General features: G+C 32.5%; 4 protein-coding genes across 6 annotated transcripts; 2 read left to right on the top strand and 2 right to left on the bottom strand.

Annotated features, from left to right (window-relative positions):
* Positions 1-17,724: 17,724 nt before the first annotated feature.
* Positions 17,725-21,894, bottom strand: mio (GATOR complex protein mio). 3 transcript variants are annotated; one of them, XM_040715410.2, is made up of 4 exons: positions 21,477-21,894; positions 20,693-21,152; positions 19,856-20,103; positions 17,725-19,795 (listed from the first exon to the last, which is right to left on the bottom strand). In XM_040715410.2, exons 2-4 carry the CDS (start codon positions 21,105-21,107, stop codon positions 17,873-17,875), a joined length of 2,586 nt encoding a protein of 861 aa, XP_040571344.1. In that variant the 5' UTR covers positions 21,108-21,152; positions 21,477-21,894; the 3' UTR covers positions 17,725-17,872. The 3 variants fall into 3 exon arrangements, with proteins under 3 accessions (XP_040571344.1, XP_040571345.1, XP_040571346.1); XM_040715411.2 differs by having other exon boundaries at positions 21,435-21,575; XM_040715412.2 differs by lacking the exon at positions 21,477-21,894 and adding an exon at positions 21,325-21,447.
* A 7-nt stretch (positions 21,895-21,901) lies between these two features.
* On the top strand, positions 21,902-23,217 carry Roe1 (grpE protein homolog, mitochondrial Roe1). The gene is made up of 2 exons (XM_040715416.2): positions 21,902-22,356; positions 22,409-23,217. The coding sequence occupies exons 1-2, from the start codon at positions 22,245-22,247 to the stop codon at positions 22,900-22,902; spliced, it is 606 nt and encodes a 201-aa protein (XP_040571350.1). The 5' UTR covers positions 21,902-22,244; the 3' UTR covers positions 22,903-23,217.
* On the bottom strand, positions 23,023-25,276 carry Naxd (NAD(P)HX dehydratase). The gene is made up of 3 exons (XM_040715414.2): positions 24,832-25,276; positions 24,043-24,466; positions 23,023-23,984 (listed from the first exon to the last, which is right to left on the bottom strand). Exons 1-3 carry the CDS (start codon positions 25,091-25,093, stop codon positions 23,738-23,740), a joined length of 933 nt encoding a protein of 310 aa, XP_040571348.1. The 5' UTR covers positions 25,094-25,276; the 3' UTR covers positions 23,023-23,737.
* A 428-nt stretch (positions 25,277-25,704) lies between these two features.
* On the top strand, positions 25,705-28,286 carry LOC121120532 (NSFL1 cofactor p47). The gene is made up of 5 exons (XM_040715413.2): positions 25,705-26,004; positions 26,091-26,298; positions 26,364-26,645; positions 27,233-27,648; positions 27,819-28,286. Exons 1-5 carry the CDS (start codon positions 25,960-25,962, stop codon positions 28,032-28,034), a joined length of 1,167 nt encoding a protein of 388 aa, XP_040571347.1. The 5' UTR covers positions 25,705-25,959; the 3' UTR covers positions 28,035-28,286.
* The last annotated feature ends 32,662 nt before the right edge of the window (positions 28,287-60,948 follow it).

The following is a 60,948-nucleotide window of genomic DNA, read 5'->3' as shown; positions in this document are numbered from 1 at the left end:
AAAGAATTTACTAGTGTTATTCGATACTAATACGGAAAATTTGTCTGTATATCTATTGTTGACGTATCACAACTCCGAGAAATGCTGGGTACTCTCACCAATGAGCTATTAGTACACTTAGGATATTTGAGTGGTGTTAAAATTTCAAAAAATGAGAGCCCAAAATATACAAATTGAGTAGTTTGTCTTTAAAGAAAGATAAAATTTGATAATGACACTTTAAAGTAATTAGTGTTGTTATATATTTATCATAGTTTATTGATAAATTTAGCTTTATAATACCAACAAATCAAGATTTCGCAATTTGGCGCAAAAGTAACTATTTCTCCTTTATTGCTAGATTCAAGTGGTATTATTTAATTAACTCAATTTTAAGCCCGATTTTCCTGTAATTAATTGTTGTCAAAATCTGGCTCCCTCACATATTCAATCATATTTTCATAACCCTGGTTGCATTAAATGCATATTTTTACCTCCAAAAAGATAGTCTATTGAAAAAGAATTTTTTTAAATGAATCTTTCGTCAAAAAAATATCATAAAAAACTGTTGTGTAATCTAATTAGAATCCTGACTTTCGCTATTTATTTCATAAAAGTTTAGAAATATAAGCAATTTTCCAAAAAAAAAAAAAGAAGACAAAATGAGCTATTTTTTCCAAAAAGGTCAAAGTGAGCAATTTTTTTTCAAAATTGATTAAGGTTAAGGGCTTGATATTAATTCATATTTCGATATATTAAAGTATAAATAATTATTTACATAACAAACAAAAAAAAAACTGAGCTCTCTAACTTACTTACAAGTAGAGAAAATTACTCTTGAACCTGATCGATGTATTTCCATTCGGGCACTCCAAGCAGTTGGGTGTCTCCTGGACCACTGTCTACACCGTCAGCAAGTCCGAAACGTTGAAGAAAATAGATTAAACTGGGCCCGGAGGAAATAAAAAAAAGAGCCCAGATCAATCCCCTCAAGTCTATGATGGACCATACAAGAGCTATCTGGGGTTCAAGCCAGACTGTCCAGAGAGCTATCAAAAAAGTGGGTGGAGAGATCCCTTTTTACACCAGCAATGAAAGAATTCCATCTCCTATGTTGTAAGACTCTATTGAAGGACCTCAAGAAGGCTAAGCCAAACGGGGCATCATCTTCAGTGACGTGAAGACCTTGACCGTCAACCCTGTATGGAACAGTTAGAATAACAGGTACTTATGCTTTGGAGACATTGATGAATCAATGAGAACACTTAGTAGAATAAAGCACCATTCCTCCACCATGTTCTTGGGGTTTGACTAGACGACAAGACCCCTCTTTTGTGTGGTTCTCGGTCAGGTACAGGCTCACAGGGTCCGACTATGTGACTGCTTTGGAATAAAACCTTTCGCCGTAGGTACAAGGAAACTATAATGATGGAAATGTAGTTTTTCAGCAGGATGGTGAGTCTGTACAGACCTCAAAAAAGGGACCGTAATGGTATAGTCTGGCCAAAAAACTTTTGGCTTTCCGTCAGCCCTGATGCCAACCTCCTCGACAACACCATTCGGATGATGTCAATGTGAATGCCTGCAGTGTCTGTCATTTAAATACGGAGGCTTTTAAAACCACTGTCAGCCAGGAATAAGACGTCATGACAGAGAACTACATCTGCAGCGGGTTCTGGTACTTCTGCCGTCACCTGGAAGCCATTATTGCCGCCAAGAGCAGCTACATTAATTATTAAGAGAGCTCAAACCATAGAATATATATATGCATATATAGAACTGGAAGGGCAACGCATCTGTCGAAGGAAAGAGAGAGTAACAGAAAAGAAGAAAAAAATATTTACCTTAATGCAGTAGTAAAGTATTGAAATTTATGCATTAAACTTTTTTTTATTTCGTTATAAGTTTTAAAACAGTGCTCTTATAAACATTTTTATTAATTGTTCTTTAGTAATCTATGACATTATTCAAGGATTATGTAATAAGTATTGCTTTTAATTTATTATGTTTAATGAAATTTTTATTGCAACGATATTCAGATATTACAATAGAAATCTATTAAAGTTAAGAAGTTACTGATATTTATGAAACACTTAGTCACTTATTTTTAAATAGAATATGCTATGCACACAAAACTATCGAGAAAAAAGAGGTACATTATCTTTAACAGTCTATAATCATCTTCCACTTGTTTTCTAATCACAAAAGAGACTCAAAAGTATTAAAGAAATCACTAATCAGGGATGAGGCTTGAAGTGTCCAGGTTTTATAATTATCCATATAGAACATACATCTCAACGTCCACCTTATAAATTGAATTGACATCATCGTAATTGAGATGAGTTATTTTTGTATTATATGTGAAGGAAGTTAACACCTTTAGAATTTAGACTAGACTAATGTATATATTATAAAGTTCTTACATAGATAAAACATGGGAATATAAACGGATGGTACAGATCCCAGAATACTCCCCCTAGAATCTGCTTCGAGTTTATATGAAATGAAATACTTATTGTGAGAATGCAAGAAATACAAAAATAAAAATGGTAAAAACATGAGTATTTGGAATGATCAAATAAAATTAAACATACAAAATTTAAATGGTAGAAATGCACGGATTTGAAATTAAAATTATAAAATTAATGATCTGAGTTGACCTAAGGAGAAAAAGACTCAAGAACTTTAATGAAGGGGCAATGGATGTTGGATTAGAACTGTTCATCACTGGATCTTCGGTCGATTATTCTGTCGTTTCATGGAACACGCTAGTTCGTATACGTAGAAGTATACAATGATTCTATAGAAGATATGGAGGAATTTATGCATTTTTTAGCCTAAAAGCAATGATTCAATAGGTCAGCAACTAGGTATTTCGTTTTTTTAGATGTAGATATAAAAAAAATATTATATTGCTTAACTAATAAGTAATTATAACTATGATAAACAAGAGACTGAGGCAGTTATTTCTTATTCATTTCATGAGTTGTTGACCTGGATTTCACGTCTTTAATACACGACACCAGAAGGCTGCAAATTCATCAGAACTGCCCGTATTGTTCTTTTAGTTATTTATGTATATATTCTTTGGCTCAGACACACATCTAAAATTATATCTTGCTGAAGTTTAAAATTCAAAGTGTTCATATTTTAATGGCCCACCCGGTATACAGGGCGATGACTCAAAAATCTGAAAATTTTAAAAGCCATTTTCACTTTTACAAATTTTTATTTTGTGCATTTGTATGGCCAACTTTTGCAGCAAAAGTTGTTAATAAAAAACCATTCTCTATCATTTTTATTCAATATGTCTCTTTCCATTCTGAATAATGGCTTCAATACGGAGACAAACAAAAGCAGAACTGGCCTGATGAAGTCCAAGGACAAGTTGTTCCACTCCTCCATGACCACTGCCTTCAGGGCATCGACATTCGGGTGATAAGTCCAGGGGATTCAAGCAGGCCAGAAACCTGCCGGCCAGAAGGCAGCCATGTTCTTCCTGCAGAAGTGCTACACATTCTTGGACGCGAGTGCCGGGGAGGCGTTTGGGGTAAGCACTAGTTGTACCTGGGGAACGTGCTCTTCCTCCATGGCATGACATGGTACCTGAGGACCTTGTAGTAGACGTCTGTATTGTTTTTCTTGTTAGCCTGGTAGAAGTAGGGAGGCATCTTACTACCGTCGGACGTTTGGACCGGTTGGTCTTGAAGGTTCCCTCAACCCGAGTTCTTTCATTCGCCCAAGAAACGATTATTTCTCCTGTTCAGAACAGCGTCCACTGTGAAGATCTTCTTGTCAGATTAAATCTTGTGCGTGGAGGAGAGTGCATAATCTCTACCATTTCGCTTGTTTCTCGGAAATTTTTGATCACACAAAATAACATCAAATTGGAACTTTTTGACAGTTCTTTCGAATGGTACCAAGTACAAAATCGTCAGATTTTTAGAACTGAGGCTAAACAGCCTCGAAGAGGATTCTAATTTTTGAGTCCTCGCCCTGTATCTAGGGTAGACGTGGCACAGCTTCAATGGAACGGAGCTCCATCTTGGGAAAAACAAAGTTGTCCCCAAAGTTTTAAATGGCCTTTCACACTTTCTAATCAAGATTTCGATGTAAATATTTGCAGTGTGCCGCTCCTTCCTCTCCACAAAAATAGGAGGGCAGAATGCGCCAGTGCTGGCCACTGGATTTTTTTTTTTGTGAAAAAATGTCTCACTGGAGCTGAGACATTGTCTGGAGGTTGGTTGTGATGTAGTGGATGTTCTGCTTATTCACAGTGGCATCAACCGTTAAAATTTAGTTCATCAGAAAAGAGGAAAACATTGACCGTATTTTTATTCACCTTCAAAAAAATCTTTTTTTTCTTTCCATCCGTCTCAGCTGGTTCTGTTCAGAGATAATATATCTTATTGTCCTCCTCCGTGATTTTGCACCAATGTCATTCCAGATTGAAAAAATAAAATGTGCACTACTAAATAACCCTGGTCAAGGGTTTCTCTCCCGGTATCTCATATTCCCAGGACTTATCAGGACTTTACTTTTAGAACTCATGTTGGGTCGTGTATTTGACAATGATACCACTCCCAGCTCCCTCATCACTTACTAATTAAGTTTTTTATTGCAGGTCGGATCGGGTTACGGAAATTAAAAAGCTGGAACCTTTAGGCTCTTAAAAAAATCTGCGCACTATTAGTGATAATGAAATTTGAGGAAATATGGGTAAGTCTAACTTAAAATTAAGTATTTTTTCAAATAAGAATTACAAGAAGTCCCCGCATAATGCGGTTTTAAACACTGCGGATTGTGCATAACGCGGTGTTTCGAATTGTTATATCTTCTCGTATAGTGCTCGTTATTCCCTTCATATTGCATTTTTTAAATATCATGATGATAAATTATAATAAAATATTTATTAAGATACGCGTAAACACGCTATCTTAAAGATAGTCAATGATAAATTGAAATATTTTATTAATATCTAGCCTATTTATGTTAAAATTCAAACCTATATATACTATATATTAGTTCCTATATTTACTATAGGTAAATGTATATTGTATATTCCTTTTATACCTCATTTTTTGTTGTTTTCTGTCCATTTGAGGGGATGTATTTATTGTCATGTTTCTTCTTCAACCATAATGAAAATTGAAGATACATACTAAGATTAACTCGCCCATCCTCTTCCTAATTCCCTTTTTTAATTCGTATTTAATATATGTTTTCCTTCTTTATGTCAGTACAATAAATCGTTTTTTTTTTGATTTTTAATTTTTTGGTTCTTTCTCGAATCGACAACTCATACCTTTAATAAAACTTTGAAAGACGGGGAATCGATCTTTTTTTATAAAAAAAATAATCTTACAAGCAAAAAATCAAACTTGCCCTCCTAGGGCCCGGTAATTTGGTTTGATCAGAATTAAATCCAGCCTTACGTACGTAAATTAACATTTTGAACAACTTTTTTTTTATGTTTAAAGTCTCTATCTGTCTTAGTTTTTGAAATAAATGCGTTTTTATTATTGTTTTTATAATTATTTTAATACTATGTAGGATTTTGAATAATATGTTTTATTGTCGTAACCCTACTAAAAAACAAAGACATATACTAAAAAGTGGATTTAAAAATATAATTTCTCCCATTTTACAGGTTTTAGAACTAAAAAAGTAGGCGTACAAGGCGAATTTTATATTATGCGGTCTTTTCTTGTTCTCAAAAACTGCGATAAGCGGGGACCCCATATACTGAAATTTCATTATATTTATCATTTACTACCGTATCCCAGTATCCCAAAATTTAAACATTTATTTTCCAGGATGCCGCTCAATGACAATTTTCAAGTAAATGGGAAAGCCTTATATTTATCATGATAAAAATATGATAGAATTATATCAAACTAAAAATTCTGTTCTTAAATATTGAAAACAGATATTTTGTGACATTTGTAACTTTTTTTACATTCCCTAACTGGACATATACATTAAATATACATTTACTTACTATACATGTCTAAGTGACAAAAATCCAAAACATAACCCTGATAGTGTACAGTATACTTCAAAGAAAAATTTGTTGATGCTTCAAAAAATATATATTACACACAAATAAGACAAAATCCAAGGGCTATTTAAAAGTGTCAAGGCGGATAATCTTTAATAATACCGTCAATTGCAAAAATCTTGTGTATGCAATCTCTTAAAAAGTAACTTTTTATAGAGTTCATGATATAAATCCTTACTCAATCATAATCTTTACAATTTGCATTGACACAAAATATCTTCTTCAAATCTATCCGTATTATTTTATTACATCTAGAAAAGATATCATACAATAAATACATACATTGTGTAACAAATGAGCTTTTAATAAAATGACTCTTATGTCGTCATCACATATGTACATAATAAGTATACAAATTCGTAGTATGCCACTACGTGAAGAACACAAGAATATCGTGTGAAATGTAGAGACTGAAATGCCATAATCTCATGTCCCAAGCGCATTAAAGATCTAGGGCAAGGAAAACATTTTCGAAGGACACATACATATGTTATCTTTAAATCAATAATTTAGTTGTATACTAATCTTTTTGGCTTAAATATATACAGAGTGCGCAAGCTATCTGTACCGCGAAAAGGATGATTTTTTTTTTCAAACGCAATTTATGAGATTAAATAAATAAGCCAGATTCTGAAAGATTACTAGATTATAATTTATTTTATTTAATTAAGTACTCTCCAGCCTCAATTATAGTCTCTATAAAAGACCAAAAGCGCAAGCAGACCTTTCTCACTTGGTCCCTTGGCAAATCCTGGAATTATTCTTGATCCGACTAATAAGCTCGTTATTGGTGCTGCATGGTGTTCGGTTGGTTTGTCGTTCGATTGTACCCAACACAAAAAAAAATCAATCAGATTCAGATCGGGGAGTTTGGTGGCCAAAAAATCGGTGAGATGAATTTGTCAAAATTGTTTTGGAGCCATTTGAGACCTTTTTTGGAGGTGTGATAGGGAGCTAAGACCATATGGCATATATAAGGCATCCCATGGGCAACCATGTCGATCCAAGGCTTCACCTTGGTATCTACTACGTCCAGGTAGGTATCCATGTTAACCTTGAAGCCTTATGAGAACACAGTCACTTCGACCTCAGCCCGCATTGCTGTTGCCTCAAAATCACCATTAGAGGCTACAAATGAATGTGCCAAGTGCGAATGAAAAAAAAAAAAAAATCTTCGAGTTTGAAAAACCTTGACTCTTGATATCCATGATAGATTCTTCCAAAATAATCACTTTGCAAACTTGTAGTATAAATAAATAGTATGAAATTACGTAGTGTCAATACGCCTTAAATTATATCAATCAATGTTATTTGAACTAAGATAGTTAGAGTCTATAAGTATATTGATTAGAACAAGTTTAAGCAGTAAGAAAATCGTGAGGTAAAAAAAAACATATTTATTAAGTAAGTATCTCTTTCTTTATATGATGACGTCAATTGACACATTTGTTAGTATAAATTGTAAGCATAAAAGTCAAAAATGTAGTAATATAAATTGATTTTTTATATGGATTCCTTATGTATTAACGCTTTATTTTGTTTTTTTCAGTTATTTTCTATCGTTGTATTCATGTATTTGGAATCTCAATGACGTCATCGGTCATATTTGTAAATTTTCAATGAGAATAGGGAAATAATTCCTGACTAACCTAGGGATATTAACATTGATAGCAAACCAGTACTGAATCAATGCAATGTTCTGACAGCTAGTGTGGCGAGCAATGATGAAAAGTGTAAGGATCTACTTATTTTGGGAATAACTATTAATAAAGGTCATTTTTGTTCAAGTTCTTTGTGATTTTATATGTGCACCACAACAAATACTATTTCGGTAGGAAAATGTAAGTCAGAATTTAATCAAAACTGATATGTTTTGTTTTTTTAAATCTTTAGTGACTTATATTTTATAGAAATTTTAAACAAAAACTTACTTCAACATACACGTATATCTCAATTGTAAGTGTCTTATGGCAGTGGGTGACAAAGTTTTTGTGTTTGACCCTTAAAAATATGTGGCTAGACATTGTCCGATCCCTACATTTATCATTGTGGGGTGGTCTGAAGGGGCTGTAGTCCCCCGTCACAAATAGAGAAATTTAAAAAAAAAATATTACAAAAAAAATAATCCCCCTCCCCATATCAAGGATTTCTTTTTAAAAAAAAGGGTTAATAGAAAAGAAAATAACTTATCATTTCTTTAATAAAAAAAAAGGTCATTGAAGTAAAAAAAAATTTTCAAGGTTTTTTTTTTAAAAAAAATGAAAAATGAAAGTTGTAGAAGCGCAGGTATCTAGTGATGGGTTTGTGGAGCACTTTCTTCTGGAAATATTTTTTTAAATGATCTAAAAGATACATATACAATATATGACAATTCGTCATTATTTAAGTATTGATGCGACTCAAAGTAATGTCCATTTAATTATATTTTTCTTTTTGAAAATAATCTCAAGACCGCTACTACGGGAACCACTGTGTTACGGTAGAAAATTAAATTTTATTATTTTAAATCTGTTGCACAAGTCAACAAAATTGTATTTTTCTAGGAAGTTTTTTATTATCTTATTTCTTCATCTAATAGTTCTTGATGCGAATATGCATTAATTTGTTAATACTATCCAATCCGGTTTTTGCACATTTTTGATTAATATTGATTTAAAGTATTTCGATACTTTTAATAGGTCAAAGACAACAATTGAGTAATCAAAAAAAAATTACTCCATGAAAATTATTTATTTCCGTACAATGTTGATTCGAAATATATATATTTCAAAAGTGATCATTAAATCCTGTGGAAAGAAATATTAAGTCGGAAATCCTTTTTTATAGGTTGATGAACGACGCCTTAGTTTAATTTATGAAAACTTATAGTTGTCACTTATTTTTTCAACTTTAAATTAAACTATAAAAATGTTAGTTTTTAATTTTTTTCAATTAAATTTTGGAATTATTCAGCTGATAACTTCAGAGAGATGTCTTGCTTTTATTCAAAAGAAAAATCCGGATCTCCAAGTACCACCATTACTGAAAACTTTTATAATTTCACAATTTTTGATAGAATGTTGAGCAAAAAGTTTGGATCATATTTTTTTTTACAAGACTTCTTTCTTTTTTTTTCTTTTTTTGAAAACGACATGTTTATATTTCTATGACAAATTTTAAATATGTATTTTCAATTTTAACAAAAATTTTATACAACTCTCCACCCCCTTTGAGAACCACAAAACACTCTCATCATGTATTGGGCTTTGATATAATGTAATCATTCTAGACGCCGACCATCTTGGAAGAGATATAAAAAATAGAGCGGTTTGATCTTCAACTTTTTTCGATTTTGATTACGGTTAGTGTGGAAAAGTTGTCAATTGGTATGAAAATTACCTATACAAAATTGTATTGCCCTACAAAGTCCTTTTTAGGATGGAAAAACTCTTCACTTAGTGAATATATATATTGAGAATACATTTCTATTAATTTTGATAAGCATTTTTTTAGCTATAAAAGGTGTATACAAAGTTGTTTTTTTATGGGACAAAAAAAGAAAAAAAAATTAGAGAAATTTGATGATCCGCGTATGGTGCGCATCATTATCTTACTTTCCCTGAATAAAATAGACCAAAACTTTCTTATGTTTTCTCGTTTTTGCTGCAAATGTTACCTTTGCAGCAAAAAATTATAAATTTTTTTTATAGGTTAGAATATTAGCTATAATCATTAATTAATTTAAAATAAGGATTAATGCTGTATTTTAATCTCTATTGACGAAGTAAATAACTTTTATTTCCTTTCCAACTTTGAACTAGATTTGCTACCTAAAGATGACATCGCAGGAAAAGGAATTTTTGAAAAGTTTATTTTCTTTCCAAATCCCTACTTTTACGGACCATAAGCCTAGTCACGTGACTCAATCTTGCATCGGTCTGCGGACTGAAGACGTAGAACACACGAAAAAGAAGCTTTTTAACATTATACAACCGGCTTTTGGAGACATAGGAATCCCGTATTTGGAAATAGCAACAAAATGAATTATCATAATTCATATATATTATTTTTTTGAAAAGCTGTTTGACGTCACATGTATTTTTTTTTCTAATTTTTATCGGTCCAACGATTCATTCAGTTTAGTCCGATGGATATTCAGTTCGGTTATTCAGTCCAGAGCGCCCCACACTACTTTGAACATACTTTTGAAATGACCCACGTACAATAGTTTTGTTTTTTTCTTCAATATTTTTTTTGACCAATTGTCCTTTTTTTTGTTTCATAACTAGGTATATGATCAACTTTACAATCAATATGGGGACTCTTTGAGCTTATTATGTAATATTGACGCCATTAAAAAATATTCAGCTATTTAAGAAGGGTTTATTAGCTTATCGACTCATGTTATGTTACATTGAATCACTTAAATCTTCTTAACTCCATTTTAAGCGATAATAATAATTATAACTTAAGGATCTTCCAAGAGAAACAAGTTTCAAAATAAATAATACTTCTTAGAAAATAAGAGTCATTTATCATAGGAATAATTAAAAATGATGAAATTGGTTGAAATATGGAGATTTAAAAAAAAAAAATTATATAACCAATGCACGTTTATATTTTATTCATGACCCTTTGAAATGTGTCCTAATGGTCAGTCAATTACTATATTTGTTCTTCAAAATACTATTATATATATACACATTACACTTACAAGGGACCTTGATTTTATTATAATATGTATTTATTTTAAAAAAATCTTCAAGTACAAAATTAATCCGTCATTGCTCAAGATCCTTACAAAAAAAATCAATTTGTCTTCTCTTGATGGTAGTATTATCTTCGAGTGACTTAAATCAGATTACAAACTATTACAAAAAAGCGCTTTCATATTATTTCACAATTAACCTTGTAACACGAATAAGTCAATAATATTATAATTATTATTAAATATCATCAAAGGTATGCCCGGTTTAGGTTCAGTAGTTCTATCGGTCCCGGTTTTTTTCATTTCAAGGGTTTTGGTAATGGTCTCAGCTAAACTTTATGGGTCTCCGTTCTTTTTTTTTATTCGGGTTCAGTTTGAAAAAAGGCACTTAAAATAAGGGGCATCGCTAGAAAATTAGGCCCAGGGAATTATATTAGATACAAACTGGGCAGAGCCTACCTTATACACAGAGTGCTTAGTCCCCCAAGTTCCAGCAGGGGCCTCAAGACAATGGGGAGGCTAAGGAGCGCAGGTAGATGGAAAATTGAGGATTTCTTTCAGTCTAAACATGCATAGTACACTTGTTTCGTATAAAGCATAGTAAAGTTTGGGAAACCTTGGCCCTCAGCTATTTGAAACTCAGATATCACCCTGGCGACGTCTAAAAATTATTGAAAAACAGAGCATTTGCACAAAAAAAAAACTCATAAAATTGACATATTGATTAAAGCTAATTATTTTTTTATAATACTAGCACGAACACATTATCTTAAAGATAGCCAATGAAAAATTAAAACGATTTTATTTATATTTAGCTTTTTTATGTTAAAATTCAAAAATAAAAACGAACTACTATAAACTACAATTATATAATAGGGAAATTTCTATCATAAAACCTTCTTGTATACAATATGTTTGGTTGTTTTCTGTTCATTTGATGTAAATATAATCAAACCTGCTCTCAACATGTGAAAATACTGATTTTGGTAAATATAAAGCAATTTTATTAAATGTTTGACCATGTGATTTATTAATTGTCATTACCATTGCTAATTGTGTCATGTTCCTTCTTCAACCATAATGAAGATTGAAGATACATACTAAGACTAACTTGCAAATCCTCTTCTTCCCTTTTTTAATTCGTATTTAAAATACGTTCTCCATTTTTGTGTTTGTAGAATAATTCGTTTTTTGTATGTTTAATTTTTTTGTTGCACTTTTGAATCGACAACCCATAGCTTAAATAAACTTTTAGAGATGGGGAATCGATCTTTTTTTATGAAAAAAATTACTTACATGCGAAAAACCAAACTTGGCCTCCAGAGCCCAGGAATATGGTTTGATCAGAATTAAATGTAGTCTTACGTACGTAAATTAAAAATTCTGAACAAGATTTTTTTAATTTCAAAAGTCTGTACCTGTCTCAGTTTTTGAAATACAGTATGCCCAAAAATTGATGGTGGTTTTTTATAAAAAAATCATGAACTAACCTAAATAATTGATTTTTTTGGGCGAAAAAATTTATTTACTTCCCAATAACCTTTAAGCTTGACACATTTTTTTAAGCGTTTTGGCATCCCTTCATACAGATTATTCAATGTATCTGGAGAAATTTTTTCCCAAGCTTTAGTCAGTTTTTTTTTTTTTTTAATTCATCCTCTGAAGTTGCTGGCGCATTATCATTGAGTTCCCTCTGGACCAAGGCTCACAAGGCCATGTACCTTTGCCCCAGAAAGAATTCAAGTTGTCTGACCACCGCTTTTGCTCCTTTTTGAAGTGGTGGGCAGGGGCACCATCCTGCTAGAAAATAGCTCTTGATGTGTCAGACAACATTTTCCTCTTCAAAGGAGGTCCAGATTCTTCAGTACGAGACTAAGCTGACACCACAAACTTGCTGAAGATCTTCTTTACGTAGTAGCCGGACGTCACAGTTTGGTTTCGTGCAATCAGATTAAGATCTGACACTGCCTCGTGGCTGATAACGGCCCAAACCTGAATCTTTAGATGATATTTCATAGTTGGATTGGGTTCCACATCTCCCTTATCCCTTGCCCAAACCCTATCTGTTTGGGGATTGGGGCATGAAATAGCTCAAATGGACTTTCATCACTAAAGAGGATACATTTACAGTCATTTCCAGTCCAGTGTTTCTGCTCACGATAGAATTGAAGCCGGGCCTTCCTTTGGTTTTCTGAAAGTTTGGGGTGGAGACGAGGTTTGTATGGCAAATCATTCAAAGAGTGCCTCAGGTAGTTGTGAACATTTGACTTGGAAAGCCCTTTGAAGTCAATCTTCCTGCAAGTTTCCTTGTGGATTGCCTCTTTTTGGTCAAAGATTTTGAAATCACCAGTTTGGGAAAATTGCTAATTTGTTTCTTCCTTCCTCAACTCTTCTGATTTGCAAGGGTTTGTCCATCCTTTCTTTTCTTACAACAATTCTCAACGGTCCTGAGAGGAATCTGTAACCTTTGAGCAACGTCTCTCTGGCTTGATCCACCCTCTATCATACCAACAGCCTTGGCCCTGGTCTCCAAAGAGTGATCTCTCACCATTTCAGATATTGAATTTCAACTAACATCCTGGGGTGTTTTCTGAGCCCTTTTATACTGATGTATGATGTAATCATCGAAAATTATTACATCAGAAAAATACAATATTGCCTAATGATTGTATCAGCCAAATTCTATTTTATTCCGACCAAAAAAAAAAAAATTAACTTTAAAACAGATATTTTTAATAGCACCATCAATTTTTGGACATATTGTAAATGCGTTTTTATCCTTGTTTTTTTTTAAGCGGGACATACTTCACACACAAATAAAATATTTTAATACTATGTAGGAAATATAATATTTTCTTTATATATTCTATATGAGAACAAAAGTACAAGAACCGAGACCGATAAGCAATGTTTTGCGGTCTCGGTTCGGGTTTGTAGGTTCTCGTTCTAGTGGTTTTAAGAACCGGGACTACTAAAGCATTAAGGGCATCCTTTATTTAATGTAAATAATATTTACATTAAATATAGGACGGCGATTCTTCCACCTAGCTAGCTTTTCCCATGGCGAATTTTCCCAGTGCAAGTAATCCTATGGTAAACTTTGCAAAGGCAAACGCATTAACAATTTTTTTCCTTTTCTAAAAGTTATACTTAGTTCCTTCTTTACACACATCCCCTCTTTATGCACAAAACACAAAAAAGATGTTTAAAAGAGATACAGTTAGACCCTTCCTAATTGTTAGTTTATGAAAGAACTTCATTTTAGCACAATATTTCTAATGACTATAATTTTGGGAGTATTTGCAATGAAGAAAAGAAATTAGGTGCAAGACACACTTCCCCCCTCTTAACCCAGAAAAGAGGGTTTTTCAAGCCCTTAATCCGTGTGTTCTTTTTTTTCAAATTAATAAGAAAAAAACTTGCAGATGTTGTCAAAATTATTGCCTTTTCATACTTGAAGCAATAATTTTGTAGTTTTTAAATTTATAAAGTATAGTTTTAAAAAGGTAAACTCCTTCAAAAAAAAAAAATGGTTTTAATGTGTGGATTAGGATTTCTGATCTTCAGGGAGATCTGTTAACACAATCTTCTGTTGTGCAATGATGAAAAAGTCATGTTTGAAAAGTTTAATTCTTCAAAAACCATTTTGTTATCTCTATAGCTATTTGAAAATGAATTTTTTAAACGAAATTCTCTATTTGTTAAGAGATTCAAAGGTTTAAATTTTAAAGCTATGATGCTGAATTTCAAAAGTTTCATTAAAGTCCATTTTATCAAGTTATATATAAGAATATAGTACTGATTTTTAATTTGGAGGGTAGCCCCCATACCCCCCCAACTCTATTTCTAGTAGGATAGGTATAAGAAAAAGTTGTAGGCCAACTAAGTACTTCGGATACTCAACCTGTCAAAAACACTGTCGAATCAAATAAGTATCAGAGCTCAGTCCTAAATTTTATTGGAAGTGGCTAAAGTGATAGAAATTACTGTGATATTAAGGGTCAATTTGAAATGTAAATATAGTTGTACAACCGCTCATAAGGGAAACTGTTTATGAAGTACGGGAAGAAATCAAAAATGATTCAATATGGCTGAAGGGTATCAAAATTCCATTTAAATATCAAACCGAGTATTTTTAACATTGGTTGTGTATATTTTGGGCTTATGTAGATATGTATTAATTGATTCCCTGATGTATAATTGAAATCAGGACTAAAATATTGGTGATACAATAATTAACCTGTAGTTATAGTGTTGGCTCGAGGGGGTTGTTAGGAACTTGATATTATTTTTTTCAGCCTATGTCTGAGCCAAAATAGAATTTTTGTATGTGCGTCTGAAAAGGGTCGCAAAACCCATAAAGATGATACCTTGTTGGTCCCTTTACAATCTTGAGTGTACCCAATAATTTTACGCACTAATAAAGTAACAAAAGCCACATGTACTAAAATGGGAATCCTAATTATTAAAAACCTATCAAATTTCAATAACAGTGGATATCATGCTTATTCGCCCTCAACTAACTTTAACCAACTAGCGCAATCGTCTACAGTAACTATTTCAAGTAAAATTTGTATAAATCTGTGTTGCATCCCACAAATTTTTGAACAAAATATATAACAGGTTGAAACTTATACATAGACAAAGCATGAATCCGTCCAGGAACTGCATCTATTTTAACGCCTAACCTAGGCACTGTTTTAGTATGTAAAACATCATTTGAGGAAACAACTAGTAGCAATATTATTTTCATGGGGAAGGTCAAAGATACATTACAATTGGCTATTTACAAAAAGATTGTAAATTACAAAGAAGTGAGGGATCATACACTCATGGCCCCACCGGTGGCATGGATCCTGTATTACAAATCACTTCTTGATTCATGGAATATATATAATTTATCAACGAAAAATTGAAAACTAATTAATTGAATATGCTCTTGTATTGGAAAATTAGGACTAAAATGGAATTTGATCTTAACACCCACAATACAATACAACTAGTTATTAACTCTTAAGCTCTTAACAAATTATGTGCGAAACAGAAATCACAGCATTAATATTTTTACAATTATTTTAGCTTCCCAAAAACTTTTTTGCTCGCTAGGAGTGTGGAGTATACTCTGTAACTATTCAACGTCCATGAATTCACGCATTTAACAGAATTGATCAGGTGAGTCCTGCGAAGGAAGAAAAATATCCGTACGTCATAAAGGAAAATGATAAAATAATGTCATTTGTGTAGTGTTGGATCGGTCAGAAAAAACTACAGTCCTAATAAAATTTGTCTGTCCCAGGGGAACCTAAAAATGGACATCTGGTGAGAAAAAAGTTTTTTGTAGTCAGCTGGCAACAAAATTGGATTTAGTTTCGCTTATTTAAAAAAGAAATTGAACAAAAAGAAATTAACAAATGAATACTTGAACGGGATTTTTTCACAATTGAACGGAGGAACTTATAAGTGTGAAGGGATGCAAGTCAGGTTTTTTTTTATATGTAGTGGGACATTACCATACCTATAAATTTTATTTAACATTTAATTTTTGGCTACTTGATGGTGGTCGTTTAAATTTTTGTTTCCTTCTAATAAATTTCTTATTAGGAGGAAACAAAGACTACCCAGAATGAACAGACTAAAGCCTTTATATGTATTAAAAAGAGTAATTATAGCTATCAAATCATTTTTCAGTCCATCTTGTACAATTTATAATATAGGATAATGTATTCCATAATTATATGCATTAGGGATAAATTGTTTAATATGTATTCATGTGTGAACTCGGAAACATTGAATAGTGTGCATATTTCAAATAACTTCCTGGAACAAATGGATTGCCCTTAATTTAAATGTACACTACTTATGTAGGTATATCGAAGAAAAAAAATATAAATATATAATGTGAATTTCCACTTATTTTAAGTTCCACTGATTAATTGTTAGTCAACGTTGTTATATTATGTAGCTTCATGGAATCTTAAATAAGGGAGTAACCATTTGTTGCGTAGAGGGTAATTCTTTAATTTAGTGAGAATTTGATTTTTTCCCAACAACTACAATTATACAAATTTATAGGATTCTTTTGAAACTGATGATTTAACAGAGAATAAAACCTTAATATGGGAGTATTAAATTTTGTACTTCCTTAGTATGTATATATATGTACATAAAAAGGATGGAAGCATAAAGTTAATAGTAGTTCATGACAGAACTCTAATTTTTGTTTCGTTTCAATTGTAAAAATTCCTAAAGGACAGTCTCATCAGTTTTCCTCTGATTTGAAGATTTTAATCCATTCTACCTATGACTCTTTCGTAAAGAGTAAAAATATGAGGATTAATAAATAAATGAGAAAATATAACAAAATATGGTCAAGCAGGGACGGATATCCCGGAGGCTGTCGTAACGTATGGTCGGGGAACAGAGGAAAATTACCCCAAATGGGTTAATTTATAACATTTTAAAGGTAATGGGAGTAATACTTCTTAGTGTTAAATGGAATAAACAACATGCCACTGCAGGAGCGTCTGCAGGTGTTGGGCTGGAAAGGGCTGTTGCCCCCAAAAAAAAAAAAAAAAAGAATTTTTTGCTTTTTACTAGTACTTCTTTTGGTTTTATTTCTGAAATTTTTTCCAAAAAAAATTATTTTTTGATAACAGCTATGGATTTTTCAAATTTTTTATCAATAGATATGGATTTTTGAAAAAAATGTATTTTCAAAAAAACTCAAAAAACCAAGCCCTCCCCCCCCAAAAAAAAAAAAAATATATATATAATCTTGCTGAAGCCCCTACACTAGCTTGAGGTAAATTGATTTTACAACTAGTTCTTTTGGGATAACACTAAAAAAAGTATGCTGACCTTCTGATCAAGGAGCCTTTTCATCTTTTAAATGAAATTCATTAAAAACCCCTTAAAATTATTTTCAAATGAGACTTTCGCGTCTGTAAATAAGCTATTATAAAAATCTTAATTAAAATTATTTATGATTGAAAAAAGCTTTTATATCTGGTATTGAATTATATTTATTTGTTATTTTGTCGTTGAAGTGTAAATGATTTCATATATTGGTCTAATAAAAATAAATAATTATTGTAATCGAGATATAAACAGAATAAGTAATAAATTTAATATCTTCGTAAAAAGCACTAAACAAGTTCAATTGCATTTTCCGATTCTTTATTTGAGGAAAGCAATCCACCATCTAAGACAGAACATTTGCAAGAGCACCCTGAGACTGGGCATTCAGCATGATCCTTGAACCAATCCAATATATGTAGAGCATGTCCTCCATGCCTACATGTTTGACACCAACTAAAGAAGTTTTTGAAAGGGCTGATCTTCTTTGGTTTGTCTCTCGAAGGAGGTGCAGCATGAATATTGAGACCTGACATTGTACCCATATTGATAAGACACACTGAGCATCGAGGAAGTGGTTTCCTACAAGATGAACATGCTTGAAGCCATCCATTAGATTTGAAAGGCTGTAGTTGCGATTGTTTTTGTACAAATGCAAGGGGTCGAGGCATACCAGTTTTCACATGCTGTCCAATACATCTTCCACAAAAGTTGCAGGACACATAGACTTGTTGCAAGGGTTTTTTGAGAATTTCATTAACTGAAATGTCGAACTCAGCACGAACTGACCACAAGTTCCACATGTTAAGTAAATTTCTGAAGCAATTTATCCAAATTTGAGGTCTGGGATTATCTAAAATAAGCTCACTAAATAGCCCTTTGGACGTCATCCACGATACAGTTTGAATATCACCCGTAATATCTAAATATCGTTGTAATAATTCTACCGATTCAACACTTCTCATTCCACATAATATGAGACCTAACAAATTACCTTTTTCTTTCAATTGATTCCAATTAGATTCAATATACTCTGTAAGGTGTGTATCTGACAAATATCCACAGGCAAATGCGACTTTATCTCCCAGTTGCAGATCAGAGTCTAATATTGCCTTATAGTCTTCTTGGGAGTACATCAAAAAAGTGAACAAAATTTGGAGGTATGGATCTCCAACCAAAGTATTCGTTCCAGGAACCATTTCATGCCAAAGTCCAGATTTATCCTCAGTATAGCCTGACAAGGCCATAGAAACCATTCGCATCGAAGTTGCCTTTTCTTTATCTTCAGACTGACAGTTGGAAGCTCCTCTTTGGAGAATCGTCAGCGAGAGTCGTAAATCTAATGAAAAGAGAGCTATTGCCGCAGCCCGGGTATACTCTCCATTTTTTTCTAAGGATTCAAGAAAACTAATAAGCTCCGAGTTATCATATCCAGCACCTGAGGACCATCCAGCTATCTTTATAGCCTTTTCTCTTGAAGTACTACGATAAAATCTTCGAGGTTTCAATAAATTAATTCCATGCCAGGACCTTTGCTCAGAAAGTGTATCAGAGGCACTAGACTCCTGTGGTACGAGTATTTTCAACACAGTACGTACACCTGGAGGTGAGTTTGATGGAAATTCCACTTTCAAATCCTTGTCATTTTCCAAAAGTTGTTTAGTAGTTAAAATCCACTTCCAAGCTGTTGAAAGAGCTGCGTCAGTACTTAAAATCTTCATGTTTTCTTCAAGTTGTGGCCCATATCCTTGACTAGCTCGAACTTGCATTACATGTGAAATATCTTCTATTTCAGAAAACAATTCAGAACTAGCATCGTACATACGTAAAACACCACCTTGAGGCCAACAGAGACTATGTCGAGCTCCCCAACTTGGAGAAATTCGTTCTGGAACTACATTACGCTTTAAAATTCCTTTATTTGTAGTTGATATAAGTGTATTTTCGGAGGCTGGATGCCAAACAAAAGAAGTAAATACTTGACTATCCACAGAGGGCTCTAATAAAAGTTTCCTTTCAGTGACAGCTGGTTCACCATCTTCCATGATGACAGCCCAACTCTGAATGTCATGAAGTAGTAAGGAATCAGCGTTATCTGTAATAGAACAGAGTAGTCCCATACGAGTAGGACTCCATGATATCTTTGTAATCTTTCTATTCTGAGAATGGGTTATAATGGGTTTATCGAAATTCCTAGTATCCCAAATAACAACCTATAAATGGGAAAATAGTAATATTAACGTATTTAGTGATCTAGTTGGAAAATTAAGTACTTGGTTATCAACATGGGAAGCAATTCGACAGTCAAGAAAGGGATCTACTGTTACACCATAAACAGCTCTAGTAGAAGTAGAAGCTCTAGCACCCCTACTAGAGTCTTGTCGAATATCTATGAGTCGAAGATATTTACCACTAGATCCATAGACCAATGTTTCTCCCCCAAATGTATTGATCCAGCATAAACTTGAACACGTCTCTCCATATTCAATTCCCAGAGGTGATCTTACATGCTCTTGCCCCACTAAAAATAATTAAAATCATATGTTATAAAAATTGGAAAAGGTTTATAGAAGAAATGTCCATTATTTATCTATAAATCAAAATCCCATGTATTAAAAATATAAACCAAATTAACACTTTTTTCAAAAAAAACAACATATTTACTGCAAGTTTTTAATTAGTTAACCATTGAAAATCCAAATGTGCCCATTTTTAAAAGTTCATCCAGATTTATTAATCCTTTTGAGCTCATTGAACAATGTATGTAATATAAGGTAATTAAATAGTAATTTCAATCGTCATAACTTTAACGATTTTTTTGAAAGAAAATTATTTATTGCTAAAAAATAATAACTTCCATAAAATCCTATGAAATGTCCTCAATAAAATAAAAGTAATAGCACAGAATTCAAAATTTGAAGAAAAAAAATTCTAGGATGTAATTTAATCAAATGATATGATGCTTTGTCTCAATCTTGCGGTTGCCAAAATGGTTATAATTTGTTGGATTATTTTTGATAGGAATCTCAAAAAGTAAATTTGAAAAAAACATGGAGGAATTAATAGCTAATACGTTTTAACGATCAGGTTTAGTTTATAGATAGACTTACAAGGATGATTATGCGATGCTAGGAATGGAGATGCATCAAAGATTTTAAGAGCTGGTTCATTTCTATTTTTTTCGAATGCTGCAGCTAGAAGGGAATTCCCATTCCATGATAGACCCAAAACGGCTCTAGAAGATGCTGGTTTTCCGAATTCACGAACAGATCCACTTCGAGAATCAAATGAAAGAAGGCTTATCCGTCCATTGGCACCCCCTGTCACAGCCCGAGCTTCTCCATTGGCTGCTCTAAGGGGAGCCAGACATTTCATGTAATGAGGAGGTTGAGGAATTTCCCCTTCCAGCTCCGACCGTAAATCACATCCTTCATCATCAGAAATTCTATAGAGCTTTATACTTGAGCCCCATGTGAGCAAACGATCCTCAGATCCAGGAATCCATGCGACATCCACATAACTCATATTGTAAGAATCCTCTTCGATGGCTCAAGACGATTGGATACCAAACTAAAAATAAGTGAAACATTTATTACATTTGATTAGATAGATACAGCCCACAGGAGACCCGAATCCAAATACTAATAGAGGAATTCTCAATTCATCTCCCAATCACATTTTTCATTTTCATGTTCAAAATTAACATAAGTCAAGGGGATTCTATATAATTTATAAATTATACCATATGATATCATATCATGATCATTTATCTTATTTCTTTCTTTTTACAAAACAACTCAGGGAAAATAAGTACAAATTATGAACAGAATCATTATGTGAATTAAACAATACCTCAACAAAGAGGAAAGCCAAGAATTGGAGATAGATTCTTACTTAAGTGTTGTTTTAACACGCAGATCTAGAAGAAGTTATAAATAATTATTATTCCATAAGGCATAAATGATAAAGAATGATGACGATGTGTGATTGCCAATTGGATATAAGATAGATCCAGTCTTAAAGATGTCTAAAATTCTGAATTAAAGTGATGTCGACTACGTTGGTAGATAGTAGATACTAAAGTGCACTTTGTATTCTAGTATAGCGATTCCTCTGGCTCTCCATGGTAGGTCATTCGAGGAAGAAGAGGTGCCTTGCTACTAAGTCGTGTCTCACCCTTAGCCTGGAGGGTCTTAAATTACTCTTACTGTTAGTCCGTGTTTCGTTAGTGTCAAAAACATAGATAAATAATTAATAAATATATATAGTCTTAGACATGACAAGGTATACGAAAGACAGTTCTGTTGCATTCAGCTGTTAACTTTGGTATGCTACCCCAACACTTTTTTGCCAAACCAGCCATCAATTTTATAGGCGGATTTTTCCTACAGATTTTAAAATATTTTGTACAACAGGCAACAGATGCAGTGCACTTCTCAAGTGCATAATATTTATTATCTGTCTGCCTAAAAAAGCCAAGCAGCTAAATAAATATCCTTGTCACCTCTATATTTTTATTTCCGGCCAGGTGTTTGTTTGGTTGTGGGTTGTTTGTCTGTAATTATGTAATGAGTGCTTGTTTGAATGTTATGAAAAGGGTTCAGAGCGCCCTCTTTTGAAACGAATCGCTTACTAATTGCAATTTCAACTATCAAATTCAGTATGGCCACGGTGATCCCATCTCTTCTCCAAAGATCTGGTCGTCTCTGTGGAGGTAGGAGTTCCTTACTTCGATCCTCACTTGCACTCAGATTCAATACATCCGATTCAAAAGGTATGTAGTTATTTGACCTCACTAGTTTTGTTTTGAATGTCTTCCTTCCCAGATGTCGAAGAAGCGACGGAATCCCCTGAAATCTTCAAGTTAAGAGAAGAAATTGAAGAGCTTAGAGGAAAGAATGTGGATCTCTTGGACAAGTATCGTCGCTCTATTGCTGAGAACGAGAATATGCGACAAAGGTTAACGAAACAAATCAATGACGCAAAGATTTTCGGAATCCAAAGTTTCTGTAAGGATCTGCTGGATGTGAGTGATGTGCTAAGTAAGGCAGTGGAAACACTTCCTGAAGATGCGAGTAAAGATATTCGTGATGGAATAAAACTCACAGAGTCACAACTATTACAAGTCTTTACACGTCACGGCCTTGTCAAAGAAAATCCTCTGAACGAAAAATTCGATCCTAACAAGCATGAAGCTGCATTTCAGATCCCAGCTCCGAAAGGAGTGGAGGATAACATTGTTCTTGATGTTCAGAAAGTGGGATTCATTCTTCAAGGGAGGACGATTCGTCCAGCAGTTGTTGGTGTTTCCAAGAAATAATTTAAAAAAATACTCTTATTAGTGTGAGGAAGAGCCCCTGGTGGAAGGAGTCGGTTTTATTTAATTGAGTGACTCACCTTGAGTTCGTTTATCAGTCTGTCTTATTAAATCTACCCTCAAATAAGTTATATTTTTATATCAAAGCAACAAACAATTACATATAAATATATATAAGAACGATTAATTAATTACAATAATACATATTAAAGTATCGCCCTATTTTGTTGATTGGTTACATATGTATAATGTAGACAGTCAGTACGATCTGACACTCGGTTTCGGTACTTCACAGTTAAATAAAATAGATTAAATATTTTTTTCGTTGTCATTATTTCAACCTTGGCATTAAATAATATATACTTTAAATGGTTTGGAATAACTAAAAAACGTTACATTTTTCAATCATTTATCTTAACAATTAAAAAGAGATTTTTAAGAATGGAAACTTGCTTCATTTGACCAACAGTGACGACGGAATTATTAAGTATGTGACTAAGGATAACAAGTGAGTGATTGTATTCATATATAGACGTCTTACAAGTTACAACCATCCTTGACCAATCATATGGAAAAAATTAAAGGCTTAGCATTGAGTCAACCATGACTTCAGTCTTAACCGTTTAAGTTCGTAATCTTGGCATGGGATAAAATTTATAAAAAAATAACATTAGACAATTAATTCTTAACGGAGTAAATATACTGAGGAGGGAATGTTGAATAAACCGATTGGAATCCTACCAGAAATACTTAAAGACTATTTTAGATTACAAGCAATTTTGCACTTTATAACAAAATGGACTATTTTCTTTAATTATGCAATTGCACTTCCATAGGTTTAGATGCATGTCTCAGATTCGTACAATCGAGAAAAAGCAGAGTAAATTTCTGTGATTAAATCTGAAGTAAGAGTAGACCTTCCATGCCTCGCAAAAGCCTGAGCAGCACAAGCTCTTGATAACCGCGCAGCTGCCCATCCAGCGAGTATTCCGGGTCCAATTTTTTCAATTTCAACGGGATTCTTGCAAGCCCAGTAAAGAAAGACAGCTAGAGTGCCAGACAATAGATCTCCCTGTCCTCCGCATCTATGAATAGAACACAATTTAAATCTGAGCAAAACTTTACTACCTAAATATTCAATACCGTCGTGAACAGCCGTCATCAATGCACATTTCCGTTAATGTCCCATCTGTGATTATATCAATTTCTCCTTTATGAACTAAAGTGATTCCACCCAATGCTCTGGCAACTTCCCCCACTAATACAGGATCGGGTCTCACATTGGGTGTGACGTCTCTTTTTAGAACACTTTTTACTAGACGTGAAAACTCCACGGCATTAGGTGTAAGAACAGCTTTTTTATAGCCTTTGATCACACCTGGGGAATTTGTGATATGCCAAAGTCCATCAGCATCAATCACTAATGGTATGCTCAATGCTTTTACTCTTTCAATGATAAGGCTTATTCTGGCAGACATGGACTGATTCCGACCCAGACCTGGACCCAAAATAACACCATGAAAACTGGGAAGCCATTTGTCAATTTCTTCAAGGGCGTACTCCGTATCTATATAGTCAGAGATGGGGAGAATGAGTGAATTACGGAGAATGGGGAATAATTAAATATTAAGGATATGAAAATTGTAGAAATCCTCGTGACCATACATTTATCAAAAGTATAAGTTAGTAACCTGACAGATCGGAGTTCTCATTAATTATTTTTCTCTATTATGAAAATTTAAGGGTATTAGCGAGTAATGAGCTGCACTATAGTTTTTATCTGACCTCTGTTAGGCTATATGTCGTCCATCATGAAAGTTGCCAACATATACTTTTCTTTTGGACTGAAACTTACAAGGATTTCGACAATTCTCCCATCCCTAGGCCTAATAATGAATGGTCACGGATAATTCTTGATGTATTTGTGATTACCTAGAATGGGATGGACGATAAGTTCTGGACTATAGGACTTGATAACATGCCCAGCTTCTTTTTCGCAAATGATGTGAACAAGATCTGCTCCACATTTAAGAGCTGAGATCCCTGAGAAATAAGGTGCTCCAGTGTAAATCACACAGCCTCCAAACACTCCAATCCTCCCGCATTGTCCTTTACGTAGAGCATTGCTTAATTGAGGCACCACTTTTTTAACCACTTGAACCAATTCCAATTGTCGAGGGTTTTCAGAGGTCATTTTGAGGGGATGAGATATAGAAGGGAATGGAGTTAAGAACTGTCAATTGAGAGACCTCAGTGCAAAGGGGGGAGGTCCACTGCACACACTCTTGGGACGTCTACGCTTGCCTTACGTAGGGGGAGAAAGGCCTTCTTGTATTCTTAGGCCTTACTTTATTAGTCAACCCAAATTTGATTCATTCTACCTTTTCACACTGCTACTACTCTACTTACAATTTACACAACATCTATGGCCTTAGTACTTCATACTTGAATACTGAGTAGTCCCCATTCTGACGTAATTTGCCCTTAAAAGTCCTCGCATATATCATGCAACTTAAAAGAGAACTTTCCCCGGGACTTACATTTTGTCCATCCTAAGAGGGGAAGAAGAGTTTTTGCAATTTTTTATGGGTAGGTAAACAAGACTACGTCCTATATTATAAGTTATAACAAGTAATCTATGTTGACTTATGTTTGACAAGAAATTGCACCTAGTCTGGAAATCATATCATGAAAGCCCAACATATTACATCATTTTTAACTCCTAAATAATAGATTTACAGTGATGAATGAGCTCATTTAATTTAATTAGATTATATGAACGTCGAATCAAGAAGGCTCGATGGAATAGAATATAAATTATTTTTATATTACGTATGTAGATAGGTTGTGGCATAGGTTGTTAAAGAAGGAAGACTACGATTACAAATGATGACGTCATCGCTTCTTGAAATTTGTCGAACAAATATAATATTAATAAGAAGTCATCCTCTGTCTATATATTGAATGAAATTGGCTGCATTGGATACTTACTAATTAATTACTATTTACAAGTCCCTCTAGTTCTTTTATTACACATTGCATTTATTTGAAGCAGGAAACATGGCATCTGGAGCATCTGAATCTGAATTACTTGCTCAATTCCAAGTAATTATTTAATAAATACTATCCATTTTGTCTATTGTATTTTTTGTGGTTTGTAAATGTGAAGTGAACTCTTCCTTTTTCCGCAGTCTATCACGGGAGCGGATTCGGACAAGGCCAAATTCTTTTTAGACTCTGCCCAAGGACAACTTGAGATGGCGTTAGCGGCTTTTTATGATGGAGAGCCTGAGTTTGAGTCGGTGCCTTCAGAGACAGGCCCAGCCTCTTCCGCCTCGCAGACATCTTCCTCGCAGTCCTTTTCGGCCGGGAAATCCAACTCTAAAAAGAACTCCTATGGTGCTGGCTCATTCAATTAGAGTTACTATTTAGTTCCAAATATTCATTTTCTCTTTATTATGTAGGAGGAAATTCGAATATCCACTCTTTAGCGACTACAATGTCTGATGAGGATGAGGATGATGATGACAAAGAGACTGGACAAGCCTTTTATGCTGGAGGATCATCCACGAGTGGGCAACAAATTCTAGGTCCACCCAAAAAAGGTGGTCAAGATTTCGTGAAAGAAATGTTTAAAAAAGCCAGAGAACAAGGCGCTGAAGTGGACGAGGACGGAGACTCCTCCTCGTTAACATCCAGGAGTCTCAATTCATTTGGAGGAACTGGTTTTAAATTGGGGTCAAATGGTAAGTACATTTGAGACAAATCATTCTGTATTTCCGGTTCTAGGAAATATCGGGAAAAAATATTATATTATAGCAATTAAACTTCCCACCTAAGCATTTATGCATTACTATTTCGGTTTATTGAGTTTGAGATTCGTCCTATTATTACAAGTATGGATCTTGTAATAAAAGGTATTTGTAAGAAGCTTACTATTTCTCTTCTGAGTATTTCATTTATAATTTGAGTCAATTTATTGTCCTATTAAAATAAATCGATATAATATCCAAGCACATGTATAAGAAGAAACAAAAATCTAAAAAAAAAAAAAAAACAATGCTTCATCATTAGAACTCATTTCACTGAAATTATAAATAGATAAAGTGATATGTGGATTGACTAGAAGGTTTAATTTATATTATAAAACATTTTTCGACAAATCTTCCTAGAACCTCATTCCAATATAAATGATATCACTTTTGCATTTGGGACAATTTACATTCGGTTCTTGATACATATTTCAAGTCATGAAGGGAAAAATAAGTTCATTGACTTAGAATGGTACTATTATGAAGTGGATTTGTATAATATATAAATTATTCCAATACAGATAATGATAGTGAAGTAGTTCCCTCAATGTCAAAATCGAAGCGGGAAGAATGCGAATTTACATTAAAAATGTGGCAAAATGGTTTCAGCCTTGATGATGGGCCATTAAGAGCCTATGATGATCCTACTAACAGAGAATTTCTAAGTTGTATTATGAAGGGCAAAGTACCTTTGGAACTTGTCAGAGAAGCTCATGGCGGGGAAGTCAATATCAAAATGGAAGATCACAAACATGAAGAATTTGTCAAACCCAAAGTTTCAGTAAAGCCTTTTCAAGGAGCGGGTCATATTCTTGGCTCTGTACTTCCTAATATGGAAATAAAATCTTCAGGTAGTGCTGAAGACCAAAAAAATTCTGAAGGAAAAGCTTCGGAGCAAATCAAGGTCGATGATGCACAGCCCTCCACAAGTCTCCAGGTAGGTTCGTATCAGGGCCGTTGGAAGCTCTCAAACACGGGGAGACAACAGATTGTTTTATTTTTGAATATAAAAAAATGACCCCTCCTCCTCAGAGTTCTTACGGTCTTGTGTATAAATGCATCGTTATCAATGATTACCTTAATCAAATTTTCTTCATATTTCTTTAGGTGAGACTAAGTAACGGAACACGTCTTGTGGTTAAGCTTAATAACACTCACACTGTTAGTGATCTAAGAAGATATATCACTATTGCTCGACCAGAATATGCATCCACATCATTTTCTCTCCAAACAACGTTTCCAAACAAAGAACTTATCAATGACTCTGAAACTCTAGAGACTGCAGGACTCCTCGGAGCTGCAATTCTTCTTAGGCCAAAGTAAAACGAACATCTTTTAAATGTAATTAAACATCATTAATTAATTATTAAAAAATATCCAGCTTTACATAAATAAATACCCATCATTTTATACGATAAGAATGTTCATATGTGGTTTGTAGATTTTATGTCATGTTTGAAATATTTTTTTATAATATTAAGTTTTTCACTTAGTAATATCAGTTACAAAAAAAATTAAATTATAATAATCCAGCAATGAAATAAATTTGTTATGATTTTCTCTTAAAATGAAAAATGGTCGAATACATTGACGTCGATGCGTTTTCAATAAAATTTTATGTCATCTTGAAAGAAAAATAATGATTAAAGGTTTCATTTACGATATTCGAGGGAATCAGAATATTTAATTTTTTTTCTATCAAATGGCACTGATGATGTATAGGGAATAGAATGATCAGGCTGATTTAAAACAGGCTAATTAGTGCAAGACATACTATGAATGATGTGTGTATCAATCATCATGGCCATGAGTAAGGAATTAGTATTGATGGTAAAAGTTGGTCTTAATTGTTGACGAAGATAATGAGGTCCAAATTATTATTGTTCTGGTGCAAACATTTTTTTAAATGGCCCCTTCTTATATTATGAATGTTTTATGAATATCAAAGTATAAGTGATAACTTAGTTTTTATAGTATTATTCAACTAACTTAAGTATTAAGGGTGTCACAACTTATATTAATAGAAATTGGGTTATTTACATCTGTTTTGCGTTGTGTAAAGTCGTCTCGGCTCAAATGATGAGTTGATTTTCACATTCAAAAAACCCCAATCGCCTGCATATTTATTGAGTCGGTCAAGATATATTAAAACAAATATAAGCAGTGTCCCATACAATTCATTAAACGGAAGTTTAAATTCAATTCCCTCTTTGATTTTATAACTATTCTAGAGTAGATCTACTCTAAAAATAGGCTTTACTATGTAACTACATGAAAGACAAACTAAAACTAAAGATGCCTATAGTGACTATTTACGTAAATGGTCATCCTTGTTTTAGTATGCAGTCTCAAATTAGCCTACAATAAGGTCGATCCGGCCCTAGGTGTGCTGCGAGCTATTATATTGAAACTTTTTATAATCAATTTACAAACGCAAAATTGAACCTATAATTTTTTATTTATATTCCTGACATTATTATAAATCGGCTAACTAGTACAAAAATCACCAAAGCTTTCTAGCCATCAGCTAGATGATATTTTTTCCACCTATACTAGTCAAAAATCACATAGATCTATCCGAAAATCAACGTAACTAGTCAACATTGAATTTCAGTTATCATTTTTTCGACCACGTCAGGCAGACTTGATGTCAAGAACATTAATTTTATTTATCTCTTCCCTGAGTTGAAATTCAAATTGAATGTCTGATGACAGGCAATATATTTCGTAGTCCTTCTTTTATATTTCTAATATACTAACCAAATTAGGGTGCTTTTAACCATATTTAATGAAAACAATGATTGATCAAAAGAGAAAGATATATATGGTCTGATCGATCTTTGATCGTATACGGTATACATATACAGTGCCGTATGTCAGGAAGATTTTTCGGTCCGCTTTACAAGGGTGAATGGTTGATTTTCAGTGGTGAACGTGGGATATTTAAACAGGGCAAATGCTACAGCATAGATTAAATCTTGCAAGAATATCGTCCAATGGACTGTCAGACCATTATTTTCTTCAGGCAAACATTGGGAAAAATAAAATGAAAAGGAAAAACTCTAGACGGAAAGTCAATGCCGACCTATTCATAAAGGAAGGAGTATAATGGAGTATAAAATGCACGGTGCAAGAATGAGAGAAAATTTTTGAACTATACAATTAAGTCAAACAATTTAAACCTCCTTAAATATTTTTAAAATAATAACGGATGAAGATAATGAACGAGATTATAATATACCATGAAACGGTTACATCGACAGAAAATAAATTATGTTCACAAGCCTTGATGTTCTTAACTCGCATGTATACGTGGTGATGTGTTTGAAAAAAATGCATGTGTTCTTTATCATGATTAGAAGAAGAAGTTTTTCCTCTCTTTCCTTGACGCAAAGGTGTCAATCAAACTGTCCATGTCTTCATGGAGCACCTTGTCCACCATCACCCTGTCCATGTTCAAGAGGGTGAGGGAGGAGAGCCTCTCCTGGTCCATGGTGGTCCTCATGTGGTTCTTGAGCCTTCTGAGACAGGAGAATGACCGCTCCGCCTCACAGCTGCTGATGGGCATTGAGGCCAGGATAACGATCACCTTGTATAGCTCCGGCATCAGGCGGAACACTCCCGAGCTTATTAACTCTGCAGCAATTTGTGACGAAACCATGTCTTCTGTGTCAATATCTGCCTAGAGAAACATCACCTTGGCATGCTTCAATGAAGTTGTATAAAATTAGTACTGTCCCCATTGTATTCTCAACAGGGTTATCTTTACTTGTTATCTCCACCGACTTGTAGATTGCTGCCCTCTTTGGTGACCCTTCAGTGAAGTTGTATAAAATTTGTACTGTCCCCATTGTATTTCTCAACAGGGTTATATCTGAGAGAAGATCCTTGACTACAAGATTGAGCACATGGGCGTAGCAGTGGATGTAGACACACAGTGGGGCTGCTTCCTTCCACCTGGCGGCAAGACCCTTCTTGATGCCGGATATGTTGGAGGCACCGTCTGCGGCCAGGGAGACAGTGCGGGCGGGGTTAAGGCCGAGATCCTTGACAGCCTCGTGAAGCTTCTCAAACAAATATTTGCAGTCAGTCTGGGTAACTTTTACAAACTTGAGGAAGCTCTCTTTCTTGATGCCTTCACTCGTCAGATACCCCAGTGACAGACTGAACTGCTCCGTGTTTGACATATCTGATGTCTCATCAACAATCACAGAGAACCAGTAGTCATCATCGCCGGCACAAGTCTTGACATCTTCAATTATATTTTCCGTCCCTTTGGATGCTATAATCTCTATCAGCTCATTTTGGATGTCAGGTGAAGTCCATTTGGCAAAACCTGCCCCAGCTGAACCAAAAAATTTGACTTCGGCCTCCAGTTTATCTTTGAGAATATGATTGTCGTGTGAACGCAGGGACAAAAGCTCCAAGAAGTTTCCTCGACTGTTTTCATTAGATTCCGTCAACTTTTCTCTTGTTTCGGAATCGCCCCTAAAAGCCAATCCTTGCTTTGCGAGGAACCCAAGAGTTCGGAAAATATACCTCAAATAAGCTCGCAACTTCACAACTTCCTCAGCATGTTGAGACTGAGCACGGCCGAGAACCGAGGTATTCTTTCTCTTTGATGTGAGGAAATTGATCCACTTTTCCAGCGACAGTTTGTGCTTTTTGTTGTTAGAATGAACTTTCAACGAGGAACTGTTTTTCCATGTTTTGAACTTAAATTTCCCAAGGTTGGAAATGGAAAATTTGGAACAGGCGAAACACTTGGCTGACTTTTTAACCTCGTCATATTCTAGCCACGGGAACTTACGGAACCAATCATATTGAAAGTCTCTGGAGTATTTGTCATCTATCTGAGAACTGTATGTTTGTAACTTGGGCTGTAGAGGATGATCTCTCTCGACTTTAGGCACAGTTTCCCGCTCAGTCTCCACTCTGGTTCTGGTATGGATGTCCTTCCGCTTTGACTCCCGCCCGGTAAGTATCTTGTCACCTAGCTGGCTCGTGAAGACGACAGGGTACTCTGGGCCTCCGTCCACAAACTCCATCTCCTCAGTCTTGCTCTTCTCACCTCCCTGGACATTCTCGCTAGTCTCAGAGTCCTCTGCAGGGAAATATTGTTGTTGTTGACTACAAAGAGCTGCTCGGGAGGGAAGATTGGTCCGATATCGAGATTAGGAAGTCTTATTCCATGAGAAATCCGTCCGCTGGGGTAATTTGATGAGTCGCCATTATTTTCTGTGTCTGCAGTAACTTTCTCTTCAGCAGAAACGGACTTTTCAGATCTTGGTTCAGGCAGTAAGGCCTCAACTGGAGCAGGGTCATCGGGACAGGAGGAGGCAGTGACTGAGGGTGAGGATGTAGCAGAGGAAGTTTTCTTAACAGCAAAGTTCAATGTTTTCTGCTTCTTATGATCAATTTTCACTTGATACTTGCAGCTGGGGTCATTCTTATGGAGTTTAACTTTGTGATCATTAAAGTTGTCCTTCTGTATTTCCTTCTGACAGATAGAACAAATCACCAACTCTCTGTTAAAATGCGTTTTCCGCTTCCCGTGATACATTTCTGATAATTAATAAATTACTGCAACAATCCACTCTAAAAAGTACATAACTATTATTTATGTCCCTTTTAAGCAGTAATAATTTAATTTATCTTGTATTCAATGAAACAAATTCTCACGTTCTTAAATATTTCAAGGGTACTCCATACGAAAAATGTTGTGTGCGTCTTTATTTTTTTTTTTTTGGCTGTAAAGTACTTCCCATTTGCAACCAGTAACGTTAAACGTAATATCTAACTCAAATATCCACTCAATGTGAATTACTTTAAATCCATACGAAAAATGTTGTGTGCGTCTTTGTTTTTTATTTTTGGCTGTAAAGTACTCTTGAAATAATTGCAGTAATTTATTAATTATCAGAAATTTATCACGGGAAGCGGAAAACGCGTTTTATATTCAAAGGTTCAATCGTTTATATTTATAAAATGACAGGCAATATTTGAAAGAGATATTACGGTAAATTACTGGATTTGAATTCAAATTTCTGCGATGAATTGAGATACCCGAGAGTGTTAACTGTAGTTTAAAACCTCCATTTTATCTATTTGACTTAATTTGGCCCCAATATTGTCTTAGAGATATAATTTATTAATTTACTAATTCTAGAAATGTGCCGGTGAATTTTGGCTACTTTAAGTACAATTTGTGGTGCCTCCAAAGGATTAATCAGAATCATTTTTTCATTTAAATGAACTATAATTTGTTGGAAAATGTATTCCATGTTCAATTTTGAGAAAAATTATCTAGCTTCCTTTTGGGTGGACGTGCTACAAATATGTAATTTTATTATAATGACTCAGTACTATTATGAGTTGGTCATAAGTTACATATATATAATAGATTTTAATAATTAATTATGACTTAATTAATCTATATTTACATACCTATATGATTGGTGGACGGTTGAGTAAGGTTTTTTTTTTGGTCCGCTGAAGCGGACAAAGCGCAATACTGACGTACGGCCCTGTACATATATATAGTTTGGACATATCTATATTAATCAGAGTTGCTAAGGGAGCCACTTTCTATGGAAAATTTCAAAGGAGTAGGTTATGTGATTTTGAAATATTCCGTATACATTTAAGGATTTTTTTTTTTTTTTGAGTTCTCTAATCCTGGAATTAAATACTGACCTGTACACTGAAGATTCCTTCCCCTTCGATCCCCTTTTCTCCATCCCAAAATGTCCTAATAGTCATAGTTATAGAGAAAGATTAATTTACTTACTACAATTATTTTAATTATTACTTCAGCCCAATAAATCTTTTTCTGCACTGCCTCTGATTAAACACGTTAGGGGCGCAGATGAGGAGAGGAAGGGTCTTAACTTTCTTCAGTTATATACATGTATATTAGCGGGTTATGAGGGGACAGTGGGCTAATGAAGACTACTTTTTTATAAATGTTAGATTTAATTCTATAAAATAGTCTATTTTATGATTTTTATGAAAATGCTATTATATAAATTCAGGGCAACGACAATTTATCTCAATATCAAAAAAATGTCAATTTTTTATAGAAACATTTTGAATTTCACATAATTTCGGATAGTACATAGAGGCATTTTTGAATCATTTTCTATCGAACTTCCGAAATTAATAAAGGAATCTTTTAAGAGATAAAAAAGTACTAATTTTCTCAAAATACCAATTACATGATTATAATAATTCTACTTTTCTTTATTACAATAATTATGAATAAAAGTTAAATATATATATTTTTAAATCCCAAAATCAACACAAATTACAATATAACAGGCTTGGAGATGGATCAGAAAAATGACCGGCGTTCATGCTTTCCGTTCAATTTTGAACGATGAACGGGAAAAAATGAACAATGTTCATTTTTATGATTTTTAATTATTAATTTTTTCCATAGATTACTACAATTTATTTTTTGACTATGTGTATAATTATTATTAACTTTGAGGGGGCCTAAGATAAAATAAATATATATTGAAAAATTATAGTTTTAATTTTGTGTTTACAATTATCAATTACTATTTAAATTAATTACTTTTTATGAAATGTTTCATAGAGACCATTTGGATCACTGGGCTGATGAATTTTCGTGTATAAAATAGGTATTCTATGTTAGATTAGAGTTCAATTTTCAATATACCCATTCATTTCTTATTTTTACTGGTAAATACTTTAATAAAATTTGAATTCTATTTAAGACATGATCATAAATGTAGTGTAAAATCAAACAAATTAATGGGAATGATTTTAAGTATGTAAGGTAGCATTTCTTGGTGTCCCGAAATGATTGGTCTCAGATTATGTGTTATGTATCACCATTGTTTTATTTACTTTTATTTATATAATGAATGGATTAGTTTTAGCAATCAATGTACCTTTTAGCGATAGTGTCTACTTGTATATGATATGGTTTGAGATTCGACCCCGGTTTCACTGCCAAAATTAGGAAAATGTCAAGTATCGAATTCTTATAAGTAATATATGTTTTCAAAACCAAAATTTTATGTAAAAAAATAAGAAATATGACAACTGGTAGGACATAAAGGGATCCATTGCATAGAGATTGGCAGTAGTTGGAGATGGAGCATCTTTACATGAAAAAATATTGACCATTCCTGTAATTGAATGATCAACTTGCTACATGCAATGTTATAATTGAATGGAATGTAAAAGAAAAGGTATTCGCTATGTCTTTTGATACAACAGCATCAAATACTTGAGGTCATGAAGGTGCATGTCTTCTTATTGAAAAAGCTCTAAAAAACCCTCTTTATCATTTAGCCCGTAGACATAATATAGGAGAATTAATCTGCATGGAAGTCTATTTTTGGAAAGAGTAAAAGTCTACAATATGCGGTGTTAGTGGAGCTTTAAAAAATGGGGTGAAATAAATAAATAATCTGTGAAAACTTTGGATATTACAGAAGAATCAATTTTATGCAACAAGAGGGATCAAACTAATGAGTGATATAATTTATTAACTAATAAAACTCATTTCGCCGAGATGATTATTGGGAGTATGCAGAGCTAAATATGACTTTACTAGGAAACCCGTCAGAGTTAAGACATGTTAGAACACCAGGAGCTATTCATAGAGCTCCTTTTATGCTATGTCAACTTATGCAAGTGAAACAGTCAGTTTGCACTGTGGACAACGAAACAACAGTAATGAAACTATCAATGCTTTAGAAAGATTTGTCTGAATCACATGTGTTGTTTATGGGCTTCATCAGTTTAAAGGACCTTTATCTACTGAAGCTTCACTTACTGATTAAACATTTTACAAAGAGTTATTAAACTATCAAACATTGCATGAGGAAGTCGCTATTACTGCAGTCAATGCATTTCTTAGACAAAAATGGTACCTTACAGAAGAGATGGTTGCGTTAGCTTTATTCAGCGTACAGGTTCTAGTAGCAGGTTTAACTTTACTCATAATGTACTTAAAAGTTGACATAAATAACTCAAACTAGAATATATTATGTGGAAAAAGGTCTAAATTAAACAAAAACTAACTTAAAATATAAAAGAAAAATTAGTTTAAAACACTATAAAGTAAATATTGATTTTTAGTTGTATCAGAATGAAAATATACATAAAAATATAAACAAAATAATAGAATTGATAGAATTAGTCATATTCACTGAAATACTAAGTTTTAATGTCCTGGAACCTGCAATTTTTCACTTCAAAATCGATTACATCTTTAAACCTCCAGGGCTGGCTGAATTTTTAAGATATCTATACGATTTTTGTTATGTAAGTTAAATATTGAAAAACCTTATAGTAAAATAAAACAGGTTTCCTGATGGAAAAACAATTTTTTTTTTTGGGACACCTGAATATCATATTCATATTTTTGATCCATAAAATAACAATGCAGTCTTATTAATGAAGTCTTGCAGGCTTTGTGCATGTAGCATCGAACATGTATAAAAGATGCATTGTATATAGCACTTCCTGATGTATATCTTATTCATGTACATTAATATTTTTGATTTAAGAAAAATAATTTGTATATACAGGGTAGGGCAGCAAAATTAATGTTTATTTTCTCATTACTATGAAAAGGTTTTTAGCCATAATTTTTTGATATTCTGTTTCCGCCATCCTTTTTACAAAAACAAACTCTACTAATCATTTAGTCATTTCATCATCATGAGCGAGCAACAAGCAAAAAGGCAGCGCATCTCAGAACTCCTAGATGATGGAGTTGATGTTTGGAGAATAATATAAAGGAGGATCCCATTAAGCAGTGCCGGCTTCTCAATAGCACTGTGAAAATGCAGCACCCCCTATTAGTTTCTTATATACTCATTTTTGTTGATATAAATTGCTTTACATGAATATAATAAAGTAGTAATGATTATCAAAAGTCCTTCAATAGGGCTTCCATAGGAATTATATAAATTTTAAACCAACAATAGTTACTCCAATATTTATTACCACGCAATATCAAAGTACTTTTTCTTAATTTTTAACCTCTCTTTTTTTCCAATAATTTATTTATTGTCTGGAGAGCGTGGGAAGATATTCATATAGTTTAATTTCATATTATACTATTAAGTGGCAGGTATTTAAAAGTATTATCTTTTATACAATAAAATATTTTGTAATTCCTGAAAATTTCATTCAATTATTCTAATGTTAATTTGTTCAAATCTAAGCTTCTTATTATCATTTCTGAAGAAACAAACTCACCAGCTTTTAAGTATTTTCCATATGTTTTTTTTTTTTTCAAAGCAAGTATGACAATCTGGATAGCATTTGTCTCCAACTTTTTAATGATCTTACCTCTCTAGTAGTGCACAAATCTCAGGCATTTCTGCCATTTTTTTTTTTCAACGCTGATCTGATGTAACAAGTAATGGTGTAGAGTTTTTTTCGGTTATTGCAATCACAACAGATGTTTCACAGTACTCCCAAGAAATAACTTTTTACAAAGTCTTTTAATTTCTATTCGTTCATTACGTAGATTATTAATGATGAAAATCCGGTTTATTTTTTGGTTGGCCCGTTTTTTTGAAATTGGTAATAAGGAACTTTCTTTTCCTTAGCAGTTGTCATTATTACTTAATTCTTGATTAGTAAAAATACTCTACTAATTAGATTCCATTAGATTCCAAACCTTATTAAACGTTCGTGTGTGCAAATAAAAGATGGGGTGTAACCCTGAAGATTTTCTGCAGAGTTATAATTTGTAAGTAAATTTCCTTGTTTGTATCCTTTTCACCTTCCTCCATAGTAACATCTTACTGTAGATGATCTAATGAAACGTCATGAGCATTATTCTTTCTCTCCTTCAAAACATTCTTCAAATTGTCAGACCATGTTGATTTTCAGTTTCTTTTTTTTGTGTGTGCTTGTCGGAAGTGCAAAATAGTTTTATAATATCAATAAATTAAATGCAATAAATTGAAACTTTAACAGTTCCTTTCGTACCCATTTCAAAATAATTTAACTTTTTTATATAGAAAGTTTAATCGTAAAACAATTATCATTACAATGGTATACGACAATGTATTATATATTTTTAATTTAACCCAACTTCTATTATGAAACACTTATATTATGGGTAATATAAACTTTTACTAGAGTTGAGTAGTTTGTAATGAAAAAAGTACCTTTAAAAATTAGAAACAGAAAAGCGGCTGGTCAAAATTCCTAAACATTATAAGTTGATTCCAGCACTAGGAAAACTGCCCTGGGGAAAATTACTCTGGATAAAATTGCCATAGAGGAAAATTGCCCTGAAGAAAATTGCCCATATTTTGTTCAAACTTCATGATGAATAAGAACACATTATAAATTCGGTTAATATTATTTATGCCAAATATCTAAACATGTTTGTTTGTTCCATTCCCCAAGGAAGTACCTTAATGTGTGAATAAAATTATTGCAATACAATTTTCTTGCAATTTTTTAAATTCAATCCAATCTTCTAAGAAATGGATCGAGAGGATTGGTAAGGAGAGGGGAGGATAAATAGCTTGAACTAATATACCCTATGAGATTTAGAAAAACGTAGCGAATGTGAGACATATACCTTGTTGATTGTTGTACTTCTAAAGTTACGAGGATTTGAAAATTTGCCTAAAATACTTCGTTTTTTTTTACCTAACGTATATTTTAATGAAATAATCAATTGTTCACTCTTTTTTAAAATTTGAACAAAGGCTCAATTTGAATTTAATTTACATTTGTTGTTTCTCATATAAGCAAACATTTCATCCAAATTTGGACGAAATCTTAGATAGTGGATGTAAAAAATATTTTTTTTATTCTTCCTATATATGGAATGATTGGTGTTAGGCAATTGCCTGAATATAGGAGACGGGGTAGTGTACCAAATAAAGATAACGAATAAATAGGGTAAACTGTGCAAGAATGAACAGGAGCACGAAATTGAGGCTTCATCATAAACTGCTTTATAGATATATATTTCTATTTTTCAAAATGATTTCCTTTGGCTGCTATAATGGCTTTCAACCTGGGTCTAGAGGCACTACCTCACTTCTTGATGAAGGTCTCGTACATGACTGCTCACTTTTTCTGGACGGAAGCCTTTAGGTGATCCAAATTTTGGTGAGGGGTAGTACATGCTATCTTTTCGTCTACATCCCAAATGGTATAGTAGAGAGAGGAACAATGAGGAGTAAGATGCAATCTGTTGACCCTTTATACGTTAACCAATTCAACAATTTCTGGCCTTTCTTGACCCGGATGAACTTGGTTGCTGTTTAAAATTTCGTAATATATCAGGGGCCTTACCCAAAATCCGTCACATACACCGTCAAAGTCCCATCACTGACATTGAGGGCCTTATCATGCTGCCTCATCAACATGGACGGACTTCTGGCAATCGCAGTATTTATGTTCTCTATAATCCGGGTTTTCTCGGTTCTAACGCTTCTTGTGAACCTATGAATGTTCTCACCTAAAACCACTATGAAATATGGAACAATGCAGCGGAATTGACAACGCCCTCAGGCGAAACTATTCTCTTGAACTCAATCAGTGGAGGTTCCCGTCTCAGTGGTTCGTAATGAAGAAATATATACTGAATATATATGATCATCTCCACACTCACTTGGGCGTAGAGAAAATCAGACACCGTTTGTCTTTTAGCCTCCATGCTGACAACTGTTGATTTTTAAAATTTTGCTATTTTATTGTTTATTAAGCGGAATAGTCCGTAGTTTTAATAAAACAACCTCATATTTTTCAAGATATTAACCGTAAAGTAATCCAGATTGATTTAATGTCAAGTCCAAGATTTTACCTCGAACACTGTATATATATGTATGCCATATATATAAATAAAAAGGATTGAATTGGTGAACTTGAAAGTTGTACCTTATAAAATAGAGCAAGAATAAAAAAAAATCCTTAAAAAAGTTGTCTAATTTATCAGCTAGTCCCCCCTAACCTTTCCAAACAATAATCCCATGTAATTGTATCTAACCACATTTATATATTTAGTCAAATAAGTTTAAAAAAGTATCGAACTAACTATGGAAACTAACTTTGAAAACCGGTAAAAAATATTGGTATCGTGACAACACTACCAACCACCAAAGTTATGAGCGATATGTAGACATATTTGATATTACAAGTTTTTACTTTTGCACACACTGCAAATATTCTTTTTTTTAATATTTTTACATTAAAATTTTTGTGTTCTTTCTCATATTATACGGTCTCAAGAGTATAATTATTAAGATTTTCTTTAAAAAGTTCCTTTAATTGGTCAGATAGAGTTGTACCGATTAAATATAAGTAGAGATGATATCTTTGACAGGAAAAAATGAGCAATATCAGCAATCTGAAATATGATTTCCGGGGGGGCGAGAAAATGACTTACTGCAATAAAAAAGAAAACCTTCTACATTTAAATTAGAATTAGTGCAAGGAAAATATTGTATTTACTTATATATCCTATATATTTATTTTATAATACATTTTTAAAACAATTTACCCCAAAAGTAGGCGAAAATTCTTCTTTTAGCAGGATAAATATGGAACAACGTAGCTCAATGGACAACACCCTCAGGAGAAACTATTCCCTCGAACTCAATCTGCGTAGATTCCTGCCTCGGTAGTTCATGAAGAAGAAAATATACTTAATATATATGGACTTCTAAGACGATTCCTAGGTCAGATGGAGTAAATGTTTAATTATACTTAAACTCCATCTATCTAATTAAAGGAACTTTTACTAAATAAATTAATAAAGAGGATAATCTTTAACATTTAAAATAGCACTAGTAAAGGGAAAATATTATGATTGTATTTAAGTTAATATAAAGGAGGTATCTGCATAAAGTGGTTTCAAGCATTTCAGATTTTGCGTTACATGGTGTTCAAAGTTATTCTGATTCCCCGTATAATGGAGTATATATCGCATTTTTTTATATTATAATAATAAATCAAAAAAATATACATATATATTAAACATCAATTTCAACCAAAAATGAACAATAACTACGTATAAACCTAATTTATTTATATACTAAAACGAAATACCTTTGAGGCAAAATGGCTTTAAGTCAAAATGTGATGAGGTGAAATGATTTAAGGCAAAAGGTCATGAAGAGCAATAGTTTAAGGGAAAATTACCCAGCTTAAAGTTTTCGTATATCCCGTCTAATGGGCCTTTTTAGTCTGTGAAAAAATGCCTACATTGAAATTATTAAATAGTTTATGCATAAAAAACTTGTTAAACGGCATGATAACTTGACGTAATGAACCTAACATTAAAATTTTAACTCATTTGAATAATGCCTCAGGATACTTTTATCCTGTAAATATAAAACTTATACACTTACAGGGCTGATGTTATCCTGTGGTACAATATTCGATTTTTTAAGAGTAAAATTTAAACGAGAGATTTTCTCTGGACATTTATTTTACAAAATCATCTGAAAATAGTGTTTGGCACTACTTTTATTCAATAATTGAACCCTATTCATAATATTATCCAACGGTTCGATTTAAGCATCTGTATTGAGCCGCTTCTTCCTCTCCACAAAAATGGGAGGGCTGACTGTGCCTATTCCTCTCCACAAAAATGGGAGGGCTGACTGTGCCTATGCTAGCCACAACGCCCAAGACCATGGCTCCGGCTGGATAGTTTGTTCTGAAGACATGTCTTACTTAAGCTGATCCGGTCTACTTGGATATTGCCATGGGGAACATGCCACATGATAGAAACTTCAAAATTTAACTTCTTTGTTGCTTCATTTTACTCGTTTCTTTTGTTTTTAATTGAGTCGAAACTTTACATAAGGAATTTTGAGTTACAAAACATATCTTTCACTGAGTTTGAAGAAAATGAACGAATACATTTCTGATTTATTGAAATTTAAGTTAAGAGTAATATAGATTAGAAAATATAGTAAAATACTGATAAGCAAATCTATCTTAAAAAGTTATTGGAATATATTGTTATTCAAAACTATTTTCTGGAAAAAACATAATGTCTTTTCATATTTATCTTTGTCTATCTCCCTACGAACGGTACAATTGATTTGCTTCTATTACTATAATCATTGTGTTGATTCATGATCATCCTGAAGTGACACAAGGTAATGTTTGCTCATTATTAAAAGCTCAATTAGAATGTAGATACATTGTAGAAGCATATAATGAATTCTTAATAAAAGAAAATGTTCCACATGGCTTCCTTTCTTTTTAAATCCTTGCTCAGGAGACATAGGATATAAGTATAAATAAACAACAAACTCATTGCTCAAGGAATTTGACATGTGATCGCCTTTAAAGAAACGTGATATTTTGCTATGCATTGCAAAGTCTACATATGTCATAAATTAAAAAAAAATAGATGTTATAAAGCATAAGCGGACTATTAACCCAAAACATTTTTGGCATAGGGCAAAATGCCGCAGTCCTAATTTGCCGAACGCACAATAGACCGAAGGATCATTTAGGAAATGTAGCCGTAAAAATATAATAAATAAATTGATATATGCGATTGTATATTTTATTTCAATTTAAAATGATAGTACATTTAATAAATAGATACCGTTTGGTTTTAGGAAAACTGCCCTGGAGAAAATTGCCACTGTGGAAAAATGCTATAGGGAAAATTTCCCAATATTGAATAACAACCTGACCACCAAGCAGGTTAAAAACCATGGCCCCTACTTCACAAAGCATTTAGGCCTCCTCAAAATATTTCAAAATGAATCCCAATACTATGGGTTGTTTAAAACTAAGGCAGGAAAACCATGCACGTTAAAAAATCCCGACGCAACTTCACAAAGCATTTAGGCTCCCTCCAAAATAAACCCTGGGTCCATGGGTTGATTAAGACTACCGTAGGTACGCCAAACAGGTTAAAAACTACGGCCAACACTTCACAAAGTAAATAGGGCCGTTCCAAAACTGATAAATAAATTTTGGTTCCCTGTATAACATACATATGTTAATTTTTATATGGTTTATAGTAGGTTGATCAGATATCCGGGTTTTATCGTGACTATCTTATCAACAATGTTTTTTTTGTTAGCTGCATAGTTTAAGTACTTTTGAATATTTGAACCCATAGGATTGGTGTTCATTTTGAAGAGGGAGCCAAAAGGCTTTATGAAATGGGGTTAGTGTTTTTTAACCTGCCTTAACATCAACAAAACAAGATTTGGGCCGAGATATTCTGATTTTGTTAGTAAATGACGGGATATTTTCCCTAATTTTCCGCAATGACAATTTTCTCCAGAGTAATTTTCCGTCGATGTTATTATTCATATACTATATGTATGTCACATTATCATTCGACATGATGAATTGTTCATATAGCAAAATACTCATGGATTGACAAAGAAAGAATAATATCAGGCAAAAGCTGTGATCTACCCATAAAGTTGCCTTCCCTTGCCTTATATTATGATTGGTTGTCAATCCATGAGTATTTTTCAATATGAAGAATCCATGATATTGAATACTAATTAATTGATAACGGAGTAGGTATTGGCCCTTCTTCCATTCGAATCGATGTCGTGTTTGTTTATTATTTAATTTATTTAAAGTACTAGGTGCAACGGTAATGATTCGATTTACATTTGAATCATACACTACTGCGTTGTATTTATGTAATGATTTATAAAAAAAAAAAAAAAAAAAAAAAAAATTATGCAAAATTACACTAATTAATTTACTTGTATGCCATATAATATATAGTATTCAAAAAATGCTTATTTATTAAACTATCATTTTAAATTGAATAACAATATACAATCGCATATATCATTTTGGGGCAAATGTTTCATATGGTCCGGAATGTCCGCTCGGCAAAGTAATTTTTGGCTAATTGTCCTAGAACCATAATAAAGGATGTCGATAGATCAATGTAGGACGGTTTAGGGGAGGGAATATGAAAGTTTTTCCCTCGGCTTGATTATAAAAATAAAGATTACGGAATCAGAAGATATTTTCTAAGGATAAAAGACTTTTGAGCAAAAATGAAGGAAAATGAACTGCAATGAGAGATGAGTTCAATTGCTATGGAATACTGTACATGTGAAAATTAAATTATTGAGCCTTGTTTATAATATTTTAGATAAAAATATGGCATGATAACTTTTTATATAAGTAGAAATATCCTATGTTTTTTTCTCATTTTGGTCAGTTTTAAGTTATTGTACGACCATTTCGTTGAATTATAATCATTTACAATACATGTCAATTTTCTCTAAAAATCAAGGAGAGTTCATATTATACTCATGACTAAATGTCTATACAGACTCAGTAGCACATTTCAATGGGTAAGTGAAGAAATCGGATTATGCAATTGTGGTAAAGTAAATAAACAAGAAGTTATGTAAATAACTTTACTTATGCCAAGGGTAAATTAAGATAATTACTCATGAGTCATGACTTAGGTACCTCACTCCTCCCCTCCTATTAAGGAGCCATTTGAGCCATTTGCGTGTGTTTCTGAATATATAAATACAACGGAAAATACGAAATCATCATCATTTTGTCAACAAGACTATCTAGGTAACAACACTTTTGATGAGGATAATATATATATGTATAGGTGTGTTTGTAAATCCAAAGCATTTTTGACATGAAAAAAAATAAAAAATAGCTAAGTTAACCCTGATAATTTGAAGAAAGTCTGGAAGGAGAGCTGTCATGACCAGTGTTGTGTCGGTCCTTATTTAGGACTGAGGAGGGCGGTCCAGTCCAGCCTGGTCCCATCAAGTTCAGTCCAGCCCCACTTGTCGATCCTTTAAGGAATGTAAAATCGATCCCTCGTGACGTCAATGCATCCTTTCTTAATTATTTCGCTACATAATAGAATAAATTATATAAATAATATAATATGTTTGTATTGCGTTATTTTTTTGCAAGATATGTGCAATAGTCTCAATACAAATTTTATATATCTAACTTGGCTTAATAATCCATCAATATTTTTATCAAAAATTCCAAGGACCGTTCCCAATAATGGAGAGTCCTAAGGATCGATAGGACCCGGTCCTAAGACTGAACTGGACGGAATAAATAAGGATTGACACAACACTAGTCATAAAGTTCCATTAGATCAGCTGCAAACAGCCGTGAGATGAAGGAAATAAACAGAAACCCCACTACGCATATACCAAGGACATAAACAGGAATTAATCGGGTTTCGATCCTGATTTCTACTCCGAGTCCAGCATGCACTTAAATATGTAACTCCCCAACAAATCATCCGCGTTAACTCTCCGTCTTTCACGTAACAGAAGTTACTTTATAATTAAATATGCTCCCTTCAAGAGTTAAAAAATAATGAAAACAGCTTACTCCAAAACTACTGAGTGGTCCATTAAAATCTGAGCATTATGACTTTTAAACTTCAAAAATAAATAATTTATTAATTAAATATAGAATTACTACAAAATTAAAACTATAAGCAGATATATAATATATGTATGTCTCTTAATTGTTAATGTAGCAATGATGTCTTCCATGCGGCAGCAAGGCCTGGCACCCACTGTGGATGTAGTTCTCTGCCATGGCGTCCCGGTTTCGGCTAATAGTGGCATTTAGAGCCTCAGTGATTGGAAATCTATGGATCACCCGGTAACATGGAAATTTACACTTTATTTCTGTCTGCTGTTGAATTGTCTTTGTTTAAGTATGGCATGACGAGATTTTTGTCCAGTCGTAAACTTGACTTTGATAGAAACATAAATAATTTATAAAGCTTAGAAAAGCTATTTGTATTTTTTGCAGGTTAAGTTATCTAAGGGAAAGCAAAAATGTGTTTAGTAAATGAGCTATTGAATTTAAAAAAACAGCCTTTGACTCATCTGCTATATATTTATTTTTGTTTTTTGTGAAAATATTTTCAATTTTTGTCCAAAATTCAATTTTACTTTATTTTGTATTTCTAACAATTTTTTTACAAAAAAACAAAACATAAAAAAACAACGTTAAATATATTAGTAATGAGGATGGTATGTCACAATATATAATGGAAAACGATAACTCGGCCCATAGTGTACTGATTTTGGAAGAGTTCCATCTATGCGTTACTGTATCCCTCATCGTGATTTTCTCGCATATCTTAAAGTCTGGAATGAGTGTTTCATCTATAGAGTTTCATAAATATGACCCTAAGGCCGGCGATAGTTTTTGTAGTGGCAATCTGAAGAGTATAATCGTATTTTCTAAAGCTGATATCAATATTACTTAAATCTTGAAGAGTTATAAGTAGTGATGCGGGCTGTACTCCCTCTAAATCAATGACTTTGTGTCTTAATCACCCCACAAGTATCAGTTAGGTAAAAATGGTAAGTTTCATACCCATGAGAGTATAGGGTATTCCAGTGATAACGAATATTCAAACGAGTTACAAATTAGCTCGAAATTCCTCTGGTGGTTCTTTTATTAGTTCAAAAATACTCGAACAGCAAAATTCAGCTCGCAACACATCACTAGTTAGTATAAAGAAGACAAATGATTAATATGAAGGAATTAACTCACGCGAACAAAGAGACTAAATCCCCCTTTCCAAGAATTCAGATTCCAATTCTTGATTTTCCAGGCGAGTCTGCAAGAGAGAGAGGGCTGGAGGTGCTTCAGCCTCCCCTCCAATTCAATTTGTTTTCTGCTGGACCTAAAAAAAATTATCGATTTGTATGAAAAATTTAAAATTCAAACAAAATAACTCAGCACCCTCCCCTTTGTGGTTCCATAATTGTGCAAAATGCGCAAATATTACGCTTTTACATAGGCATTTACGCTTAAAAATTTTATCTTTTTTTTTTTTTTTTTTTTTTGGTGTGTGTGTGTTATAGCGTTTTTTATTCAAAATTAAAGTATTAGAAGTTTCTCAAAAGCTATAAATCCGTCATCTATATATGTCTGTGTGTCCGGGAATCACGCCCAAACCAATGAATGGATTTTGATTAAATTTTTCATATAGCTATTTAAGGCTCTAGAGACGGGGTTGGTGGCCTTTTTTTGACCTTCAAGACCATGACAGCCTTAAAAAACATTTTTGAATAACAAGCGACTATTCCTATAAATTCAGCTCGTTGGACATCACTATTTATAAGGATAAGGCCTTAGCAGACTCAAAGTAATTCCAGCTCATACACTTGCTAGGTACAGTATGAACAGGAATTACTTTGAGTCCGTTAAGGCCTTATACTTATAAATAGTGATGTTCAACCAGCTGGTTGTTCTCATAGCTACTGGTGACTAACCTAATAAAACATCAAAATATCGGGGTTACTTTATCATCTTTGTATTTATTTTATTTTTACTTCCTTTGAAAGTCATAATTTATACAAGTCTAGACTCATCCTACTACTCTTCCAACCTCTCAATAATGTTAGTTAGTACGTTGTATACTTGTATTTAAATTAGATTTTATCGAATGTAAGGAAGGCAATAAACTTTAACTATATATTTTTTTTGTTAAAAAAGAAAATAAGAAACAAAAAATGGGAATTATATATTCAAACATACTCCTATTTGATTTCCTCTTTCTTTTTCTACTTTCTATTCCCAAATTTCTTCTCCTATAAGAATAATAATCATAAAATAATATAATTCTATAATAAAATTATATCGGGAAAAATATTTATTTTTTAAAGAATTGTTTTGAATAAATAAATTTAATGTAGCGAAAGGGAATGCTTACTAGCTTTTCCTTTGACTTTTTCTTCTATATATTATATATGGTTATTACTTTTACGTATTTAAATTGTAGAATCATAATTCTACCCATTTACATAATATTTATATATACTGGGTTGATCTTATTTAGTAGATAAACTTTTTTTTCCTTCCATTTTTGAAGAGTAAAATTTAAATGAAAGGTTATCTGAGGACATTTATTCAACAAAATCATCTCAAAATAGTGCTAGGCACAACTTTTATTCAATAGCCACAAGCCAACGCTGGGAATTTTGGCCCAAAAAGGGAAGGAGATGAGTATTTATATCTCAAAAACGACTAATAAGGATGTGCTGAATTGTGACACACTAGATCAACTCATAAATTTGAGGTCAAAATCTGAGAGGGACAGGTTGCATGCCCTGGTCGATAAGATAACGTATATAATATTGCTACGACTAACAGGTTCTTCAAAATTCAAAGTTTGCCCTGTTCAAATAACATTGTTACAAAATGCATTATTGTACTCTTTGAATAATTAAATCAGTTCATAAAACTATCTCCGACATCCGTTCATAGTAAATCAATGCCTCTCTTAACCTTTCCTCGTCCAAAAAGAAGAATAAACTAAAATGGGGACTCGGTAGTTTGCAAATCTTAGCCTTTAGTAATTTTTCCTAAATGAAATATCCCTTCTTCTCTATGTTTAAGTCACAAATGTTCAAGATTGAATTTAATGAAATTTAATATCTATTGCATTAATACTTTTATATGTGTTCTATAGAGTGATGTAAATCTTACAACTTTAATAGCTGACCCTTTTTGTTTTGGAATTGGTAATCTGGATAATCAATTATATTTTCCTTCGTAGTATCATTATTATTTAATTCCTGAGTAAAGAAATTCATTTCCTAAATAGATTCAACTTTATTCCAAACCTGATTGAACATTCCTGTTGGTTCATAAGAGACTAAGAATATGTTATAATTGTATCCCTTGTCGGACTAATAGTAGAATGGGGATCGAAATCAGAGTACTTCGTGTTAATGTCTTTGTTTATTTCCTTTTCCTCATCTTCCCTTGGCACAGCTGATTGGAGCTGATTTCCTCCAAAACATTCTTCAAATTGTCAGAGTTACCATGTTGATTTTTGGTTACTTTCTTTTTTGGCATGCCCATTATACACACGATTTTCATCACTAGTTATATATATATATATATATATATGTATTATGTGCTACAAAGGGAGAGATGATTCAGTTCTTGATCTCAATTTGTTCAAAATTGATGGTAGATTATACTTTTTTGACCTGTTGTGTCACTTTGAACTTGATTTATTTGCTATATGAATTATATTTTTATCAAACCTACATAATGACACCAATTTGTACTTCAATAAGTTCCAAAGTTATTGTCGAATATGTATTTTTAACGTTCTATTCTGCCATGATCTTTGACCTTGACCTCTCAAAATTTATTGACATCTTACTATGACCTCATACAATCTTTGCACCAAGTTAAATCAAAATGAATATGTAACTTTTGCCGTAATTCTGTTGACAAACAGACGAAGAAACAGAGGCAAAACATAACCTCCGTTCAACATCGCTGCTGGAGGTAATAAAAAGTACTCGAAATTAACAATTATTTAACAAATACTTTCCGACGATTCTTCATTTCAAAATAGAATATTGTTTACACATTAGTACAAGCTACTCCATGTTCAATCAATCATCTTTAAGCAGCTCATAAGAGGCTAGAATAATATAATCAACAGAAAGTAGAAAAGCCCAAAATCAGTTATCTCCTTCTCAATTCTTCCTAAATATTATGGGCCTATTCTTGAATTAGGTAGCTAGGGAATTGTTCAAAGCTTTACAAGAGGTTTATCGAGTTCAACCAGGGAACGTTGATAACTCTGATCAGAGCAGTAGAAACATAACAAAAAATATACATAGAATGGGATTTGTTGATGTCATTGTGAGGATACCATTGCAATGGGTTGACAGTATTGTTCTGTCAATTCTTATTTATTCGGTCCAGTATAGTTTTTCGGACCGGTGCTTAAGACCGTCTGACCTTCGAACTGTCAGTAGTAGAACTGATTAAAAAAAGAAAAATAAGGACCAAACTTTATAAGTTTTGGGACTGATATGCAGGACTGAACTGGGTTGGAATGAGACTGAACTAGACCGAGACTGAACTGGAGGGGACTTCAGTTTTCATTTCTAAATTAGGATCGAATAATACTAATTAATCCAGGGTTTCAATCACTTTTGAAGGAAGAAAGACAAGGTAGATAATTAACCGCGCTCCTTTTTTAAATGTAAAACCAAGGATCTGGCACTCTCTAAACTTATACATTTGAAAATTAGGACAATATATACATTTTTAATCAAAAAACTAGCACATTTTTATTTGATCTGTCCCTGCATAATTTGAAGCTGTAACAAACATTTTAATGGGTAAAAAAATGATCACCTTGAACTCCAATAAATGCAGTAATTAATCTTTTTACTGGCACCATTGTTAGGAGTGGGATTTTTTGAAGTGAACCGTCATAATTTTATTGTATTTGCACTCTACAAAATCCCATTCTAAGTCAATTTTTTCATCGAGAGTGTTTGAATGAGTGATCATAATTGATTTAAATTATTTTTTGATTAATTATTAATTCAACTTTCTTGTCTCACCTTTTCTTAGAATCTCTTTATAAGAAACGTACTCGAAAGTTTGAGAACACTGTGGTAAATTTATTTTGTAACTAGTTCTGGTTAAAAATATGCAATTACCCTTCATAGAAAGATGACTAGGACGTTTGACAAGCACAAGTTGTTTAGACTGCTCAGGCAGGAATTGTAAAGGGATATTTTACTTTTCAAAATTAACAGGGGTCTTTTGATGTGAATGATAGATGAAAAAAAAAAAAAAGTCAAAAAGTGCAAATAGAAAATTATCAAAATCTAGATTTGATATGAAAAAACTACTGACAGATTCGTGATCTGTGCAGTAAGTAATACTTTATGTTCTAAGTATTTGGAACAGGCCCTTTATTTTTACATTCATGCATTGTACAAGGACACTTGTCTGCAACCCCCCCCCCAACCCACACGCATAAGTGAAATTTTGTCCGTCTGGGGTTGTAAATAGGCAAATTTAAATGACTTTTTAGAATACTTTGCTATGTCGTATTAACAGCTCATAGTAAATTTAATCAATGCTCCGAGAATTTTGAAAGCTTCGACTCTGTAGATAATATAATTTATATAATGGCCAGAGAAAGTTGTATGCAGAAAGGTTCTTCTTGAATTGATTAAATAATCTTTTTCTTGATTCAAAAGAGTGGATCAAAGATCTATTTTAAAATTAATATGTCCTCATATTGCATTAAACTGCTTATTGGTGTTTTTGTGTTGTTTTTTCTTCTTGCAAATTGAAGTAATAAAGTCTTTGATTTGTTTACCTTTGTTGCAATTAATTTGCAAATATATATATATTAAACTTATTAGAATGCCAAAATGAATATATGGTGGCTTATGTTCATTTACGAACATAAACATTTCTTGAATTATTTATTTTCTTATAAACTATTATCCAAACCTAACCATTATTTCTAATAACCGGAGGATTATTTTTGAAAACAAAATATTATAAGGTTTGAGTTTAACAAATCAACGGTTTGAATACTATAAATAAGGAGCAAGAGAAGACCAATCGACAGCCGACAAAAGAATATCCAGTAAATATTAATGTTAGTGGGATAATGATTAGATTACTCAACATCTGGATAGACACTAACCACGAAAGCTCATCGATAGAGCATTGAAAATATATAATGAACAATTTTTCATTAAATAGAATAGAAAAGAATTAATTCTTGTTAAAAAGTGATTAATCATGAACGCATTCCATCATTCATTGAAGGCCTTTAGTTATGGTCTATGTAATTAATCGCAGAATTATTGATTGCCAGGGGGAATTTTGTATCAGAAAATTAAATTTTAGGAGTTTAAACTTGAAAAAGTATTCCAAAAGCAATATTCAAGTATGATTTATAAATTCTGTTGAAGAAAGGGAATATTTTTTTATATAGGATTTTCTTCTATCCCTTTCAGATTTAACTTTTAATTGTAGACCGTCTTCATTAATGAGTATTAAGAATGGACCTCTTATTAAACTTCATCGAAGGAATACATTTTTTGAGGGAATATCCATGAAATAGTAATGAAATTGTCAGTTCCTTCATATTTCATTCTAATTTACTTGTTTTAGAAAAGAGCTTCTCTTGATTAATCTATTTTCATCAAGGCATATTTCACTTCTGAATAGTCACTTTCAATGCAAATTTTATATTTACTTCTAACCAATTGGCGATAAAATAATATAATTTATTGAATCAAAGCAGAAATAGTTGTAATAGAGATGTTGAGTGCTTTTAAAAGTAAATAGTTTATACAGATTTTCAGTAATCCATGGATAATCTCAGTAGTTCTCAATGTTTTTAAAATTAATTTAAAATTCGAATAGTGAGATAAGTATAATTATATTATAATAAATAAAGATGGTTTTTTTGTAAGAGTGCAAAGAAAAGCGGGAAACAAGAGGGTCACTTGAATGAAGACCTTTGTTAATATCAGCTGCCTGTTGTATGATTTTGGAGACAGAAAATGAATTACTTCAATAAACAGGAGAACCTTCTAGATTTAAAATAGCATTACTCCAAGGAAAATATTATGTTAGTAGTATAATGACGTGATATAAAATATTTTTGAATTATAGAGACGTATCAATCTTAAAAAGTCAACTGACAATTACATCCGAAGAGGGAACCCCAGGCTATTAGTTCAAAGAAAACATTGTTTATTGACCTTAAACCAAATCAGCTGATTAGTACGGAAATTTGTCAGTCTGTTACCAGGAGCCCAGATATATGGAGTGGAAACGTCACACATGGCTCATGAGGATATCCATCGGGCATGATAGCAAAATCATTCCAGACATGTCGATCATTTCTGAAGCGTTTGTCAGTAAAGTGAAACGTGAGCTGATTGGGTGAAATTCAAAAATCTTTGAACTAATGGTTACATGATAATGTACTGCGGAGTTTATGTAAAATTGTATCAGATAATTTATTCATAACTTTTTATAGTGAAAAGAGTCATAAAATAAATGTCAGTTTTTCAATATCAGTGACTCAACTACATAATACAAAATTTGCAGTATAATAGCATCCTTTTTGAAGAATATGTGGATAAGTAGTTCCACAAATCAAAAATTGATTGTTCTATATTTATAATATTTGGTTATATTATCACATATCAAAGTAAATAAACAATTGTTATTCCGTATAAGAGATAATAAAAACACTTCAGATATATTTAAAAATATCATTCATAGATGGAGCTCTATCTGTAAAGGCCTGCAAAGGATCACAATTCTATCTTGTTAGTTGGGATCTGACAAAATGCTTATTAAAAAACCTGAATCATGATTCTAATTTCTTTATCCCATCCCATATTTTTTCCAATATAATATAAAAATTCATGGTATTTGTAAAGAAAAAGAGTATTTTAGCTAAACGCGAAACTTTGTAAAATATATTCTCAGACTGAATCTTTTCAAACAATCTTTCGGAGCATGGTTCTTATGTTCTTAAAATTAAGGAAAGTGAATGAGTATCCTAGAATTTGTTTTGCTTATGTATAAAACTCTTTTAATAGATCGCCGTATGGACTGTTTGATGTACAATAATAGCCACTAGGTGCCCCTCTATTCGGGGGATCTGGGAGGCAACATGTTCTTGGACACATTAAAAACTTTTTGGTTCTAGACTACCTCTTGGGTTTGATAGAAAATAGTGATAGTTATTTCAATCTCAAAAATATGTTTTGTTTCGAAAAGCCATGCATGATTGTCATAAAAACCTATAACAGCTTCTTTGCCCCTGATCATTACCTCTAAAAGACAAAATATATCTTTCATATCAAAGGGGTCTTTAATTTTGACTTCTTAGTTACAGAAAATATTTCCATAATTAGTATATTTTTTAAATACATGAATTTTACAAGTCAACAAAATTTTACTATTTCAGAAATATTTTGATTTCCAGTTATCCAGTTATTCTAGCCTCAATAAAATTGAAAACAAATCCACTTTGTTGCTAAACTAGACCCATTACGACCTTTTATACGTAAATAAAATACCAGTTATTTACAAAGTGCACGGGCTATCTTTGCAGTGAAAAATTAAAAAAATAAATCCAGATTCTAAAAACTTGATAGATTCAAATTTATTTAATTTAATGAAATTATCTCCAACCTCAATTGCAGTCCCTTTACGATGCCCAAAGTGCAAGCAAACCTTCGCCCTTGATCCCTTGGCAAATTCTGGAAATCGTTCTGGATCTGACGGATAAGTTAGTGTATCATGTTGCAAGGGATTTTGTTGGTATGTTATTTTATTGTGTCTTACCACAAAAACAGAATCCATCGGATTCAGATTTGGTGAGTTTGGAGGCCAAAATCTGGAGTGATGAAGTCGTCAAAATTGTCTTGGACCCATTTGATACATTTTTTCGAATGCTGTTGCCTCGAAATCACATTGAGAGGCTTCAATTTCTTTATTAACCTTGCAATTGAACGTCTCATGGAGTCCCAGAGTTCGAACAATTGTTATATTGTCGCTTCTAGTGAAGATTCCAAGGAGGGTTCCGTGCCTTTTTCAAATATTCATTATATAAACATAACACAGTTCGAATTGTAGTACTCTAAATAAATTAAATAATAAACAAAAAAGACAGAATTACTAATCATTTCTCCATTAATAATTAATTATCATTCTACATGACAGTTTATTCGTACTAGAAAATACTCATGGATTGACGAACAAGCATAATATTAGGCTCATGATTTACAGTCCTATTTATAATACTGTGGATTCGAGTCCAATAAGTGACTAAGTATACGTAATGCAGACTATTTTGTACTCTTTGTGATAAAAATAAAGTTCATGGAGAGGGAAGACCATTGTTCGTATCTTTCTTTTCCGATTCCATATTGCTCCGACTTTAGTAAACTTTAAAGTTTTCTATGCTTATGTTTCGCATTTCCTCGTCTTCTCCTTCGACTCGACCTTTGAATCACCTCACTAATAATTAGTTGACAACGTATAAGTGATCATCACTTCTTCAATTTGAATCGCTGTCGGTTTTATTTATTACTTAATGTACTACAACGGTAAGGATTCGAGCTACATTAGAACCCCATACTGTACTGTGTTGCATTGATATAACGTTCATTAATGAATTTTATTAATCAAAATAATTTTCTATAAAATAACACTAATTAATTTACCTATATGAGATATATAGTATATAAATAATTACTATTTATAGTACTATCATTTTAAATAAAATTGCAACATCATTTTCGTCCAGTTGTTCCAAATTTTCCTTCGACAAGAATGTACTTCAGCCAAAATTCTGTTTACGCTTTTAATGAATCTGAGTACTTATACCTTGAATCAAAGCTGTGACTTATACAACTTTATAAAAGACTATTATAGATTTAAATACATATTTTTGAAAGAAAAAGCTCAGAATGTAAATTATGGTAAAAACTTTTAATTATCCTGTATGTAACTTAATTTGTATTGTTATTTAGGATTTTGTGATCGATTCTAAATTCAATTAAACGAAATGTATATCCATTTTCTTCACATTGAATATTCTTGTGATTAATGACCATATTATTAGACTCCATTTGGTTTCTCCTCATTTATTGACTTACAACATGCCATTATCTCACTAATATGAAATGTTACTATGCTCTCTTTTAGTTGTTGATTTTTTCTACTCTGGACGTTCCAGAAGGATATTCAATCTTGGCAATACTATTAATTATTTTTTAAGATAAGATTTTTAACATTTTGAAAATGTGTTGAAGTGTGAAAAGATGTAATATATTGACGATAGACAACTTCGACTTGGATTGATCGAGGGTATCTTACATACTAGATAAAAATATCCGCTGGGCTTATAGAAAGAGTAAGTTTTAATCATTTGAAATTTTAAAAGTTGGGAGTTTCTTTTGATTTGAGAAGTTTTATAAGTAGATTCTAACTAATAAAACAGTATTAGGACAATAAACGTGCACAATTATCTATATAAGCAGAAAATCTTAAGCTTGTGACAAGATTTTGGGCCCAAAAGTTAAATAATAACATGCAATACTCTCCCACTGGTTTTTTCTCTTCATAATTTTAAATTACCTAATTACTTTATTCATTGTACATTAATTTCATATATGTATACATTCCAAAAAACACATAGCAACTTCATCATAAAATAATATTAATTAATTAATATAACAATAGTAACAATCATTTGTTATTCATTGTTTAAAAAAAAAAAAAAAACATGGCTAAATTAAAAAAGGATAATAACATCTTAACAAAAATCTGCTAGACAATTAAATTAAAAAACAAAAATATAAGACAATTACATTTCCATTCATATCGAACCTCTCCAGCACTTTGTGGGATCTTGAGAGAAATCTGTCCAGACTACCAGGTATGCAAAAGTTCTTACTTTTTGCGTCGTAGAGAATAAATAGAACCTTAGTTATTAAGTATTCTATTTTGAAGTGAAATCTATTATTAGGGTGTGATAGTATAAGCCAATCCCCAATCTTTATGGTAGTATTTCCTCACAAACTCAGTGATCATGTGCACAATGTGAACCATTTTTGAACAATCCCAAAAGAGATGTCTTGAAGTCTCTAAACTGGACTTACAGAATGTACAGTCTCTCTGTGTATCTTCGACTCTCGATTTGTTTGTAAAAAGGGTTGGAGGTGCCATCCACTGAAATTGAATAAAAATATTTGATCCTTGAGAATACTTTGCCAACCATGATTTGAAACCAAAGGTCATTTCCTTATATCTAGAAGGAAATAAGATTTCTAATATTTTTGGGATATTAGATGGACACATTAGCATAAAAGGGATTTAAAAAATACTAAAACGTTATCGGGACACTGGAAAAACTTACCCAAAGCTTTATAAAAGGAAAATTCGGTTTGTGAAGGTCCCTGAAGTTGTGAAATCCGTAAGAATGAGAATATATCAAAACTGTGTTCAGTCAATGAATAGGATAGCTCATTCAATGGGAATGAGTCTTAAACAAATGGGGATAATTGTCATAGAGGATCATAAGATGAATTGCTACTGACCCAGACACCGACATCAACTTTCTGACGATTCCAGAAGGGAAAAAAGAAAAAGAGTTCCAAACCTCCTTCAAAAAATTACGCGAGGCGGGCATTTTGTTTCCTGTAAGAAAAAGGTTTTTCACTGTAGAAGCTATTAAACATAATGAAGGACATATAATCCTAGACAAAGATGTCTCTTAGGTTTCAAAAATAATAACTATGCGTGATTAACCTTCATTTGTCATGGTCTGGGCAGCAATTTTATCAAAAGGGAATATACTTCCACTGATTTTTTTCGATCAAGGAGTAAAAATCAATTCCCAAACCTACATAGACATCGAATGTACGACTTTGGGTTAAATAAAATTGCCATCAGTTTAAATCCTACAAATAGTAATATGTGCAAGAAAGTGACATCATGATATCGGCTCTTTCAAACATGAAAATAGTCAAAAAAAAACTAAATTAAGAACCGAAATAAAAGCAAGGTTTCACTTTATATTTCTTATTTATATATATATAATTTAATTTCAGCGGAAAAATTCAATGTGGCTAAATTACCTGTAACTATTTGGTGCAAAATATACGGAGTAATTGCATTTTTTTGGCAAAAAAATAAACCTTTTAATCACCTGCAATCTTCACGAATTTTATAAAAAAATTTAATTTAGTCTATTTGACCACTAGATGATGCATCGAATTGGAAAACATTGTTATAGCAAAACTAACAGCGCATACTTATTTATAATAAATGATTTATCTTGTGATTGAAATTATGACTATGTCCATTCAGTAAGGCATTATAAAATTTAGCCATTTAATAGATAAAAGATTATAATTTACCTCAAATATATTCAAATATTCGTCAAATCAATCAGAGAGGCTCGGAAGTTAAAAAATATCGAACATATCGTCGAAAAGAATTTGAAAACAGAACATTCATGAAAATAAAAAAATTCCTGAAAATAATTGTGGTTCTTATAGGGCTAAAAAGTATTCAAACATATTCCAATAGAAATAAAGTAATTTTTTGATGGATCTCTAAATCTGGACTATCTTATAATGTATTACTTTTGCAAAGGAGCATTATAAAAAAAGAAAGAGAGAAAAAGTTTAAAGAAAATGAATAGGTTAAATTATGATTAATGGTAATCCATATATACATAGTATATATCTAACATTTATGCATATACAATAGTTTAATATTGTGCATATATAGGTACCAATATAATAATTAGACTATACTAACATATGTATGCCACTTCTTTTCTTTTCTTTAAAGGCCCTAATAAATAATCATACCGTTTGCTAATTTATAAATGACAAGCTTATCAATAAAGAATTTTTTTTCTTTCATTGCAATCATTTGTTTTAAGTGTCATTTCAAGCGTAAAATTACTGATAGGGCTCACTATATTAAATACGTATATAAGAACTAATGGCTAGAATTAATTCTCATAGGGTTTTAATTAATTTACTCCCCTCATTTTTCCACGAATAATAATAAAATTAATAATTGTAATGTATACATAAATCTTATCAAATATCTGGGCCTTTTTTTTCCAAAAGGAAAGTCAAAAAGACTCCCATTCCTTCTCTTCGCGTCTGTTTATGTGTAAATTAGATTGTCCCGTTTTCTGAGTTAATACTTTTTCATCCTGAACAAATACTTTTTCTTTAGGGGACAATCAAAAGATGACTAGTGTCATTTTTGGTGTGGTAGAGGACATTTTAATTTTGAAAAAGTGGGATTTTTGGATTATTTTTAAGCCCTTCTTGTACCGTCACAAATATGAGTGAGAAGGTGAACTTTTAAAAAAAAATATTTGTTTGTTCAGCAATAAGTATTTTTTAAGTGATTCCATTTTGAAAAATTAAAATTATCTAATCAACGTGAATGGTTCGCTTTATTGTTTCGATCCTAGTATATCATTCCCAAGGAAGGAGTGTACTCTATTCCCTTATGAAGTCTGTTAGTTTTCCTCGTGGAATTCGAAATCTGAATTCTAACATCTCTTGAGATGAATGATCAAGTTCGAAGTATCTTTTTTCGATTGCGCCAATTTTCCTTTTACGAGGCATGGCATTATAAAATTGGCATTGAAATCGGAAAAAATATGATGATAATGTTGACTATTTGCTAGTACCCCCCCCCCCTAAAAAAAAAAAAATGGGATCACCTAAAAAATACAAAATGGAACCAAAATCCTTGGAGAAGCATATCTTTTAAATAAATCTTTTTTTTTAAATTATAATTTAAATATTTTTCTATAATATAAGCTATGATATTCTTCATCACTAAATAGTATGAATAAGTTAAAAGGGTTTCGTTTTTCCTCATTTTTTAGCCGAAAAATAGGAATATATCGAGTTCCAAACAAGATATAGAGTCAATAGAAACACTTTTTAATCATAACAAACACTTTTATATCAATTTTATTCATCCTAATTTTCATTTGGGGATTACTTTAAGGATAAACAATGACTCTGAACGATAATAATTCCGAATTACTATAATCTCAGATATTTAAGAAGTCAGATTACTGAAAAAAAAAAAAGAGATAAGTTTTGGATTTGGCACCCATAGATAAATTCGATTATTGTCATAAATTCATTTGTACAAAATTTCCCCTCCCCCTAATTGTTCCCCTGTCTTATTAACAAGATGCAGTATATTTTTGACTAATCAACCAAATATAAAAAAATATACATAGTACAGTTTTCCACCCATATTTGGAAGGCTTAAACACGTTCTATTTCGACCTCCAAATTAAAATGGTCTGTAGCAAGTAAAAATGGTCAAAGAGGTCTCAAACTTTGGCAAAAATGTTTTTGATTTACCCCAGCAGAAAAGGTATTTTAGAGAGGGAAATCATTTTAATATTAACTTGAAAACAGAACAGTCTAATGTACGATTATTAATTAGGTCCTAATTAGTATTGTTATTTTTCTAAGTCCCTTGCAGTATGCAAAACATTTCTATATATTATTTAATAAAGGTATTGTTGCTTAATACATAAAACCACGGAAGAGTCCTCATTTCATGAACATACATATTTATAATTATATTTCCAAGACGTAAGGGTCATTAAGCAAAATTGTTTTCTTAGGATCGTTGTGTTTGTAGATATGTAGGGTTCATAAACATACACATTTAAGTAACCATTAAAAGAACCACGAGCATGAATGTACGTACATAGAGAAACGAACCACTTCTCCACTCAATGTGATTATCGGTAAACCAAAAATGGACTTTGCCCTTTTCTTGGCATTCCTATATTATACTTATAAAGAAAGAAAATATTATTATATACGAACATATATTTATATACAAGAAAAATATACATGTATATGTGACATAAATATTTATGTATACGAAATATTATTTATTGTTTCGACTAATGCAAATGAACATAAGCACAGTGGAACCTGTGCTTACATTATAAATAACACAGTATTTATAGTAAACCGAGTCGTCTACTTTGAATTTTAAACTTCAACAAGATAGATATAATTTATTAATTAACAATAGAATTTCAACAAAATTAATAAAATACATACATATCTGAGCTCTTTTAATCATTAATATAGCCAGCCTTAGCGCCAATGATGGTTTCCAGGTAGTGGCGGAAGGCCTGGTACACGCGTAATGGGGCCCAGGTGCTGGCTGACAGTGGCTTTGTAGGTTTGTTTTTGTATTGTGACTAATTGCAATGCTTTAATATATAGAAATATGAATTAATTTCAATTATTCAACCTTCATTCATTATTAAATTAGAAAGTGTTCAGATTTCAATGAACCACCCGGTATATAGTACTTATAACTACAATTACTTAATCAAAAAAATATTGCATAAATAAGAAAAAATATAAATTATCAAAAACTTTCAACAAAATGTGGACCCTGAAGAGGAAATCTAGTCGTAAAAGAATGAAATTTTGTACTGATTATTTCCATATCCCAAGGCAACTTTTCTGCACCACCCCTAATTGAAATTCAAACAAAGTTGAAAATCAAAGCGGTCTACAAGGGCCGTTTCAAAAGTCCTTACCAAGTCTGAGAGATGGCACGTATAAAAGTTATTTTTAGTTAGTAGCATCTCTTTGAAGAACGCACACCAACTTTCAGTTAGATCCGTCTATTTCTTTCTGTTTGGCATTCGTTTGAACAAAGGAAGTGGAGTGATGTTTTAAAAATGGATGAAAAATAATTTCGTGTGTTGATTAAGTATTACTTTATGAAAGGTTTTAATGCCTCAGGAGACAAAAAAGAATCTTGATATACATTATGAAGACTCTGCACCTTCGATTAGAACAGTTTATAAGTTTTTTCAAAAATTTAGGAGTGG

Source organism: Lepeophtheirus salmonis, chromosome 6 (genome assembly GCF_016086655.4).
Source record: "Lepeophtheirus salmonis chromosome 6, UVic_Lsal_1.4, whole genome shotgun sequence".
In the NCBI taxonomy this organism is placed as follows: Eukaryota; Metazoa; Arthropoda; class Copepoda; order Siphonostomatoida; family Caligidae; genus Lepeophtheirus; species Lepeophtheirus salmonis.
This window is presented reverse-complemented; position numbering and strand designations above follow the sequence as displayed.

Bases quoted from the DNA above. Each gene is read 5' to 3' on its own strand.
- Roe1 (XM_040715416.2), top strand. From the start codon at position 22,245: ATGGCCACGGTGATCCCATCTCTTCTCCAAAGATCTGGTCGTCTCTGT. The intron at 22,357-22,408 runs GTATGTAGTTAT...CTTCCTTCCCAG, and splicing joins CAATACATCCGATTCAAAAG to ATGTCGAAGAAGCGACGGAA.
- Naxd (XM_040715414.2), bottom strand. From the start codon at position 25,093: ATGACCTCTGAAAACCCTCGACAATTGGAATTGGTTCAAGTGGTTAAA. The intron at 24,467-24,831 runs GTAATCACAAAT...CTGACTATATAG, and splicing joins TATCGTCCATCCCATTCTAG to ATACGGAGTACGCCCTTGAA. The intron at 23,985-24,042 runs GTATTGAATATT...TTCTATTCATAG, and splicing joins GATGACGGCTGTTCACGACG to ATGCGGAGGACAGGGAGATC.
- LOC121120532 (XM_040715413.2), top strand. From the start codon at position 25,960: ATGGCATCTGGAGCATCTGAATCTGAATTACTTGCTCAATTCCAA. The intron at 26,299-26,363 runs GTGCTGGCTCAT...TTTATTATGTAG, and splicing joins CTCTAAAAAGAACTCCTATG to GAGGAAATTCGAATATCCAC. The intron at 27,649-27,818 runs GTAGGTTCGTAT...ATATTTCTTTAG, and splicing joins AGCCCTCCACAAGTCTCCAG to GTGAGACTAAGTAACGGAAC.
- mio (XM_040715410.2), bottom strand. From the start codon at position 21,107: ATGAGTTATGTGGATGTCGCATGGATTCCTGGATCTGAGGATCGTTTG. The intron at 20,104-20,692 runs GTAAGTCTATCT...AATTATTTTTAG, and splicing joins AGCATCGCATAATCATCCTT to TGGGGCAAGAGCATGTAAGA. The intron at 19,796-19,855 runs GTACTTAATTTT...TCCCATTTATAG, and splicing joins CTTCCCATGTTGATAACCAA to GTTGTTATTTGGGATACTAG.